Source organism: Danio rerio, chromosome 23 (assembly GCF_052040795.2).
Source record: "Danio rerio strain M-AB ecotype USA chromosome 23, GRCz13ab, whole genome shotgun sequence".
In the NCBI taxonomy this organism is placed as follows: domain Eukaryota; kingdom Metazoa; phylum Chordata; class Actinopteri; order Cypriniformes; family Danionidae; genus Danio; species Danio rerio.
The window spans coordinates 13,348,517-13,420,605 of NC_141043.1; the positions used below are offsets into that span (position 1 = coordinate 13,348,517).

At 34.8% G+C, this 72,089-nt stretch overlaps 1 long non-coding RNA gene across 1 annotated transcript; it reads right to left on the bottom strand.

Annotated features, from left to right (window-relative positions):
- Positions 1 to 6,133: 6,133 nt before the first annotated feature.
- Positions 6,134 to 10,585, bottom strand: LOC141380657 (uncharacterized). Its single transcript, XR_015523277.1, has 2 exons — positions 10,443 to 10,585; positions 6,134 to 7,901 (listed from the first exon to the last, which is right to left on the bottom strand). It is a non-coding gene; the product is annotated as an uncharacterized LOC141380657 (long non-coding RNA).
- Positions 10,586 to 72,089: the final 61,504 nt, after the last annotated feature.

The window sequence follows — 72,089 nt, forward strand, 5'->3', positions numbered from 1 at the left end:
AAATGAGCTTTTCAGAGCCAGCAGAGGTCAAAATAAGCAGTAATGCAAACTCAGTCATAGACATAGATTTTCACTTGCAACTTGCTTTAACATGTTTAACAGTGCATGAAATGTTGTCTAAAACAAAAAGTTTGATGCATTTTAGTAGCTGGATCTGGTTTTATCACATTCTGAATTGAACGTTGAAAATGAGCTTTTCAGAGCCAGCAGAGGTCAAAATAAGCAGTAATGCAAACTCAGTCATATACATAGATTTTCACTTGCAACTTGCTTTAACATGTTTAACAGTGCATGAAATGTTGTCTAAAACAAAAAGAAATTGCTTTTTAGTGGCTGGATCTGGTTTTATCACATTCTGAATTGAACATTGAAAATGAGCTTTTCAGAGCCAGCAGAGGTTAAAATAAGCAGTAATGCAAACTCAGTCATAGACATAGATTTTCACTTGCAACTTGCTTTAACATGTTTAACTGTGCATGAAATGTTGTCTAAAACAAAAAGAATGATGCATTTTAGTAGCTGGATCTGGTTTTATCACATTCTGAATTGAACGATGAAAATGAGCTTTTCAGAGCCAGCAGAGGTCAGAATAAGCAGTAATGCAAACTCAGTCATAGACATAGATTTCCACTTGCAACTTGCTTTAACATGTTTAACAGTGCATGAAATGTTGTCTAAAACAAAAAGAAAATGCTTTATAGTGGCTGGATCTGGTTTTATCACATTCTGAATTGAACGTTGAAAATGAGCTTTTCAGAGCCAGCAGAGGTCAAAATAAGCAGTAATGCAAACTCAGTCATAGACATAGATTTTCAATTGCAACTTGCTTTATCATGTTTAACAGTGCATGAAATGTTGTCTAAAACAAAAAGTTTGATGCATTTTAGTAGCTGGATCTGGTTTTATCACATTCTGAATTGAACGTTAAAAATGAGCTTTTCAGAGCCAGCAGAGGTCAAAATAAGCAGTAATGCAAACTCAGTCATAGACATAGATTTTCACTTGCAACTTGCTTTAACATGTTTAACAATGCATGAAATATTGTCTAAAACAAAAAGAATGATGTATTTTAGTAGCTGGATCTGGTTTTATCACATTCTGAATTGAACGTTGAAAATGAGCTTTTCAGAGCCAGCAGTGGTCAAAATAAGCAGTAATGCAAACTCAGTCATAGACATAGATTTTCACTTGCATTTTTCTTAAACATATTTAACAGTGCATGAATTGTTGTCTAAAACAAAAAGAAAATGCTTTTTAGTGGCTGGATCTGGTTTTATCACATTCTGAATTGAACGTTGAAAATGAGTTTTTCAGAGCCAGCAGAGGTCAAAATAAGCAGAAATGCAAACACAGTCATAGACATAGATTTTCACTTGAAACTTGCTTTAACATGTTTAACAGTGCATGAAATGTTGTCTAAAACAAAAAGAATGATGCATTTTAGTAGCTGGATCTGGTTTTATCACATTCTGAATTGAACGTTGAAAATGAGCTTTTCAGAGCCAGCAGAGGTCAAAATAAGCAGTTATGCAAACTCAGTCATAGACATAGATTTCCACTTGCAACTTGCTTTAACATGTTTAACAGTGCATGAAATGTTGTCTAAAACAAAAAGAATGATGCATTTTAGTAGCTGTATCTGGTTTTATCACATTCTGAATTGAACGTTGAAAATGAGCTTTTCAGAGCCAGCAGAGGTCAAAATAAGCAGTAATGCAAACTCAGTCATAGACATAGATTTTCACTTGCAACTTGCTTTAACATGTTTAACAGTGCATGAAATGTTGTCTAAAACAAAAAGAAAATGCTTTTTTAGTGGCTGGATCTGGTTTTATCACATTCTGAATTGAACGTTGAAAATGAGCTTTTCAGAGCCAGCAGAGGTCAAAATAAGCAGTAATGCAAACTCAGTCATAGACATAGATTTTCACTTGCAATTTGCTTTAACATGTTTAACAGTGCATGAAATGTTGTCTAAAACAAAAAGTTTGATGCATTTTAGTAGCTGGATCTGGTTTTATCACATTCTGAATTGAACGTTGAAAATGAGCTTTTCAGAGCCAGCAGAGGTCAAAATAAGCAGTAAAGCAAACTCAGTCATATACATAGATTTTCACTTGCAACTTGCTTTAACATGTTTAACAGTGCATGAAATGTTGTCTAAAACAAAAAGTTTGATGCATTTTAGTAGCTGGATCTGGTTTTATCACATTCTGAATTGAACGTTGAAAATGAGCTTTTCAGAGCCAGCAGAGGTCAAAATAAGCAGTAATGCAAACTCAGTCATAGACATAGATTTTCACTTGCAACTTGCTTTAACATGTTTAACAATGCATGAAATATTGTCTAAAACAAAAAGAATGATGCATTTTAGTAGCTGGATCTGGTTTTATCACATTCTGAATTGAACGTTGAAAATGAGCTTTTCAGAGCCAGCAGAGGTCAAAATAAGGAGTAATGCAAACTCAGTCAGACATAGATTTTCACTTGCAACTTTCTTAAACATATTTAACAGTGCATGAATTGTTGTCTAAAACAAAAAGAAAATGCCTTTTAGTGGCTGGATCTGGTTTTATCACATTCTGAATTGAACGTTGAAAATGAGCTTTTCAGAGCCAGCAGAGGTCAAAATAAGCAGTAATGCAAACTCAGTCATAGACATAGATTTTCACTTGCAACTTTCTTAAACATATTTGACAGTGCATGAAATGTTGTCTAAATTAAAAAAAAAATGCTTTTTAGTGGCTGGATCTGGTTTTATCACATTCTGAATTGAACATTGAAAATGAGCTTTTCAGAGCCAGCAGAGGTCAAAATAAGCAGTAATGCAAACTCAGTCATAGACATAGATTTTCACTTGCAACTTGCTTTAACATGTTTAACTGTGCATGAAATGTTGTCTAAAACAAAAAGAATGATGCATTTTAGTAGCTGGATCTGGTTTTATCACATTCTGAATTGAACGATGAAAATGAGCTTTTCAGAGCCAGCAGAGGTCAGAATAAGCAGTAATGCAAACTCAGTCATAGACATAGATTTCCACTTGCAACTTGCTTTAACATGTTTAACAGTGCATGAAATGTTGTCTAAAACAAAAAGAAAATGCTTTATAGTGGCTGGATCTGGTTTTATCACATTCTGAATTGAACGTTGAAAATGAGCTTTTCAGAGCCAGCAGAAGTCAAAATAAGCAGTAATGCAAACTCAGTCATAGACATAGATTTTCACTTGCAACTTGCTTTATCATGTTTAACAGTGCATGAAATGTTGTCTAAAACAAAAAGTTTGATGCATTTTAGTAGCTGGATCTGGTTTTATCACATTCTGAATTGAACGTTAAAAATGAGCTTTTCAGAGCCAGCAGAGGTCAAAATAAGCAGTAATGCAAACTCAGTCATAGACATAGATTTTCACTTGCAACTTGCTTTAACATGTTTAACAATGCATGAAATATTTTCTAAAACAAAAAGAATGATGTATTTTAGTAGCTGGATCTGGTTTTATCACATTCTGAATTGAACGTTGAAAATGAGCTTTTCAGAGCCAGCAGTGGTCAAAATAAGCAGTAATGCAAACTCAGTCATAGACATAGATTTTCACTTGCAACTTTCTTAAACATATTTAACAGTGCATGAATTGTTGTCTAAAACAAAAAGAAAATGCTTTTTAGTGGCTGGATCTGGTTTTATCACATTCTGAATTGAACGTTGAAAATGAGTTTTTTAGAGCCAGCAGAGGTCAAAATAAGCAGTAATGCAAACTCAGTCATAGACATAGATTTTCACTTGAAACTTGCTTTAACATGTTTAACAGTGCATGAAATGTTGTCTAAAACAAAAAGAATGATGCATTTTAGTAGCTGGATCTGGTTTTATCACATTCTGAATTGAATGTTGAAAATGAGCTTTTCAGAGCCAGCAGAGGTCAAAATAAGCAGTAATGCAAACTCAGTCATAGACATAGATTTTCACTTGCAACTTGCTTTAACATGTTTAACAGTGCATGAAATGTTGTCTAAAACAAAAAGAAAATGCTTTTTTAGTGGCTGGATCTGGTTTTATCACATTCTGAATTGAACGTTGAAAATGAGCTTTTCAGAGCCAGCAGAGGTCAAAATAAGCAGTAATGCAAACTCAGTCATAGACATAGATTTTCACTTGCAATTTGCTTTAACATGTTTAACAGTGCATGAAATGTTGTCTAAAACAAAAAGTTTGATGCATTTTAGTAGCTGGATCTGGTTTTATCACATTCTAAATTGAACGTTGAAAATGAGCTTTTCAGAGCCAGCAGAGGTCAAAATAAGCAGTAAAGCAAACTCAGTCATATACATAGATTTTCACTTGCAACTTGCTTTAACATGTTTAACAGTGCATGAAATGTTGTCTAAAACAAAAAGTTTGATGCATTTTAGTAGCCTGATCTGGTTTTATCACATTCTGAATTGAACGTTGAAAATGAGCTTTTCAGAGCCAGCAGAGGTCAAAATAAGCAGTAATGCAAACTCAGTCATAGACATAGATTTTCACTTGCAACTTGCTTTAACATGTTTAACAATGCATGAAATATTGTCTAAAACAAAAAGAATGATGCATTTTAGTAGCTGGATCTGGTTTTATCACATTCTGAATTGAACGTTGAAAATGAGCTTTTCAGAGCCAGCAGAGGTCAAAATAAGCAGTAATGCAAACTCAGTCAGACATAGATTTTCACTTGCAACTTTCTTAAACATATTTAACAGTGCATGAATTGTTGTCTAAAACAAAAAGAAAATGCCTTTTAGTGGCTGGATCTGGTTTTATCACATTCTGAATTGAACGTTGAAAATGAGCTTTTCAGAGCCAGCAGAGGTCAAAATAAGCAGTAATGCAAACTCAGTCATAGACATAGATTTTCACTTGCAACTTGCTTTAACATGTTTAACAGTGCATGAAATGTTGTCTAAAACAAAAAGAATGATGCATTTTAGTAGCTGGATCTGGTTTTATCACATTCTGAATTGAACGTTGAAAATGAGCTTTTCAGAGCCAGCAGAGGTCAAAATAAGCAGTAATGCAAACTCAGTCATAGACATAGATTTTCACTTGCAACTTGCTTTAACATGTTTAACAATGCATGAAATATTGTCTAAAACAAAAAGAATGATGCATTTTAGTAGCTGGATCTGGTTTTATCACATTCTGAATTGAACGTTGAAAATGAGCTTTTCAGAGCCAGCAGAGGTCAAAATAAGCAGTAATGCAAACTCAGTCAGACATAGATTTTCACTTGCAACTTTCTTAAACATATTTAACAGTGCATGAATTGTTGTCTAAAACAAAAAGAAAATGCCTTTTAGTGGCTGGATCTGGTTTTATCACATTCTGAATTGAACGTTGAAAATGAGCTTTTCAGAGCCAGCAGAGGTCAAAATAAGCAGTAATGCAAACTCAGTCATAGACATAGATTTTCACTTGCAACTTGCTTTAACATGTTTAACAGTGCATGAAATGTTGTCTAAAACAAAAAGTTTGATGCATTTTTGTAGCTGGATCTGGTTTTATCACATTCTGAATTGAACGTTGAAAATGAGCTTTTCAGAGCCAGCAGAGGTCAAAATAAGCAGTAATGCAAACTCAGTCATATACATAGATTTTCACTTGCAACTTGCTTTAACATGTTTAACAGTGCATGAAATGTTGTCTAAAACAAAAAGTTTGATGCATTTTAGTAGCTGGATCTGGTTTTATCACATTCTGAATTGAACGTTGAAAATGAGCTGTTCTCAGCCAGCAGAGGTCAAAATAAGCAGTAATGCAAACTCAGTCAGAGACATAGATTTTCACTTGCAACTTGCTTTAACATGTTTAACAGTGCATGAAATGTTGTCTAAAACAAAAAGAAATTGCTTTTTAGTGGCTGGATCTGGTTTTATCACATTCTGAATTGAACGTTGAAAATGAGCTTTTCAGAGCCAGCAGAGGTCAAAATAAGCAGTAATGCAAACTCAGTCATAGACATAGATTTTCACTTGCAACTTTCTTAAACATATTTGACAGTGCATGAAATGTTGTCTGTAAGATTTCCCCTATATTAGGCACCAGATTCAGCAAAGTTCAGCAGGTCGACCCGGAGACATGAGAAGAGACCAAACTGTAGTTAGAATGGTTTATTCTGCAAGCCTGACAACACAGGATGGACAGGGATATTTATACACAGGGGCTGATAGCAGAAAGGCACTCCAAATATGGGCTAGTCATACAGCATTTTGTCTTAACATGAATCAGCATATTTCATATCTGAGCATAGTGGAATTTTCCAGCGTGGGTGAAGCTGCGAAATGAAACCAGACCATGGTCTCATATTTTTAACACCTGCAAGACTGAAACCAGACCATGGCCTCATATTTCTGACATATACACACATATACACACAACCACAAGCACTTCTGCACGTAGCTGCAAGCACACTAAAAAAGAGACAGAATGTTCTCTCAGTCCCCTCTTTTAGGCCAAAGGCCTAACGCAGAGGAATCTTATCATACCGTTGACCCATCATACTGTCCATTGTAGCATAGATTCGATTCATTAAACATTGCAAGAGAAAAGGACCACAACAACAAATAAGAAGGAAAATAATACATACAGGAATTATCATAGTAAGGAAAGGAGTCACCCAGCCGAACAGACCCATCATCCAACCCCATGTGGTGTCTGGGACATAATCAGAAGTCATAGCAATTTTTAACCCTTGGAGAGTAGACATAGCAGTACTCATTTACATACCCCCCCCTGGGATGCTGTTAGGAGATCTAGAGCCATTCTATTTTGCAAAACCATGGTACGTAGATTACCCAGCTCCTTATTCTGGGCCTCATTAATTATTTTTGAGGCATTCAGGAATAGGCCCATGCGATAGTCCAGGGTCTCAATTCTTAGTAGAGCTTTTCCCACACCTATTTGCGGAAATAGAGCCAATACCACTTTACTACCAGTGGTCCATAATTTGAAATCCTCGGGCACGTCAGTACCCCATACAGAGTCATGGGGCTTCATTTCAGGGACACTGCGTTTAACTCTTTGCTGCGCTGACAGGACCTGGGCTGTCACAATAAAGGTGTGATCAGTCACATGCACAGGGGCACACTGCCCCGTCCAGTTGGCCGGTAGGGACATGTAGGCGTTTTTTCCACACAACCACCACCCACCCTGGACCACATAAGTGCCGTTTGAGGGTCCTGAGATGTCGACTGGGGCCCCCTCTCCCGAGGAGGCAATTTGTTGACAGTTAACAGTGCTTCCCATGAAATGAGAGCCCATGGTCTGGTTATAACACATAGGGTGTGTAATAGAGTGGTTAATAAAAACCTTGTGGCTAATAGGTGAGGGTTTAGCGTGGCCAAATTTTACCCAAAATAGAGCATCACATGTACCATTTCTAATGCCAATCCGGTATGGATCGTAGTCATCGACAATTATATATGGGTCGTGGTACCCTGATCCTGCAAAACTGGCAAAACATTTAGCAGCTGTTTTATTCATGGGTTTGGCATAAAGAGGGGTTTGTTTGGCTGAATGAGGCATAACAGAACATACATAACAACCAGATACATTATATGATCTAGCTAAAACCTTCACTTATTGATACCACATATTAGTTCCAATAGGATTGTCAGCCCCATCCTCTGCCCATCCAAATTCATGATCATGTGTCCAGCGTTTCAGCCTGGCTGGATCAACTTGTACAACAAGAAAGAGAAACAGTCCAATTGTCCGCAGCAAAAGGAAGTCATGCTGACCCTTGCCTTAAGGTAGACAGTGCTACGTGTTTAGCTCCCATCTGTCTCCCAAACGCAATTGTGCAGCTGTAGAGGTGAATTGCAGCTGTAGAGGTGTCGTCTGTGCTGAGGGGGCCCCCAAAATCTGTAAAACAAAGAGAGTCTGCAGACAGATTATCATAGTACAAAACTTATACATTTTTATTATTCAATAGGTGCTCATTTTATCCTGGTTGGATGGATCCACTGTGGAGAAGAGGAGGTTAAAACGGCGGTTCTGGTTACAGCCACGACATCCGTTGGGGGGCCATATTTGGGGTCCCCCAGTTCTGTGCTCATTTTATTGAACTGTCTAATCATTACTCTGTCACCAACCTTAAAGGGGTGTGTTGGGTCTACCGGCATCGGGGCTGAACCAGAATGTATGTTAGTCCAGTATGCATGCAATGTTGTTAGTAGCTGTTGTGCACATTCACTCATATGGATATCCAAAGAACCGTCACCCAGTGTGGTACCCCTTTGCCTCCATGGTGAGGGAAAGGGTCGTCCCATCACAGTCTCATAAGGAGAGAGACCGTGAAGACTTTTGTGAGGAAACATCCTCATGTCTGCTAAAACGAGAGGTAGCAAGGCGAGCCAATTTGAGTGCCCTGCATGTTGCATAGCCTTTCTTAATTTGTCCTTGATGGTCCTATTAGTTCGTTCTACTATGCCAGATGATTGTGGATGATAGGGAATATGTAGCTGCCAATTAATTTGGAGTTCTTTAGCTAGATTTTGTATTACTTTCGCAGTAAATGAGGTTCCCTTATCTGAGTCTATGGCACATGGTATACCATATCTTGGAATGATTTCTCTTGTCAAACATCTGACAAGTGTATTAGCATCTTCCTTACTGCATGGGAAGGCTTCAACCCATTTTGAAAATTTGTCCACAAAAACCAGTAAATATTTATTAGGACCCCTCTTTGGCAGATGTGTGAAATCTACCTGCCATTCCTGAAAAGGTGTTTCAGGAAGGGGCAATTGTTGATGTTTAGCTTGAGGTTTAGTGATATTATTTTGAGCACATATCAAACATCTATCTAGCGTGTTATTGACATGGTGCTGTAAATTATTGATGCATAAAAAGGAACTCATTGTGTCTATTAACTCATTGTGTCTATTAACTCATTGTGTCTATTAACTCATTGTGTCTATTACCCCTCTTCGGCCGCGGTGTGTAACACCGTGAAACTCGCGGACGAGAAAAGGTGCACAGGATGATGGCAGGCATAAACGGCCTTTGCCATCTAGCATTATTCCATTAGGATCAGTCGTGGCGTCACATTCAGACCAGTAAGTGTGGTACTAAGTATTTAGTAAGCTGCTGTTTTAGATTTGTCAGGAGCTCCTCCTGATCATCTTTCCACGCGAGGCGTGTTTTTATACGAGTATGTGTCTTTTTATCATCTGTTTCTTCCTTAACAGTTTCTGTTTGTACTATATCAAGCTTGGGATCAAGAGCAGGTATTTTTGTTGTTATTTCGTCATCGTCATAGGACGAACCCATTTTGGTTTGAAGGATAAATCGATAATCTGCCCCAATTAGTTGGCAGTGACGCGAGCTGCGCAACAGCATGTCTACAAATTGCAGTGGTTTGTCCACTTCGGGCAGAAGAGATATGAGATCCTTCAGAACAGAGGGTGAGGGCGGAATTATCTCTATCCCTCGTGGTTTAGCAACCCATACCGCAGCCACATTAGAGGCTGAAGTAGTGCCCTCCGTGCTGTCGGAGGGGTCTGGTTTAGTTTTAATCATTTCTGTCAGAGACGGATAAATAGAAGGCACTGCAGGAGGAGCGCTGGCAGAGCATGAGATAGATTGCGAAGGCCCCGTATAAGGGGGTGGTGACGTCATGGTGGTTTTAGCAGCTGCAAGAGAGCCTCTCTTATCTGCCGTAAGGGCAGTATTACTTCTGCTTTTAGGTTTGGGGACAGATTTCAAAATTTTTTCAAAATTTAGGTGTAAAAATGCCTTTTTTTTTTCTTTTTTTTTTTATCCCTCCATATGGAGCTCATTTTATACCATGTGTCATATCCATTCATCATATATTGGTCATTCCATTCTGGATCCCCATATCAATTTGTAAGCTAACTGAAGGAAACCTGGGTCAAATGTTCCTTCCCTAGGAAAGTCTCTCCATTGAGATTGTCCCTCTGTCCACCCAGCTAAATTGGACAGCCAGGGTTCAGTGTAAAATCCCCACCCACATCTATCCATCCATTGCTTTGGACTCTCACTGGGTTCTGGTTTTGGATATCCTTGTCCCATATTGCTGAAGCTGGTGCGTAATACTTATTTACTAAAATTTATTAAACCCCTGATTTGTGGAACCCAAATTTAATCGGGTACAACAACACAAATCCTTCTGTGCAATTTACTGTTTGAAGTAAACTTGACAGGATAACCAGTGTCGAATTAAGAAATTTTCCTGATTTGTGGAACCCAAATTTAATCGGGTACGACAACACAAATCCTTCTGCGCAACTTACTACCGCATAAGTAAGTGACAGGATACTCTGTGCCAGTAACACAGACGTCAGCTGCTTGTGGAACCCAAATTTAATCGGGTACAACAACACAAGTCTTACACAATCCCCTGAGATACACCGGAACAGGCAGTGTGAATAAAAATTCTCTTACCTGATCAGATGTATCCCGGACGAGCCCCCAGATCTGTAAGATTTCCCCTATATTAGGCACCAGATTCAGCAAAGTTCAGCAGGTCGACCCGGAGACATGAGAAGAGACCAAACTGTAGTTAGAATGGTTTATTCTGCAAGCCTGACAACACAGGATGGACAGGGATATTTATACACAGGGGCTGATAGCAGAAAGGCACTCCAAATATGGGCTAGTCATACAGCATTTTGTCTTAACATGAATCAGCATATTTCATATCTGAGCATAGTGGAATTTTCCAGCGTGGGTGAAGCTGCGAAATGAAACCAGACCATGGTCTCATATTTTTAACACCTGCAAGACTGAAACCAGACCATGGCCTCATATTTCTGACATATACACACATATACACAAAACCACAAGCACTTCTGCACGTAGCTGCAAGCACACTAAAAAAGAGACAGAATGTTCTCTCATTGTCTAAATTAAAAAAAAAATGCTTTTTAGTGGCTGGATCTGGTTTTATCACATTCTGAATTGAACGTTGAAAATGAGCTTTTCAGAGCCAGCAGAGGTCAAAATAAGCAGTAATGCAAACTCAGTCATAGACATAGATTTTCACTTGCAACTTGCTTTAACATGTTTAACAGTGCATGAAATGTTGTCTAAAACAAAAAGAAAATGCTTTTTTAGTGGCTGGATCTGGTTTTATCACATTCTGAATTGAACGTTGAAAATGAGCTTTTCAGAGCCAGCAGAGGTCAAAATAAGCAGTAATGCAAACTCAGTCATAGACATAGATTTTCACTTGCAATTTGCTTTAACATGTTTAACAGTGCATGAAATGTTGTCTAAAACAAAAAGTTTGATGCATTTTAGTAGCTGGATCTGGTTTTATCACATTCTGAATTGAACGTTGAAAATGAGCTTTTCAGAGCCAGCAGAGGTCAAAATAAGCAGTAAAGCAAACTCAGTCATATACATAGATTTTTACTTGCAACTTGCTTTAACATGTTTAACAGTGCATGAAATGTTGTCTAAAACAAAAAGTTTGATGCATTTTAGTAGCTGGATCTGGTTTTATCACATTCTGAATTGAACGTTGAAAATGAGCTTTTCAGAGCCAGCAGAGGTCAAAATAAGCAGTAATGCAAACTCAGTCATAGACATAGATTTTCACTTGCAACTTGCTTTAACATATTTAACAGTGCATGAATTGTTGTCTAAAACAAAAAGAAAATGCCTTTTAGTGGCTGGATCTGGTTTTATCACATTCTGAATTGAACGTTGAAAATGAGCTTTTCAGAGCCAGCAGAGGTCAAAATAAGCAGTAATGCAAACTCAGTCATAGACATAGATTTTCACTTGCAACTTGCTTTAACATGTTTAACAGTGCATGAAATGTTGTCTAAAACAAAAAGAATGATGCATTTTAGTAGCTGGATCTGGTTTTATCACATTCTGAATTGAACGTTGAAAATGAGCTTTTCAGAGCCAGCAGAGGTCAAAATAAGCAGTAATGCAAACTCAGTCATAGACATAGATTTTCACTTGCAACTTGCTTTAACATGTTTAACAATGCATGAAATATTGTCTAAAACAAAAAGAATGATGCATTTTAGTAGCTGGATCTGGTTTTATCACATTCTGAATTGAACGTTGAAAATGAGCTTTTCAGAGCCAGCAGAGGTCAAAATAAGCAGTAATGCAAACTCAGTCAGACATAGATTTTCACTTGCAACTTTCTTAAACATATTTAACAGTGCATGAATTGTTGTCTAAAACAAAAAGAAAATGCCTTTTAGTGGCTGGATCTGGTTTTATCACATTCTGAATTGAACGTTGAAAATGAGCTTTTCAGAGCCAGCAGAGGTCAAAATAAGCAGTAATGCAAACTCAGTCATAGACATAGATTTTCACTTGCAACTTGCTTTAACATGTTTAACAGTGCATGAAATGTTGTCTAAAACAAAAAGTTTGATGCAATTTAGTAGCTGGATCTGGTTTTATCACATTCTGAATTGAACATTGAAAATGAGCTTTTCAGAGCCAGCAGAGGTCAAAATAAGCAGTAATGCAAACTCAGTCATATACATAGATTTTCACTTGCAACTTGCTTTAACATGTTTAACAGTGCATGAAATGTTGTCTAAAACAAAAAGTTTGATGCATTTTAGTAGCTGGATCTGGTTTTATCACATTCTGAATTGAACGTTGAAAATGAGCTTTTCAGAGCCAGCAGAGGTCAAAATAAGCAGTAATGCAAACTCAGTCATAGACATAGATTTTCACTTGCAACTTGCTTTAACATGTTTAACAATGCATGAAATATTGTCTAAAACAAAAAGAATGATGCATTTTAGTAGCTGGATCTGGTTTTATCACATTCTGAATTGAACGTTGAAAATGAGCTTTTCAGAGCCAGCAGAGGTCAAAATAAGCAGTAATGCAAACTCAGTCAGACATAGATTTTCACTTGCAACTTTCTTAAACATATTTAACAGTGCATGAATTGTTGTCTAAAACAAAAAGAAAATGCCTTTTAGTGGCTGGATCTGGTTTTATCACATTCTGAATTGAACGTTGAAAATGAGCTTTTCAGAGCCAGCAGAGGTCAAAATAAGCAGTAATGCAAACTCAGTCATAGACATAGATTTTCACTTGCAACTTGCTTTAACATGTTTAACAATGCATGAAATATTGTCTAAAACAAAAAGAATGATGCATTTTAGTAGCTGGATCTGGTTTTATCACATTCTGAATTGAACGTTGAAAATGAGCTTTTCAGAGCCAGCAGAGGTCAAAATAAGCAGTAATGCAAACTCAGTCATATACATAGATTTTCACTTGCAACTTGCTTTAACATGTTTAACAGTGCATGAAATGTTGTCTAAAACAAAAAGTTTGATGCATTTTAGTAGCTGGATCTGGTTTTATCACATTCTGAATTGAACGTTGAAAATGAGCTGTTCTCAGCCAGCAGAGGTCAAAATAAGCAGTAATGCAAACTCAGTCAGAGACATAGATTTTCACTTGCAACTTGCTTTAACATGTTTAACAGTGCATGAAATGTTGTCTAAAACAAAAAGAAATTGCTTTTTAGTGGCTGGATCTGGTTTTATCACATTCTGAATTGAACGTTGAAAATGAGCTTTTCAGAGCCAGCAGAGGTCAAAATAAGCAGTAATGCAAACTCAGTCATAGACATAGATTTTCACTTGCAACTTTCTTAAACATATTTGACAGTGCATGAAATGTTGTCTAAATTAAAAAAAAAAATGCTTTTTAGTGGCTGGATCTGGTTTTATCACATTCTGAATTGAACATTGAAAATGAGCTTTTCAGAGCCAGCAGAGGTCAAAATAAGCAGTAATGCAAACTCAGTCATAGACATAGATTTTCACTTGCAACTTGCTTTAACATGTTTAACTGTGCATGAAATGTTGTCTAAAACAAAAAGAATGATGCATTTTAGTAGCTGGATCTGGTTTTATCACATTCTGAATTGAACGATGAAAATGAGCTTTTCAGAGCCAGCAGAGGTCAGAATAAGCAGTAATGCAAACTCAGTCATAGACATAGATTTCCACTTGCAACTTGCTTTAACATGTTTAACAGTGCATGAAATGTTGTCTAAAACAAAAAGAAAATGCTTTATAGTGGCTGGATCTGGTTTTATCACATTCTGAATTGAACGTTGAAAATGAGCTTTTCAGAGCCAGCAGAGGTCAAAATAAGCAGTAATGCAAACTCAGTCATAGACATAGATTTTCACTTGCAACTTGCTTTATCATGTTTAACAGTGCATGAAATGTTGTCTAAAACAAAAAGTTTGATGCATTTTAGTAGCTGGATCTGGTTTTATCACATTCTGAATTGAACGTTAAAAATTGAGCTTTTCAGAGCCAGCAGAGGTCAAAATAAGCAGTAATGCAAACTCAGTCATAGACATAGATTTTCACTTGCAACTTGCTTTAACATTTTTAACAATGCATGAAATATTGTCTAAAACAAAAAGAATGATGTATTTTAGTAGCTGGATCTGGTTTTATCACATTCTGAATTGAACGTTGAAAATGAGCTTTTCAGAGCCAGCAGAGGTCAAAATAAGCAGTAATGCAAACTCAGTCATAGACATAGATTTTCACTTGCAACTTACTTTAACATGTTTAACAATGCATGAAATATTGTCTAAAACAAAAAGAATGATGTATTTTAGTAGCTGGATCTGGTTTTATCACATTCTGAATTGAATGTTGAAAATGAGCTTTTCAGAGCCAGCAGTGGTCAAAATAAGCAGTAATGCAAACTCAGTCATAGACATAGATTTTCACTTGCAACTTTCTTAAACATATTTAACAGTGCATGAATTGTTGTCTAAAACAAAAAGAATGATGCATTTTAGTAGCTGGATCTGGTTTTATCACATTCTGAATTGAACGATGAAAATGAGCTTTTCAGAGCCAGCAGAGGTCAGAATAAGCAGTAATGCAAACTCAGTCATAGACATAGATTTCCACTTGCAACTTGCTTTAACATGTTTAACAGTGCATGAAATGTTGTCTAAAACAAAAAGAAAATGCTTTATAGTGGCTGGATCTGGTTTTATCACATTCTGAATTGAACGTTGAAAATGAGCTTTTCAGAGCCAGCAGAGGTCAAAATAAGCAGTAATGCAAACTCAGTCATAGACATAGATTTTCACTTGCAACTTGCTTTATCATGTTTAACAGTGCATGAAATGTTGTCTAAAACAAAAAGTTTGATGCATTTTAGTAGCTGGATCTGGTTTTATCACATTCTGAATTGAACGTTGAAAATGAGCTTTTCAGAGCCAGCAGAGGTCAAAATAAGCAGTAATGCAAACTCAGTCATAGACATAGATTTTCACTTGCAACTTGCTTTAACATGTTTAACAGTGCATGAAATGTTGTCTAAAACAAAAAGAATGATGCATTTTAGTAGCTGGATCTGGTTTTATCACATTCTGAATTGAACGTTGAAAATGAGCTTTTCAGAGCCAGCAGAGGTCAAAATAAGCAGTAAAGCAAACTCAGTCATATACATAGATTTTCACTTGCAACTTGCTTTAACATGTTTAACAGTGCATGAAATGTTGTCTAAAACAAAAAGTTTGATGCATTTTAGTAGCTGGATCTGGTTTTATCACATTCTGACTTGAACGTTGAAAATGAGCTTTTCAGAGCCAGCAGAGGTCAAAATAAGCAGTAATGCAAACTCAGTCATAGACATAGATTTTCACTTGCAACTTGCTTTAACATGTTTAACAGTGCATGAAATGTTGTCTAAAACAAAAAGAATGATGCATTTTAGTAGCTGGATCTGGTTTTATCACATTCTGAATTGAACGTTGAAAATGAGCTTTTCAGAGCCAGCAGAGGTCAAAATAAGCAGTAATGCAAACTCAGTCAGACATAGATTTTCACTTGCAACTTTCTTAAACATATTTAACAGTGCATGAATTGTTGTCTAAAACAAAAAGAAAATGCCTTTTAGTGGCTGGATCTGGTTTTATCACATTCTGAATTGAACGTTGAAAATGAGCTTTTCAGAGCCAGCAGAGGTCAAAATAAGCAGTAATGCAAACTCAGTCATAGACATAGATTTTCACTTGCAACTTGCTTTAACATGTTTAACAATGCATGAAATATTGTCTAAAACAAAAAGAATGATGCATTTTAGTAGCTGGATCTGGTTTTATCACATTCTGAATTGAACGTTGAAAATGAGCTTTTCAGAGCCAGCAGTGGTCAAAATAAGCAGTAATGCAAACTCAGTCATAGACATAGATTTTCACTTGCAACTTTCTTAAACATATTTAACAGTGCATGAATTGTTGTCTAAAACAAAAAGAAAATGCTTTTTAGTGGCTGGATCTGGTTTTATCACATTCTGAATTGAACGTTGAAAATGATGCATTTAAGTAGCTGGATCTGGTTTTATCACATTCTGAATTGAACGTTGAAAATGAGCTTTTCAGAGCCAGCAGAGGTCAAAATAAGCAGTAATGCAAACTCAGTCATAGACATAGATTTTCACTTGCAACTTGCTTTAACATGTTTAACAATGCATGAAATATTGTCTAAAACAAAAAGAATGATGCATTTTAGTAGCTGGATCTGGTTTTATCACATTCTGAATTGAACGTTGAAAATGAGCTTTTCAGAGCCAGCAGAGGTCAAAATAAGCAGTAATGCAAACTCAGTCAGACATAGATTTTCACTTGCAACTTGCTTTAACATGTTTAACAGTGCATGAAATGTTGTCTAAAACAAAAAGTTTGATGCATTTTAGTAGCTGGATCTGGTTTTATCACATTCTGACTTGAACGTTGAAAATGAGCTTTTCAGAGCCAGCAGAGGTCAAAATAAGCAGTAATGCAAACTCAGTCATAGACATAGATTTTCACTTGCAACTTGCTTTAACATGTTTAACAGTGCATGAAATGTTGTCTAAAACAAAAAGAATGATGCATTTTAGTAGCTGGATCTGGTTTTATCACATTCTGAATTGAACGTTGAAAATGAGCTTTTCAGAGCCAGCAGAGGTCAAAATAAGCAGTAATGCAAACTCAGTCAGACATAGATTTTCACTTGCAACTTTCTTAAACATATTTAACAGTGCATGAATTGTTGTCTAAAACAAAAAGAAAATGCCTTTTAGTGGCTGGATCTGGTTTTATCACATTCTGAATTGAACGTTGAAAATGAGCTTTTCAGAGCCAGCAGAGGTCAAAATAAGCAGTAATGCAAACTCAGTCATAGACATAGATTTTCACTTGCAACTTGCTTTAACATGTTTAACAGTGCATGAAATGTTGTCTAAAACAAAAAGAATGATGCATTTAAGTAGCTGGATCTGGTTTTATCACATTCTGAATTGAACGTTGAAAATGAGCTTTTCAGAGCCAGCAGAGGTCAAAATAAGCAGTAATGCAAACTCAGTCATAGACATAGATTTTCACTTGCAACTTGCTTTAACATGTTTAACAGTGCATGAAATATTGTCTAAAACAAAAAGAATGATGCATTTTAGTAGCTGGATCTGGTTTTATCACATTCTGACTTGAACGTTGAAAATGAGCTTTTCAGAGCCAGCAGAGGTCAAAATAAGCAGTAATGCAAACTCAGTCATAGACATAGATTTTCACTTGCAACTTGCTTTAACATTTTTAACAGTGCATGAAATGTTGTCTAAAACAAAAAGAATGATGCATTTTAGTAGCTGGATCTGGTTTTATCACATTCTGAATTGAACGTTGAAAATGAGCTTTTCAGAGCCAGCAGAGGTCAAAATAAGCAGTAATGCAAACTCAGTCAGACATAGATTTTCACTTGCAACTTTCTTAAACATATTTAACAGTGCATGAATTGTTGTCTAAAACAAAAAGAAAATGCCTTTTAGTGGCTGGATCTGGTTTTATCACATTCTGAATTGAACGTTGAAAATGAGCTTTTCAGAGCCAGCAGAGGTCAAAATAAGCAGTAATGCAAACTCAGTCATAGACATAGATTTTCACTTGCAACTTGCTTTAACATGTTTAACAATGCATGAAATATTGTCTAAAACAAAAAGAATGATGCATTTTAGTAGCTGGATCTGGTTTTATCACATTCTGAATTGAACGTTGAAAATGAGCTTTTCAGAGCCAGCAGTGGTCAAAATAAGCAGTAATGCAAACTCAGTCATAGACATAGATTTTCACTTGCAACTTTCTTAAACATATTTAACAGTGCATGAATTGTTGTCTAAAACAAAAAGAAAATGCTTTTTAGTGGCTGGATCTGGTTTTATCACATTCTGAATTGAACGTTGAAAATGATGCATTTAAGTAGCTGGATCTGGTTTTATCACATTCTGAATTGAACGTTGAAAATGAGCTTTTCAGAGCCAGCAGAGGTCAAAATAAGCAGTAATGCAAACTCAGTCATAGACATAGATTTTCACTTGCAACTTGCTTTAACATGTTTAACAATGCATGAAATATTGTCTAAAACAAAAAGAATGATGCATTTTAGTAGCTGGATCTGGTTTTATCACATTCTGAATTGAACGTTGAAAATGAGCTTTTCAGAGCCAGCAGAGGTCAAAATAAGCAGTAATGCAAACTCAGTCAGACATAGATTTTCACTTGCAACTTGCTTTAACATGTTTAACAGTGCATGAAATGTTGTCTAAAACAAAAAGTTTGATGCATTTTAGTAGCTGGATCTGGTTTTATCACATTCTGAATTGAACGTTGAAAATGAGCTTTTCAGAGCCAGCAGAGGTCAAAATAAGCAGTAATGCAAACTCAGTCATAGACATAGATTTTCACTTGCAACTTGCTTTAACATGTTTAACAGTGCATGAAATGTTGTCTAAAACAAAAAGAATGATGCATTTTAGTAGCTGGATCTGGTTTTATCACATTCTGAATTGAACGTTGAAAATGAGCTTTTCAGAGCCAGCAGAGGTCAAAATAAGCAGTAATGCAAACTCAGTCAGACATAGATTTTCACTTGCAACTTTCTTAAACATATTTAACAGTGCATGAATTGTTGTCTAAAACAAAAAGAAAATGCCTTTTAGTGGCTGGATCTGGTTTTATCACATTCTGAATTGAACGTTGAAAATGAGCTTTTCAGAGCCAGCAGAGGTCAAAATAAGCAGTAATGCAAACTCAGTCATAGACATAGATTTTCACTTGCAACTTGCTTTAACATGTTTAACAGTGCATGAAATGTTGTCTAAAACAAAAAGAATGATGCATTTAAGTAGCTGGATCTGGTTTTATCACATTCTGAATTGAACGTTGAAAATGAGCTTTTCAGAGCCAGCAGAGGTCAAAATAAGCAGTAATGCAAACTCAGTCATAGACATAGATTTTCACTTGCAACTTGCTTTAACATGTTTAACAATGCATGAAATATTGTCTAAAACAAAAAGAATGATGCATTTTAGTAGCTGGATCTGGTTTTATCACATTCTGAATTGAACGTTGAAAATGAGCTTTTCAGAGCCAGCAGAGGTCAAAATAAGCAGTAATGCAAACTCAGTCAGACATAGATTTTCACTTGCAACTTTCTTAAACATATTTAACAGTGCATGAATTGTTGTCTAAAACAAAAAGAAAATGCCTTTTAGTGGCTGGATCTGGTTTTATCACATTCTGAATTGAACGTTGAAAATGAGCTTTTCAGAGCCAGCAGAGGTCAAAATAAGCAGTAATGCAAACTCAGTCATAGACATAGATTTTCACTTGCAACTTGCTTTAACATGTTTAACAGTGCATGAAATGTTGTCTAAAACAAAAAGTTTGATCCATTTTAGTAGCTGGATCTGGTTTTATCACATTCTGAATTGAATGTTGAAAATGAGCTTTTCAGAGCCAGCAGAGGTCAAAATAAGCAGTAATGCAAACTCAGTCATATACATAGATTTTCACTTGCAACTTGCTTTAACATGTTTAACAGTGCATGAAATGTTGTCTAAAACAAAAAGTTTGATGCATTTTAGTAGCTGGATCTGGTTTTATCACATTCTGAATTGAACGTTGAAAATGAGCTGTTCTCAGCCAGCAGAGGTCAAAATAAGCAGTAATGCAAACTCAGTCAGAGACATAGATTTTCACTTGCAACTTGCTTTAACATGTTTAACAGTGCATGAAATGTTGTCTAAAACAAAAAGAAATTGCTTTTTAGTGGCTGGATCTGGTTTTATCACATTCTGAATTGAACGTTGAAAATGAGCTTTTCAGAGCCAGCAGAGGTCAAAATAAGCAGTAATGCAAACTCAGTCATAGACATAGATTTTCACTTGCAACTTTCTTAAACATATTTGACAGTGCATGAAATGTTGTCTAAATTAAAAAAAAATGCTTTTTAGTGGCTGGATCTGGTTTTATCACATTCTGAATTGAACATTGAAAATGAGCTTTTCAGAGCCAGCAGAGGTCAAAATAAGCAGTAATGCAAACTCAGTCATAGACATAGATTTTCACTTGCAACTTGCTTTAACATGTTTAACAGTGCATGAAATGTTGTCTAAAACAAAAAGAAAATGCTTTATAGTGGCTGGATCTGGTTTTATCACATTCTGAATTGAACGTTGAAAATGAGCTTTTCAGAGCCAGCAGAGGTCAAAATAAGCAGTTATGCAAACTCAGTCATAGACATAGATTTCCACTTGCAACTTGCTTTAACATGTTTAACAGTGCATGAAATGTTGTCTAAAACAAAAAGAATGATGCATTTTAGTAGCTGTATCTGGTTTTATCACATTCTGAATTGAACGTTGAAAATGAGCTTTTCAGAGCCAGCAGAGGTCAAAATAAGCAGTAATGCAAACTCAGTCAGACATAGATTTTCACTTGCAACTTTCTTAAACATATTTAACAGTGCATGAATTGTTGTCTAAAACAAAAAGAAAATGCCTTTTAGTGGCTGGATCTGGTTTTATCACATTCTGAATTGAACGTTGAAAATGAGCTTTTCAGAGCCAGCAGAGGTCAAAATAAGCAGTAATGCAAACTCAGTCATAGACATAGATTTTCACTTGCAACTTGCTTTAACATGTTTAACAGTGCATGAAATGTTGTCTAAAACAAAAAGAATGATGCATTTAAGTAGCTGGATCTGGTTTTATCACATTCTGAATTGAATGTTGAAAATGAGCTTTTCAGAGCCATCAGAGGTCAAAATAAGCAGTAATGCAAACTCAGTCATAGACATAGATTTTCACTTGCAACTTGCTTTAACATGTTTAACAATGCATGAAATATTGTATAAAACAAAAAGAATGATGCATTTTAGTAGCTGGATCTGGTTTTATCACATTCTGAATTGAACGTTGAAAATGAGCTTTTCAGAGCCAGCAGAGGTCAAAATAAGCAGTAATGCAAACTCAGTCAGACATAGATTTTCACTTGCAACTTTCTTAAACATATTTAACAGTGCATGAATTGTTGTCTAAAACAAAAAGAAAATGCCTTTTAGTGGCTGGATCTGGTTTTATCACATTCTGAATTGAACGTTGAAAATGAGCTTTTCAGAGCCAGCAGAGGTCAAAATAAGCAGTAATGCAAACTCAGTCATAGACATAGATTTTCACTTGCAACTTGCTTTAACATGTTTAACAATGCATGAAATATTGTCTAAAACAAAAAGAATGATGCATTTTAGTAGCTGGATCTGGTTTTATCACATTCTGAATTGAACGTTGAAAATGAGCTTTTCAGAGCCAGCAGTGGTCAAAATAAGCAGTAATGCAAACTCAGTCATAGACATAGATTTTCACTTGCAACTTTCTTAAACATATTTAACAGTGCATGAATTGTTGTCTAAAACAAAAAGAAAATGCTTTTTAGTGGCTGGATCTGGTTTTATCACATTCTGAATTGAACGTTGAAAATGATGCATTTAAGTAGCTGGATCTGGTTTTATCACATTCTGACTTGAACGTTGAAAATGAGCTTTTCAGAGCCAGCAGAGGTCAAAATAAGCAGTAATGCAAATTCAGTCATAGACATAGATTTTCACTTGCAACTTGCTTTAACATGTTTAACAGTGCATGAAATGTTGTCTAAAACAAAAAGAATGATGCATTTTAGTAGCTGGATCTGGTTTTATCACATTCTGAATTGAACGTTGAAAATGAGCTTTTCAGAGCCAGCAGAGGTCAAAATAAGCAGTAATGCAAACTCAGTCAGACATAGATTTTCACTTGCAACTTTCTTAAACATATTTAACAGTGCATGAATTGTTGTCTAAAACAAAAAGAAAATGCCTTTTAGTGGCTGGATCTGGTTTTATCACATTCTGAATTGAACGTTGAAAATGAGCTTTTCAGAGCCAGCAGAGGTCAAAATAAGCAGTAATGCAAACTCAGTCATAGACATAGATTTTCACTTGCAACTTGCTTTAACATGTTTAACAGTGCATGAAATGTTGTCCAAAACAAAAAGAATGATGCATTTAAGTAGCTGGATCTGGTTTTATCACATTCTGAATTGAACGTTGAAAATGAGCTTTTCAGAGCCAGCAGAGGTCAAAATAAGCAGTAATGCAAACTCAGTCATAGACATAGATTTTCACTTGCAACTTGCTTTAACATGTTTAACAATGCATGAAATATTGTCTAAAACAAAAAGAATGATGCATTTTAGTAGCTGGATCTGGTTTTATCACATTCTGAATTGAACGTTGAAAATGAGCTTTTCAGAGCCAGCAGAGGTCAAAATAAGCAGTAATGCAAACTCAGTCAGACATAGATTTTCACTTGCAACTTTCTTAAACATATTTAACAGTGCATGAATTGTTGTCTAAAACAAAAAGAAAATGCCTTTTAGTGGCTGGATCTGGTTTTATCACATTCTGAATTGAACGTTGAAAATGAGCTTTTCAGAGCCAGCAGAGGTCAAAATAAGCAGTAATGCAAACTCAGTCATAGACATAGATTTTCACTTGCAACTTGCTTTAACATGTTTAACAGTGCATGAAATGTTGTCTAAAACAAAAAGTTTGATCCATTTTAGTAGCTGGATCTGGTTTTATCACATTCTGAATTGAACGTTGAAAATGAGCTTTTCAGAGCCAGCAGAGGTCAAAATAAGCAGTAATGCAAACTCAGTCATATACATAGATTTTCACTTGCAACTTGCTTTAACATGTTTAACAGTGCATGAAATGTTGTCTAAAACAAAAAGTTTGATGCATTTTAGTAGCTGGATCTGGTTTTATCACATTCTGAATTGAACGTTGAAAATGAGCTGTTCTCAGCCAGCAGAGGTCAAAATAAGCAGTTATGCAAACTCAGTCAGAGACATAGATTTTCACTTGCAACTTGCTTTAACATGTTTAACAGTGCATGAAATGTTGTCTAAAACAAAAAGAAATTGCTTTTTAGTGGCTGGATCTGGTTTTATCACATTCTGAATTGAACGTTGAAAATGAGCTTTTCAGAGCCAGCAGAGGTCAAAATAAGCAGTAATGCAAACTCAGTCATAGACATAGATTTTCACTTGCAACTTTCTTAAACATATTTGACAGTGCATGAAATGTTGTCTAAATTAAAAAAAAAATGCTTTTTAGTGGCTGGATCTGGTTTTATCACATTCTGAATTGAACATTGAAAATGAGCTTTTCAGAGCCAGCAGAGGTCAAAATAAGCAGTAATGCAAACTCAGTCATAGACATAGATTTTCACTTGCAACTTGCTTTAACATGTTTAACAGTGCATGAAATGTTGTCTAAAACAAAAAGAAAATGCTTTATAGTGGCTGGATCTGGTTTTATCACATTCTGAATTGAACGTTGAAAATGAGCTTTTCAGAGCCAGCAGAGGTCAAAATAAGCAGTTATGCAAACTCAGTCATAGACATAGATTTCCACTTGCAACTTGCTTTAACATGTTTAACAGTGCATGAAATGTTGTCTAAAACAAAAAGAATGATGCATTTTAGTAGCTGTATCTGGTTTTATCACATTCTGAATTGAACGTTGAAAATGAGCTTTTCAGAGCCAGCAGAGGTCAAAATAAGCAGTAATGCAAACTCAGTCAGACATAGATTTTCACTTGCAACTTTCTTAAACATATTTAACAGTGCATGAATTGTTGTCTAAAACAAAAAGAAAATGCCTTTTAGTGGCTGGATCTGGTTTTATCACATTCTGAATTGAACGTTGAAAATGAGCTTTTCAGAGCCAGCAGAGGTCAAAATAAGCAGTAATGCAAACTCAGTCATAGACATAGATTTTCACTTGCAACTTGCTTTAACATGTTTAACAGTGCATGAAATGTTGTCTAAAACAAAAAGAATGATGCATTTAAGTAGCTGGATCTGGTTTTATCACATTCTGAATTGAATGTTGAAAATGAGCTTTTCAGAGCCATCAGAGGTCAAAATAAGCAGTAATGCAAACTCAGTCATAGACATAGATTTTCACTTGCAACTTGCTTTAACATGTTTAACAATGCATGAAATATTGTATAAAACAAAAAGAATGATGCATTTTAGTAGCTGGATCTGGTTTTATCACATTCTGAATTGAACGTTGAAAATGAGCTTTTCAGAGCCAGCAGAGGTCAAAATAAGCAGTAATGCAAACTCAGTCAGACATAGATTTTCACTTGCAACTTTCTTAAACATATTTAACAGTGCATGAATTGTTGTCTAAAACAAAAAGAAAATGCCTTTTAGTGGCTGGATCTGGTTTTATCACATTCTGAATTGAACGTTGAAAATGAGCTTTTCAGAGCCAGCAGAGGTCAAAATAAGCAGTAATGCAAACTCAGTCATAGACATAGATTTTCACTTGCAACTTGCTTTAACATGTTTAACAGTGCATGAAATATTGTCTAAAACAAAAAGAATGATGCATTTTAGTAGCTGGATCTGGTTTTATCACATTCTGAATTGAACGTTGAAAATGAGCTTTTCAGAGCCAGCAGTGGTCAAAATAAGCAGTAATGCAAACTCAGTCATAGACATAGATTTTCACTTGCAACTTTCTTAAACATATTTAACAGTGCATGAATTGTTGTCTAAAACAAAAAGAAAATGCTTTTTAGTGGCTGGATCTGGTTTTATCACATTCTGAATTGAACGTTGAAAATGATGCATTTAAGTAGCTGGATCTGGTTTTATCACATTCTGAATTGAACGTTGAAAATGAGCTTTTCAGAGCCAGCAGAGGTCAAAATAAGCAGTAATGCAAACTCAGTCATAGACATAGATTTTCACTTGCAACTTGCTTTAACATGTTTAACAATGCATGAAATATTGTCTAAAACAAAAAGAATGATGCATTTTAGTAGCTGGATCTGGTTTTATCACATTCTGAATTGAACGTTGAAAATGAGCTTTTCAGAGCCAGCAGAGGTCAAAATAAGCAGTAATGCAAACTCAGTCAGACATAGATTTTCACTTGCAACTTGCTTTAACATGTTTAACAGTGCATGAAATGTTGTCTAAAACAAAAGGTTTGATGCATTTTAGTAGCTGGATCTGGTTTTATCACATTCTGACTTGAACGTTGAAAATGAGCTTTTCAGAGCCAGCAGAGGTCAAAATAAGCAGTAATGCAAACTCAGTCATAGACATAGGTTTTCACTTGCAACTTGCTTTAACATGTTTAACAGTGCATGAAATGTTGTCTAAAACAAAAAGAATGATGCATTTTAGTAGCTGGATCTGGTTTTATCACATTCTGAATTGAACGTTGAAAATGAGCTTTTCAGAGCCAGCAGAGGTCAAAATAAGCAGTAATGCAAACTCAGTCAGACATAGATTTTCACTTGCAACTTTCTTAAACATATTTAACAGTGCATGAATTGTTGTCTAAAACAAAAAGAAAATGCCTTTTAGTGGCTGGATCTGGTTTTATCACATTCTGAATTGAACGTTGAAAATGAGCTTTTCAGAGCCAGCAGAGGTCAAAATAAGCAGTAATGCAAACTAAGTCATAGACATAGATTTTCACTTGCAACTTGCTTTAACATGTTTAACAGTGCATGAAATGTTGTCTAAAACAAAAAGAATTATGCATTTAAGTAGCTGGATCTGGTTTTATCACATTCTGAATTGAACGTTGAAAATGAGCTTTTCAGAGCCAGCAGAGGTCAAAATAAGCAGTAATGCAAACTCAGTCATAGACATAGATTTTCACTTGCAACTTGCTTTAACATGTTTAACAATGCATGAAATATTGTCTAAAACAAAAAGAATGATGCATTTTAGTAGCTGGATCTGGTTTTATCACATTCTGAATTGAACGTTGAAAATGAGCTTTTCAGAGCCAGCAGAGGTCAAAATAAGCAGTAATGCAAACTCAGTCAGACATAGATTTTCACTTGCAACTTTCTTAAACATATTTAACAGTGCATGAATTGTTGTCTAAAACAAAAAGAAAATGCCTTTTAGTGGCTGGATCTGGTTTTATCACATTCTGAATTGAACGTTGAAAATGAGCTTTTCAGAGCCAGCAGAGGTCAAAATAAGCAGTAATGCAAACTCAGTCATAGACATAGATTTTCACTTGCAACTTGCTTTAACATGTTTAACAGTGCATGAAATGTTGTCTAAAACAAAAAGTTTGATCCATTTTAGTAGCTGGATCTGGTTTTATCACATTCTGAATTGAACGTTGAAAATGAGCTTTTCAGAGCCAGCAGAGGTCAAAATAAGCAGTAATGCAAACTCAGTCATATACATAGATTTTCACTTGCAACTTGCTTTAACATGTTTAACAGTGCATGAAATGTTGTCTAAAACAAAAAGAAAATGCTTTATAGTGGCTGGATCTGGTTTTATCACATTCTGAATTGAACGTTGAAAATGAGCTTTTCAGAGCCAGCAGAGGTCAAAATAAGCAGTTATGCAAACTCAGTCATAGACATAGATTTCCACTTGCAACTTGGTTTAACATGTTTAACAGTGCATGAAATGTTGTCTAAAACAAAAAGAATGATGCATTTTAGTAGCTGTATCTGGTTTTATCACATTCTGAATTGAACGTTGAAAATGAGCTTTTCAGAGCCAGCAGAGGTCAAAATAAGCAGTAATGCAAACTCAGTCAGACATAGATTTTCACTTGCAACTTTCGTAAACATATTTAACAGTGCATGAATTGTTGTCTAAAACAAAAAGAAAATGCCTTTTAGTGGCTGGATCTGGTTTTATCACATTCTGAATTGAACGTTGAAAATGAGCTTTTCAGAGCCAGCAGAGGTCAAAATAAGCAGTAATGCAAACTCAGTCATAGACATAGATTTTCACTTGCAACTTGCTTTAACATGTTTAACAGTGCATGAAATGTTGTCTAAAACAAAAAGAATGATGCATTTAAGTAGCTGGATCTGGTTTTATCACATTCTGAATTGAATGTTGAAAATGAGCTTTTCAGAGCCAGCAGAGGTCAAAATAAGCAGTAATGCAAACTCAGTCATAGACATAGATTTTCACTTGCAACTTGCTTTAACATGTTTAACAATGCATGAAATATTGTCTAAAACAAAAAGAATGATGCATTTTAGTAGCTGGATCTGGTTTTATCACATTCTGAATTGAACGTTGAAAATGAGCTTTTCAGAGCCAGCAGAGGTCAAAATAAGCAGTAATGCAAACTCAGTCAGACATAGATTTTCAATTGCAACTTTCTTAAACATATTTAACAGTGCATGAATTGTTGTCTAAAACAAAAAGAAAATGCCTTTTAGTGGCTGGATCTGGTTTTATCACATTCTGAATTGAACGTTGAAAATGAGCTTTTCAGAGCCAGCAGAGGTCAAAATAAGCAGTAATGCAAACTCAGTCATAGACATAGATTTTCACTTGCAACTTGCTTTAACATGTTTAACAGTGCATGAAATGTTGTCTAAAACAAAAAGAATGATGCATTTTAGTAGCTGGATCTGGTTTTATCACATTCTGAATTGAACGATGAAAATGAGCTTTTCAGAGCCAGCAGAGGTCAGAATAAGCAGTAATGCAAACTCAGTCATAGACATAGATTTCCACTTGCAACTTGCTTTAACATGTTTAACAGTGCATGAAATGTTGTCTAAAACAAAAAGAAAATGCTTTATAGTGGCTGGATCTGGTTTTATCACATTCTGAATTGAACGTTGAAAATGAGCTTTTCAGAGCCAGCAGAGGTCAAAATAAGCAGTAATGCAAACTCAGTCATAGACATAGATTTTCACTTGCAACTTGCTTTATCATGTTTAACAGTGCATGAAATGGTGTCTAAAACAAAAAGTTTGATGCATTTTAGTAGCTGGATCTGGTTTTATCACATTCTGAATTGAACGTTGAAAATGAGCTTTTCAGAGCCAGCAGAGGTCAAAATAAGCAGTAATGCAAACTCAGTCATAGACATAGATTTTCACTTGCAACTTGCTTTAACATGTTTAACAGTGCATGAAATGTTGTCCAAAACAAAAAGAATGATGCATTTTAGTAGCTGGATCTGGTTTTATCACATTCTGAATTGAACGTTGAAAATGAGCTTTTCAGAGCCAGCAGAGGTCAAAATAAGCAGTAATGCAAACTCAGTCATAGACATAGATTTTCACTTGCAACTTGCTTTAACATGTTTAACAATGCATGAAATATTGTCTAAAACAAAAAGAATGATGCATTTTAGTAGCTGGATCTGGTTTTATCACATTCTGAATTGAACGTTGAAAATGAGCTTTTCAGAGCCAGCAGTGGTCAAAATAAGCAGTAATGCAAACTCAGTCATAGACATAGATTTTCACTTGCAACTTGCTTTAACATGTTTAACAGTGCATGAAATGTTGTCTAAAACAAAAAGAAAATGCTTTTTTAGTGGCTGGATCTGGTTTTATCACATTCTGAATTGAACGTTGAAAATGAGCTTTTCAGAGCCAGCAGAGGTCAAAATAAGCAGTAATGCAAACTCAGTCATAGACATAGATTTTCACTTGCAATTTGCTTTAACATGTTTAACAGTGCATGAAATGTTGTCTAAAACAAAAAGTTTGATGCATTTTAGTAGCTGGATCTGGTTTTATCACATTCTGAATTGAACGTTGAAAATGAGCTTTTCAGAGCCAGCAGAGGTCAAAATAAGCAGTAAAGCAAACTCAGTCATATACATAGATTTTCACTTGCAACTTGCTTTAACATGTTTAACAGTGCATGAAATGTTGTCTAAAACAAAAAGAATGATGCATTTTAGTAGCTGGATCTGGTTTTATCACATTCTGAATTGAACGTTGAAAATGAGCTTTTCAGAGCCAGCAGAGGTCAAAATAAGCAGTAATGCAAACTCAGTCAGACATAGATTTTCACTTGCAACTTTCTTAAACATATTTAACAGTGCATGAATTGTTGTCCAAAACAAAAAGAAAATGCCTTTTAGTGGCTGGATCTGGTTTTATCACATTCTGAATTGAACGTTGAAAATGAGCTTTTCAGAGCCAGCAGAGGTCAAAATAAGCAGTAATGCAAACTCAGTCATAGACATAGATTTTCACTTGCAACTTGCTTTAACATGTTTAACAATGCATGAAATATTGTCTAAAACAAAAAGAATGATGCATTTTAGTAGCTGGATCTGGTTTTATCACATTCTGAATTGAACGTTGAAAATGAGCTTTTCAGAGCCAGCAGTGGTCAAAATAAGCAGTAATGCAAACTCAGTCATAGACATAGATTTTCACTTGCAACTTTCTTAAACATATTTAACAGTGCATGAATTGTTGTCTAAAACAAAAAGAAAATGCTTTTTAGTGGCTGGATCTGGTTTTATCACATTCTGAATTGAACGTTGAAAATGAGCTTTTCAGAGCCAGCAGAGGTCAAAATAAGCAGTAATGCAAACTCAGTCATAGACATAGATTTTCACTTGCAACTTGCTTTAACATGTTTAACAGTGCATGAAATGTTGTCTAAAACAAAAAGAATGATGCATTTTAGTAGCTGGATCTGGTTTTATCACATTCTGAATTGAACGATGAAAATGAGCTTTTCAGAGCCAGCAGAGGTCAGAATAAGCAGTAATGCAAACTCAGTCATAGACATAGATTTCCACTTGCAACTTGCTTTAACATGTTTAACAGTGCATGAAATGTTGTCTAAAACAAAAAGAAAATGCTTTATAGTGGCTGGATCTGGTTTTATCACATTCTGAATTGAACGTTGAAAATGAGCTTTTCAGAGCCAGCAGAGGTCAAAATAAGCAGTAATGCAAACTCAGTCATAGACATAGATTTTCACTTGCAACTTGCTTTATCATGTTTAACAGTGCATGAAATGGTGTCTAAAACAAAAAGTTTGATGCATTTTAGTAGCTGGATCTGGTTTTATCACATTCTGAATTGAACGTTGAAAATGAGCTTTTCAGAGCCAGCAGAGGTCAAAATAAGCAGTAATGCAAACTCAGTCATAGACATAGATTTTCACTTGCAACTTGCTTTAACATGTTTAACAGTGCATGAAATGTTGTCCAAAACAAAAAGAATGATGCATTTTAGTAGCTGGATCTGGTTTTATCACATTCTGAATTGAACGTTGAAAATGAGCTTTTCAGAGCCAGCAGAGGTCAAAATAAGCAGTAATGCAAACTCAGTCATAGACATAGATTTTCACTTGCAACTTGCTTTAACATGTTTAACAATGCATGAAATATTGTCTAAAACAAAAAGAATGATGCATTTTAGTAGCTGGATCTGGTTTTATCACATTCTGAATTGAACGTTGAAAATGAGCTTTTCAGAGCCAGCAGTGGTCAAAATAAGCAGTAATGCAAACTCAGTCATAGACATAGATTTTCACTTGCAACTTGCTTTAACATGTTTAACAGTGCATGAAATGTTGTCTAAAACAAAAAGAAAATGCTTTTTTAGTGGCTGGATCTGGTTTTATCACATTCTGAATTGAACGTTGAAAATGAGCTTTTCAGAGCCAGCAGAGGTCAAAATAAGCAGTAATGCAAACTCAGTCATAGACATAGATTTTCACTTGCAATTTGCTTTAACATGTTTAACAGTGCATGAAATGTTGTCTAAAACAAAAAGTTTGATGCATTTTAGTAGCTGGATCTGGTTTTATCACATTCTGAATTGAACGTTGAAAATGAGCTTTTCAGAGCCAGCAGAGGTCAAAATAAGCAGTAAAGCAAACTCAGTCATATACATAGATTTTCACTTGCAACTTGCTTTAACATGTTTAACAGTGCATGAAATGTTGTCTAAAACAAAAAGAATGATGCATTTTAGTAGCTGGATCTGGTTTTATCACATTCTGAATTGAACGTTGAAAATGAGCTTTTCAGAGCCAGCAGAGGTCAAAATAAGCAGTAATGCAAACTCAGTCAGACATAGATTTTCACTTGCAACTTTCTTAAACATATTTAACAGTGCATGAATTGTTGTCCAAAACAAAAAGAAAATGCCTTTTAGTGGCTGGATCTGGTTTTATCACATTCTGAATTGAACGTTGAAAATGAGCTTTTCAGAGCCAGCAGAGGTCAAAATAAGCAGTAATGCAAACTCAGTCATAGACATAGATTTTCACTTGCAACTTGCTTTAACATGTTTAACAATGCATGAAATATTGTCTAAAACAAAAAGAATGATGCATTTTAGTAGCTGGATCTGGTTTTATCACATTCTGAATTGAACGTTGAAAATGAGCTTTTCAGAGCCAGCAGTGGTCAAAATAAGCAGTAATGCAAACTCAGTCATAGACATAGATTTTCACTTGCAACTTTCTTAAACATATTTAACAGTGCATGAATTGTTGTCTAAAACAAAAAGAAAATGCTTTTTAGTGGCTGGATCTGGTTTTATCACATTCTGAATTGAACGTTGAAAATGAGCTTTTCAGAGCCAGCAGAGGTCAAAATAAGCAGTAATGCAAACTCAGTCATAGACATAGATTTTCACTTGCAACTTGCTTTAACATGTTTAACAGTGCATGAAATGTTGTCTAAAACAAAAAGAATGATGCATTTTAGTAGCTGGATCTGGTTTTATCACATTCTGAATTGAACGTTGAAAATGAGCTTTTCAGAGCCAGCAGAGGTCAAAATAAGCAGTTATGCAAACTCAGTCATAGACATAGATTTCCACTTGCAACTTGCTTTAACATGTTTAACAGTGCATGAAATGTTGTCTAAAACAAAAAGAATGATGCATTTTACTAGCTGTATCTGGTTTTATCACATTCTGAATTGAACGTTGAAAATGAGCTTTTCAGAGCCAGCAGAGGTCAAAATAAGCAGTAATGCAAACTCAGTCATAGACATGGATTTTCACTTGCAACTTGCTTTAACATGTTTAACAGTGCATGAAATGTTGTCTAAAACAAAAAGAAAATGCTTTTTTAATGGCTGGATCTGGTTTTATCACATTCTGAATTGAACGTTGAAAATGAGCTTTTCAGAGCCAGCAGAGGTCAAAATAAGCAGTAATGCAAACTCAGTCATAGACATAGATTTTCACTTGCAATTTGCTTTAACATGTTTAACAGTGCATGAAATGTTGTCTAAAACAAAAAGTTTTATGCATTTTAGTAGCTGGATCTGGTTTTATCACATTCTGAATTGAACGTTGAAAATGAGCTTTTCAGAGCCAGCAGAGGTCAAAATAAGCAGTTATGCAAACTCAGTCATAGACATAGATTTCCACTTGCAACTTGCTTTAACATGTTTAACAGTGCATGAAATGTTGTCTAAAACAAAAAGAATGATGCATTTTAGTAGCTGTATCTGGTTTTATCACATTCTGAATTGAACGTTGAAAATGAGCTTTTCAGAGCCAGCAGAGGTCAAAATAAGCAGTAATGCAAACTCAGTCATAGACATAGATTTTCACTTGCAACTTGCTTTAACATGTTTAACAGTGCATGATATGTTGTCTAAAACAAAAAGAAAATGCTTTTTTAGTGGCTGGATCTGGTTTTATCACATTCTGACTTGAACGTTGAAAATGAGCTTTTCAGAGCCAGCAGAGGTCAAAATAAGCAGTAATGCAAACTCAGTCATAGACATAGATTTTCACTTGCAATTTGCTTTAACATGTTTAACAGTGCATGAAATGTTGTCTAAAACAAAAAGTTTGATGCATTTTAGTAGCTGGATCTGGTTTTATCACATTCTGAATTGAACGTTGAAAATGAGCTTTTCAGAGCCAGCAGAGGTCAAAATAAGCAGTAAAGCAAACTCAGTCATATACATAGATTTTCACTTGCAACTTGCTTTAACATGTTTAACAGTGCATGAAATGTTGTCTAAAACAAAAAGTTTGATGCATTTTAGTAGCTGGATCTGGTTTTATCACATTCTGACTTGAACGTTGAAAATGAGCTTTTCAGAGCCAGCAGAGGTCAAAATAAGCAGTAATGCAAACTCAGTCATAGACATAGATTTTCATTAGCAACTTGCTTTAACATGTTTAACAGTGCATGAAATGTTGTCTAAAACAAAAAGAATGATGCATTTTAGTAGCTGGATCTGGTTTTATCACATTCTGAATTGAACGTTGAAAATGAGCTTTTCAGAGCCAGCAGTGGTCAAAATAAGCAGTAATGCAAACTCAGTCATAGACATAGATTTTCACTTGCAACTTGCTTTAACATGTTTAACAGTGCATGAAATGTTGTCTAAAACAAAAAGAAAATGCTTTTTTAGAGGCTGGATCTGGTTTTATCACATTCTGAATTGAACGTTGAAAATGAGCTTTTCAGAGCCAGCAGAGGTCAAAATAAGCAGTAATGCAAACTCAGTCATAGACATAGATTTTCACTTGCAATTTGCTTTAACATGTTTAACAGTGCATGAAATGTTGTCTAAAACAAAAAGTTTGATGCATTTTAGTAGCTGGATCTGGTTTTATCACATTCTGAATTGAACGTTGAAAATGAGCTTTTCAGAGCCAGCAGAGGTCAAAATAAGCAGTTATGCAAACTCAGTATAGACATAGATTTCCACTTGCAACTTGCTTTAACATGTTTAACAGTGCATGAAATGTTGTCTAAAACAAAAAGAATGATGCATTTTAGTAGCTGTATCTGGTTTTATCACATTCTGAATTGAACGTTGAAAATGAGCTTTTCAGAGCCAGCAGAGGTCAAAATAAGCAGTAATGCAAACTCAGTCATAGACATAGATTTTCACTTGCAACTTGCTTTAACATGTTTAACAGTGCATGAAATGTTGTCTAAAACAAAAAGAAAATGCTTTTTTAGTGGCTGGATCTGGTTTTATCACATTCTGAATTGAACGTTGAAAATGAGCTTTTCAGAGCCAGCAGAGGTCAAAATAAGCAGTAATGCAAACTCAGTCATAGACATAGATTTTCACTTGCAATTTGCTTTAACATGTTTAACAGTGCATGAAATGTTGTCTAAAACAAAAAGTTTGATGCATTTTAGTAGCTGGATCTGGTTTTATCACATTCTGAATTGAACGTTGAAAATGAGCTTTTCAGAGCCAGCAGAGGTCAAAATAAGCAGTAAAGCAAACTCAGTCATATACATAGATTTTCACTTGCAACTTGCTTTAACATGTTTAACAGTGCATGAAATGTTGTCTAAAACAAAAAGTTTGATGCATTTTAGTAGCTGGATCTGGTTTTATCACATTCTGACTTGAACGTTGAAAATGAGCTTTTCAGAGCCAGCAGAGGTCAAAATAAGCAGTAATGCAAACTCAGTCATAGACATAGATTTTCACTTGCAACTTGCTTTAACATGTTTAACAGTGCATGAAATGTTGTCTAAAACAAAAAGAATGATGCATTTTAGTAGCTGGATCTGGTTTTATCACATTCTGAATTGAACGTTGAAAATGAGCTTTTCAGAGCCAGCAGAGGTCAAAATAAGCAGTAATGCAAACTCAGTCAGACATAGATTTTCACTTGCAACTTTCTTAAACATATTTAACAGTGCATGAATTGTTGTCCAAAACAAAAAGAAAATGCCTTTTAGTGGCTGGATCTGGTTTTATCACATTCTGAATTGAACGTTGAAAATGAGCTTTTCAGAGCCAGCAGTGGTCAAAATAAGCAGTAATGCAAACTCAGTCATAGACATAGATTTTCACTTGCAACTTGCTTTAACATGTTTAACAATGCATGAAATATTGTCTAAAACAAAAAGAATGATGCATTTTAGTAGCTGGATCTGGTTTTATCACATTCTGAATTGAACGTTGAAAATGAGCTTTTCAGAGCCAGCAGTGGTCAAAATAAGCAGTAATGCAAACTCAGTCATAGACATAGATTTTCACTTGCAACTTTCTTAAACATATTTAACAGTGCATGAATTGTTGTCTAAAACAAAAAGAAAATGCTTTTTAGTGGCTGGATCTGGTTTTATCACATTCTGAATTGAACGTTGAAAATGAGCTTTTCAGAGCCAGCAGAGGTCAAATTAAGCAGTAATGCAAACTCAGTCATAGACATAGATTTTCACTTGCAACTTGCTTTAACATGTTTAACAGTGCATGAAATGTTGTCTAAAACAAAAAGAATGATGCATTTTAGTAGCTGGATCTGGTTTTATCACATTCTGAATTGAACGTTGAAAATGAGCTTTTCAGAGCCAGCAGAGGTCAAAATAAGCAGTTATGCAAACTCAGTCATAGACATAGATTTCCACTTGCAACTTGCTTTAACATGTTTAACAGTGCATGAAATGTTGTCTAAAACAAAAAGAATGATGCATTTTACTAGCTGTATCTGGTTTTATCACGTTCTGAATTGAACGTTGAAAATGAGCTTTTCAGAGCCAGCAGAGGTCAAAATAAGCAGTAATGCAAACTCAGTCATAGACATGGATTTTCACTTGCAACTTGCTTTAACATGTTTAACAGTGCATGAAATGTTGTCTAAAACAAAAAGTTTGATGCATTTTAGTAGCTGGATCTGGTTTTATCACATTCTGAATTGAACGTTGAAAATGAGCTTTTCAGAGCCAGCAGAGGTCAAAATAAGCAGTAATGCAAACTCAGTCATAGACATAGATTTTCATTAGCAACTTGCTTTAACATATTTAACAGTGCATGAATTGTTGTCTAAAACAAAAAGAAAATGCATTTTAGTAGCTGGATCTGGTTTTATCACATTCTGAATTGAACGTTGAAAATGAGCTTTTCAGAGCCAGCAGAGGTCAAAATAAGCAGTAATGCAAACTCAGTCATAGACATAGATTTTCACTTGCAACTTGCTTTAACATGTTTAACAGTGCATGAAATGTTGTCTAAAACAAAAAGTTTGATCCATTTTAGTAGCTGGATCTGGTTTTATCACATTCTGAATTGAACGTTGAAAATGAGCTTTTCAGAGCCAGCAGAGGTCAAAATAAGCAGTAATGCAAACTCAGTCATATACATAGATTTTCACTTGCAACTTGCTTTAACATGTTTAACAGTGCATGAAATGTTGTCTAAAACAAAAAGTTTGATGCATTTTAGTAGCTGGATCTGGTTTTATCACATTCTGAATTGAACGTTGAAAATGAGCTTTTCAGAGCCAGCAGTGGTCAAAATAAGCAGTAATGCAAACTCAGTCATAGACATAGATTTTCACTTGCAACTTTCTTAAACATATTTAACAGTGCATGAATTGTTGTCTAAAACAAAAAGAAAATGCTTTTTAGTGGCTGGATCTGGTTTTATCACATTCTGAATTGAACGTTGAAAATGAGCTTTTCAGAGCCAGCAGAGGTCAAAATAAGCAGTAATGCAAACTCAGTCATAGACATAGATTTTCACTTGCAACTTGCTTTAACATGTTTAACAGTGCATGAAATGTTGTCTAAAACAAAAAGAATGATGCATTTTAGTAGCTGGATCTGGTTTTATCACATTCTGAATTGAACGTTGAAAATGAGCTTTTCAGAGCCAGCAGAGGTCAAAATAAGCAGTAATGCAAACTCAGTCATAGACATAGATTTTCACTTGCAACTTGCTTTAACATGTTTAACAGTGCATGAAATGTTGTCTAAAACAAAAAGTTTGATGCATTTTAGTAGCTGGATCTGGTTTTATCACATTCTGACTTGAACGTTGAAAATGAGCTTTTCAGAGCCAGCAGAGGTCAAAATAAGCAGTAATGCAAACTCAGTCATAGACATAGATTTTCACTTGCAACTTGCTTTAACATGTTTAACAGTGCATGAAATGTTGTCTAAAACAAAAAGAATGATGCATTTTAGTAGCTGGATCTGGTTTTATCACATTCTGAATTGAACGTTGAAAATGAGCTTTTCAGAGCCAGCAGAGGTCAAAATAAGCAGTAATGCAAACTCAGTCAGACATAGATTTTCACTTGCAACTTTCTTAAACATATTTAACAGTGCATGAATTGTTGTCTAAAACAAAAAGAAAATGCCTTTTAGTGGCTGGATCTGGTTTTATCACATTCTGAATTGAACGTTGAAAATGAGCTTTTCAGAGCCAGCAGAGGTCAAAATAAGCAGTAATGCAAACTCAGTCATAGACATAGATTTTCACTTGCAACTTGCTTTAACATGTTTAACAGTGCATGAAATGTTGTCTAAAACAAAAAGTTTGATCCATTTTAGTAGCTGTATCTGGTTTTATCACATTCTGAATTGAACGTTGAAAATGAGCTTTTCAGAGCCAGCAGAGGTCAAAATAAGCAGTAATGCAAACTCAGTCATATACATAGATTTTCACTTGCAACTTGCTTTAACATGTTTAACAGTGCATGAAATGTTGTCTAAAACAAAAAGTTTGATGCATTTTAGTAGCTGGATCTGGTTTTATCACATTCTGAATTGAACGTTGAAAATGAGCTGTTCTCAGCCAGCAGAGGTCAAAATAAGCAGTAATGCAAACTCAGTCAGAGACATAGATTTTCACTTGCAACTTGCTTTAACATGTTTAACAGTGCATGAAATGTTGTCTAAAACAAAAAGAAATTGCTTTTTAGTGGCTGGATCTGGTTTTATCACATTCTGAATTGAACGTTGAAAATGAGCTTTTCAGAGCCAGCAGAGGTCAAAATAAGCAGTAATGCAAACTCAGTCATAGACATAGATTTTCACTTGCAACTTGCTTTAACATGTTTAACAATGCATGAAATATTGTCTAAAACAAAAAGAATGATGCATTTTAGTAGCTGGATCTGGTTTTATCACATTCTGAATTGAACGTTGAAAATGAGCTTTTCAGAGCCAGCAGTGGTCAAAATAAGCAGTAATGCAAACTCAGTCATAGACATAGATTTTCACTTGCAACTTTCTTAAACATATTTAACAGTGCATGAATTGTTGTCTAAAACAAAAAGAAAATGCTTTTTAGTGGCTGGATCTGGTTTTATCACATTCTGAATTGAACGTTGAAAATGAGCTTTTCAGAGCCAGCAGAGGTCAAAATAAGCAGTAATGCAAACTCAGTCATAGACATAGATTTTCACTTGCAACTTGCTTTAACATGTTTAACAGTGCATGAAATGTTGTCTAAAACAAAAAGAATGATGCATTTTAGTAGCTGGATCTGGTTTTATCACATTCTGAATTGAACGTTGAAAATGAGCTTTTCAGAGCCAGCAGAGGTCAAAATAAGCAGTAATGCAAACTCAGTCATAGACATAGATTTTCACTTGCAACTTGCTTTAACATGTTTAACAGTGCATGAAATGTTGTCTAAAACAAAAAGTTTGATGCATTTTAGTAGCTGGATCTGGTTTTATCACATTCTGACTTGAACGTTGAAAATGAGCTTTTCAGAGCCAGCAGAGGTCAAAATAAGCAGTAATGCAAACTCAGTCATAGACATAGATTTTCACTTGCAACTTGCTTTAACATGTTTAACAGTGCATGAAATGTTGTCTAAAACAAAAAGAATGATGCCTTTTAGTGGCTGGATCTGGTTTTATCACATTCTGAATTGAACGTTGAAAATGAGCTTTTCAGAGCCAGCAGAGGTCAAAATAAGCAGTAATGCAAACTCAGTCATAGACATAGATTTTCACTTGCAACTTGCTTTAACATGTTTAACAGTGCATGAAATGTTGTCTAAAACAAAAAGAATGATGCATTTTAGTAGCTGGATCTGGTTTTATCACATTCTGAATTGAACGTTGAAAATGAGCTTTTCAGAGCCAGCAGAGGTCAAAATAAGCAGTAATGCAAACTCAGTCATAGACATAGATTTTCACTTGCAACTTGCTTTAACATGTTTAACAGTGCATGAAATGTTGTCTAAAACAAAAAGTTTGATGCATTTTAGTAGCTGGATCTGGTTTTATCACATTCTGACTTGAACGTTGAAAATGAGCTTTTCAGAGCCAGCAGAGGTCAAAATAAGCAGTAATGCAAACTCAGTCATAGACATAGATTTTCACTTGCAACTTGCTTTAACATGTTTAACAGTGCATGAAATGTTGTCTAAAACAAAAAGAATGATGCATTTTAGTAGCTGGATCTGGTTTTATCACATTCTGAATTGAACGTTGAAAATGAGCTTTTCAGAGCCAGCAGAGGTCAAAATAAGCAGTAATGCAAACTCAGTCAGACATAGATTTTCACTTGCAACTTTCTTAAACATATTTAACAGTGCATGAATTGTTGTCTAAAACAAAAAGAAAATGCCTTTTAGTGGCTGGATCTGGTTTTATCACATTCTGAATTGAACGTTGAAAATGAGCTTTTCAGAGCCAGCAGAGGTCAAAATAAGCAGTAATGCAAACTCAGTCATAGACATAGATTTTCACTTGCAACTTGCTTTAACATGTTTAACAGTGCATGAAATGTTGTCTAAAACAAAAAGTTTGATCCATTTTAGTAGCTGTATCTGGTTTTATCACATTCTGAATTGAACGTTGAAAATGAGCTTTTCAGAGCCAGCAGAGGTCAAAATAAGCAGTAATGCAAACTCAGTCATATACATAGATTTTCACTTGCAACTTGCTTTAACATGTTTAACAGTGCATGAAATGTTGTCTAAAACAAAAAGTTTGATGCATTTTAGTAGCTGGATCTGGTTTTATCACATTCTGAATTGAACGTTGAAAATGAGCTGTTCTCAGCCAGCAGAGGTCAAAATAAGCAGTAATGCAAACTCAGTCAGAGACATAGATTTTCACTTGCAACTTGCTTTAACATGTTTAACAGTGCATGAAATGTTGTCTAAAACAAAAAGAAATTGCTTTTTAGTGGCTGGATCTGGTTTTATCACATTCTGAATTGAACGTTGAAAATGAGCTTTTCAGAGCCAGCAGAGGTCAAAATAAGCAGTAATGCAAACTCAGTCATAGACATAGATTTTCACTTGCAACTTGCTTTAACATGTTTAACAATGCATGAAATATTGTCTAAAACAAAAAGAATGATGCATTTTAGTAGCTGGATCTGGTTTTATCACATTCTGAATTGAACGTTGAAAATGAGCTTTTCAGAGCCAGCAGTGGTCAAAATAAGCAGTAATGCAAACTCAGTCATAGACATAGATTTTCACTTGCAACTTTCTTAAACATATTTAACAGTGCATGAATTGTTGTCTAAAACAAAAAGAAAATGCTTTTTAGTGGCTGGATCTGGTTTTATCACATTCTGAATTGAACGTTGAAAATGAGCTTTTCAGAGCCAGCAGAGGTCAAAATAAGCAGTAATGCAAACTCAGTCATAGACATAGATTTTCACTTGCAACTTGCTTTAACATGTTTAACAGTGCATGAAATGTTGTCTAAAACAAAAAGAATGATGCATTTTAGTAGCTGGATCTGGTTTTATCACATTCTGAATTGAACGTTGAAAATGAGCTTTTCAGAGCCAGCAGAGGTCAAAATAAGCAGTAATGCAAACTCAGTCATAGACATAGATTTTCACTTGCAACTTGCTTTAACATGTTTAACAGTGCATGAAATGTTGTCTAAAACAAAAAGTTTGATGCATTTTAGTAGCTGGATCTGGTTTTATCACATTCTGACTTGAACGTTGAAAATGAGCTTTTCAGAGCCAGCAGAGGTCAAAATAAGCAGTAATGCAAACTCAGTCATAGACATAGATTTTCACTTGCAACTTGCTTTAACATGTTTAACAGTGCATGAAATGTTGTCTAAAACAAAAAGAATGATGCATTTTAGTAGCTGGATCTGGTTTTATCACATTCTGAATTGAACGTTGAAAATGAGCTTTTCAGAGCCAGCAGAGGTCAAAATAAGCAGTAATGCAAACTCAGTCAGACATAGATTTTCACTTGCAACTTTCTTAAACATATTTAACAGTGCATGAATTGTTGTCTAAAACAAAAAGAAAATGCCTTTTAGTGGCTGGATCTGGTTTTATCACATTCTGAATTGAACGTTGAAAATGAGCTTTTCAGAGCCAGCAGAGGTCAAAATAAGCAGTAATGCAAACTCAGTCATAGACATAGATTTTCACTTGCAACTTGCTTTAACATGTTTAACAGTGCATGAAATGTTGTCTAAAACAAAAAGAATGATGCATTTAAGTAGCTGGATCTGGTTTTATCACATTCTGAATTGAACGTTGAAAATGAGCTTTTCAGAGCCAGCAGAGGTCAAAATAAGCAGTAATGCAAACTCAGTCATAGACATAGATTTTCACTTGCAACTTGCTTTAACATGTTTAACAATGCATGAAATATTGTCTAAAACAAAAAGAATGATGCATTTTAGTAGCTGGATCTGGTTTTATCACATTCTGAATTGAACGTTGAAAATGAGCTTTTCAGAGCCAGCAGAGGTCAAAATAAGCAGTAATGCAAACTCAGTCAGACATAGATTTTCACTTGCAACTTTCTTAAACATATTTAACAGTGCATGAATTGTTGTCTAAAACAAAAAGAAAATGCCTTTTAGTGGCTGGATCTGGTTTTATCACATTCTGAATTGAACTTGAAAATGAGCTTTTCAGAGCCAGCAGAGGTCAAAATAAGCAGTAATGCAAACTCAGTCATAGACATAGATTTTCACTTGCAACTTGCTTTAACATGTTTAACAGTGCATGAAATGTTGTCTAAAACAAAAAGTTTGATCCATTTTAGTAGCTGGATCTGGTTTTATCACATTCTGAATTGAACGTTGAAAATGAGCTTTTCAGAGCCAGCAGAGGTCAAAATAAGCAGTAATGCAAACTCAGTCATATACATAGATTTTCACTTGCAACTTGCTTTAACATGTTTAACAGTGCATGAAATGTTGTCTAAAACAAAAAGTTTGATGCATTTTAGTAGCTGGATCTGGTTTTATCACATTCTGAATTGAACGTTGAAAATGAGCTGTTCTCAGCCAGCAGAGGTCAAAATAAGCAGTAATGCAAACTCAGTCAGAGACATAGATTTTCACTTGCAACTTGCTTTAACATGTTTAACAGTGCATGAAATGTTGTCTAAACAAAAAGAAATTGCTTTTTAGTGGCTGGATCTGGTTTTATCACATTCTGAATTGAACGTTGAAAATGAGCTTTTCAGAGCCAGCAGAGGTCAAAATAAGCAGTAATGCAAACTCAGTCATAGACATAGATTTTCACTTGCAACTTTCTTAAACATATTTGACAGTGCATGAAATGTTGTCTAAATTAAAAAAAAATGCTTTTTAGTGGCTGGATCTGGTTTTATCACATTCTGAATTGAACATTGAAAATGAGCTTTTCAGAGCCAGCAGAGGTCAAAATAAGCAGTAATGCAAACTCAGTCATAGACATAGATTTTCACTTGCAACTTGCTTTAACATGTTTAACAGTGCATGAAATGTTGTCTAAAACAAAAAGAAAATGCTTTATAGTGGCTGGATCTGGTTTTATCACATTCTGAATTGAACGTTGAAAATGAGCTTTTCAGAGCCAGCAGAGGTCAAAATAAGCAGTAATGCAAACTCAGTCATAGACATAGATTTTCACTTGCAACTTGCTTTAACATGTTTAACAGTGCATGAAATGTTGTCTAAAACAAAAAGTTTGATGCATTTTAGTAGGTGGATCTGGTTTTATCACATTCTGAATTGAATGTTGAAAATGAGCTGTTCTCAGCCAGCAGAGGTCAAAATAAGCAGTAATGCAAACTCAGTCAGAGACATAGATTTTCACTTGCAACTTGCTTTAACATGTTTAACAGTGCATGAAATGTTGTCTAAAACAAAAAGAAATTGCTTTTTAGTGGCTGGATCTGGTTTTATCACATTCTGAAAATGAGCTTTTCAGAGCCAGCAGAGGTCAAAATAAGCAGTAATGCAAACTCAGTCATAGACATAGATTTTCACTTGCAACTTGCTTTAACATGTTTAACAGTGCATGAAATGTAGTCTAAAACAAAAAGAATGATGCATTTTAGTAGCTGGATCTGGTTTTATCACATTCTGAATTGAACGTTGAAAATGAGCTTTTCAGAGCCAGCAGAGGTCAGAATAAGCAGTAATGCAAACTCAGTCATAGACATAGATTTCCACTTGCAACTTTCTTAAACATATTTAACAGTGCATGAATTGTTGTCTAAAACAAAAAGAAAATGCTTTTTAGTGGCTGGATCTGGTTTTATCACATTCTGAATTGAACGTTGAAAATGAGCTTTTCAGAGCCAGCAGAGGTCAAAATAAGCAGTAATGCAAACTCAGTCATAGACATAGATTTTCACTTGAAACTTGCTTTAACATGTTTAACAGTGCATGAAATGTTGTCTAAAACAAAAAGAATGATGCATTTTAGTAGCTGGATCTGGTTTTATCACATTCTGAATTGAACGTTGAAAATGAGCTTTTCACAGCCAGCAGAGGTCAAAATAAGCAGTAATGCAAACTCAGTCATAGACATAGATTTTCACTTGCAACTTGCTTTAACATGTTTAACAATGCATGAAATATTGTCTAAAACAAAAAGAATGATGCATTTTAGTAGCTGGATCTCGTTTTATCACATTCTGAATTGAACGTTGAAAATGAGCTTTTCAGAGCCAGCAGTGGTCAAAATAAGCAGTAATGCAAACTCAGTCATAGACATAGATTTTCACTTGCAACTTTCTTAAACATATTTAACAGTGCATGAATTGTTGTCTAAAACAAAAAGAAAATGCTTTTTAGTGGCTGGATCTGGTTTTATCACATTCTGAATTGAACGTTGAAAATGAGCTTTTCAGAGCCAGCAGAGGTCAAAATAAGCAGTAATGCAAACTCAGTCATAGACATAGATTTTCACTTGCAACTTGCTTTAACATGTTTAACAGTGCATGAAATGTTGTCTAAAACAAAAAGAATGATGCATTTTAGTAGCTGGATCTGGTTTTATCACATTCTGAATTGAACGTTGAAAATGAGCTTTTCAGAGCCAGCAGAGGTCAAAATAAGCAGTAATGCAAACTCAGTCATAGACATAGATTTTCACTTGCAACTTGCTTTAACATGTTTAACAATGCATGAAATATTGTCTAAAACAAAAAGAATGATGCATTTTAGTAGCTGGATCTGGTTTTATCACATTCTGAATTGAACGTTGAAAATGAGCTGTTCTCAGCCAGCAGAGGTCAAAATAAGCAGTAATGCAAACTCAGTCAGAGACATAGATTTTCACTTGCAACTTGCTTTAACATGTTTAACAGTGCATGAAATGTTGTCTAAAACAAAAAGAAATTGCTTTTTAGTGGCTGGATCTGGTTTTATCACATTCTGAAAATGAGCTTTTCAGAGCCAGCAGAGGTCAAAATAAGCAGTAATGCAAACTCAGTCATAGACATAGATTTTCACTTGCAACTTGCTTTAACATGTTTAACAGTGCATGAAATGTAGTCTAAAACAAAAAGAATGATGCATTTTAGTAGCTGGATCTGGTTTTATCACATTCTGAATTGAACGTTGAAAATGAGCTTTTCAGAGCCAGCAGTGGTCAAAATAAGCAGTAATGCAAACTCAGTCATAGACATAGATTTTCACTTGCAACTTGCTTTAACATGTTTAACAGTGCATGAAATGTTGTCTAAAACAAAAAGAATGATGCATTTTAGTAGCTGGATCTGGTTTTATCACATTCTGAATTGAACGTTGAAAATGAGCTTTTCAGAGCCAGCAGAGGTCAAAATAAGCAGTAATGCAAACTCAGTCATAGACATAGATTTTCACTTGCAACTTGCTTTAACATGTTTAACAGTGCATGAAATGTTGTCTAAAACAAAAAGTTTGATGCATTTTAGTAGCTGGATCTGGTTTTATCACATTCTGACTTGAACGTTGAAAATGAGCTTTTCAGAGCCAGCAGAGGTCAAAATAAGCAGTAATGCAAACTCAGTCATAGACATAGATTTTCACTTGCAACTTGCTTTAACATGTTTAACAGTGCATGAAATGTTGTCTAAAACAAAAAGAATGATGCATTTTAGTAGCTGGATCTGGTTTTATCACATTCTGAATTGAACGTTGAAAATGAGCTTTTCAGAGCCAGCAGAGGTCAAAATAAGCAGTAATGCAAACTCAGTCAGACATAGATTTTCACTTGCAACTTTCTTAAACATATTTAACAGTGCATGAATTGTTGTCTAAAACAAAAAGAAAATGCCTTTTAGTGGCTGGATCTGGTTTTATCACATTCTGAATTGAACGTTGAAAATGAGCTTTTCAGAGCCAGCAGAGGTCAAAATAAGCAGTAATGCAAACTCAGTCATAGACATAGATTTTCACTTGCAACTTGCTTTAACATGTTTAACAGTGCATGAAATGTTGTCTAAAACAAAAAGAATGATGCATTTAAGTAGCTGGATCTGGTTTTATCACATTCTGAATTGAACGTTGAAAATGAGCTTTTCAGAGCCAGCAGAGGTCAAAATAAGCAGTAATGCAAACTCAGTCATAGACATAGATTTTCACTTGCAACTTGCTTTAACATGTTTAACAATGCATGAAATATTGTCTAAAACAAAAAGAATGATGCATTTTAGTAGCTGGATCTGGTTTTATCACATTCTGAATTGAACGTTGAAAATGAGCTTTTCAGAGCCAGCAGAGGTCAAAATAAGCAGTAATGCAAACTCAGTCAGACATAGATTTTCACTTGCAACTTTCTTAAACATATTTAACAGTGCATGAATTGTTGTCTAAAACAAAAAGAAAATGCCTTTTAGTGGCTGGATCTGGTTTTATCACATTCTGAATTGAACTTGAAAATGAGCTTTTCAGAGCCAGCAGAGGTCAAAATAAGCAGTAATGCAAACTCAGTCATAGACATAGATTTTCACTTGCAACTTGCTTTAACATGTTTAACAGTGCATGAAATGTTGTCTAAAACAAAAAGTTTGATCCATTTTAGTAGCTGGATCTGGTTTTATCACATTCTGAATTGAACGTTGAAAATGAGCTTTTCAGAGCCAGCAGAGGTCAAAATAAGCAGTAATGCAAACTCAGTCATATACATAGATTTTCACTTGCAACTTGCTTTAACATGTTTAACAGTGCATGAAATGTTGTCTAAAACAAAAAGTTTGATGCATTTTAGTAGCTGGATCTGGTTTTATCACATTCTGAATTGAACGTTGAAAATGAGCTGTTCTCAGCCAGCAGAGGTCAAAATAAGCAGTAATGCAAACTCAGTCAGAGACATAGATTTTCACTTGCAACTTGCTTTAACATGTTTAACAGTGCATGAAATGTTGTCTAAACAAAAAGAAATTGCTTTTTAGTGGCTGGATCTGGTTTTATCACATTCTGAATTGAACGTTGAAAATGAGCTTTTCAGAGCCAGCAGAGGTCAAAATAAGCAGTAATGCAAACTCAGTCATAGACATAGATTTTCACTTGCAACTTTCTTAAACATATTTGACAGTGCATGAAATGTTGTCTAAATTAAAAAAAAATGCTTTTTAGTGGCTGGATCTGGTTTTATCACATTCTGAATTGAACATTGAAAATGAGCTTTTCAGAGCCAGCAGAGGTCAAAATAAGCAGTAATGCAAACTCAGTCATAGACATAGATTTTCACTTGCAACTTGCTTTAACATGTTTAACAGTGCATGAAATGTTGTCTAAAACAAAAAGAAAATGCTTTATAGTGGCTGGATCTGGTTTTATCACATTCTGAATTGAACGTTGAAAATGAGCTTTTCAGAGCCAGCAGAGGTCAAAATAAGCAGTAATGCAAACTCAGTCATAGACATAGATTTTCACTTGCAACTTGCTTTAACATGTTTAACAGTGCATGAAATGTTGTCTAAAACAAAAAGTTTGATGCATTTTAGTAGGTGGATCTGGTTTTATCACATTCTGAATTGAATGTTGAAAATGAGCTGTTCTCAGCCAGCAGAGGTCAAAATAAGCAGTAATGCAAACTCAGTCAGAGACATAGATTTTCACTTGCAACTTGCTTTAACATGTTTAACAGTGCATGAAATGTTGTCTAAAACAAAAAGAAATTGCTTTTTAGTGGCTGGATCTGGTTTTATCACATTCTGAAAATGAGCTTTTCAGAGCCAGCAGAGGTCAAAATAAGCAGTAATGCAAACTCAGTCATAGACATAGATTTTCACTTGCAACTTGCTTTAACATGTTTAACAGTGCATGAAATGTAGTCTAAAACAAAAAGAATGATGCATTTTAGTAGCTGGATCTGGTTTTATCACATTCTGAATTGAACGTTGAAAATGAGCTTTTCAGAGCCAGCAGAGGTCAGAATAAGCAGTAATGCAAACTCAGTCATAGACATAGATTTCCACTTGCAACTTTCTTAAACATATTTAACAGTGCATGAATTGTTGTCTAAAACAAAAAGAAAATGCTTTTTAGTGGCTGGATCTGGTTTTATCACATTCTGAATTGAACGTTGAAAATGAGCTTTTCAGAGCCAGCAGAGGTCAAAATAAGCAGTAATGCAAACTCAGTCATAGACATAGATTTTCACTTGAAACTTGCTTTAACATGTTTAACAGTGCATGAAATGTTGTCTAAAACAAAAAGAATGATGCATTTTAGTAGCTGGATCTGGTTTTATCACATTCTGAATTGAACGTTGAAAATGAGCTTTTCACAGCCAGCAGAGGTCAAAATAAGCAGTAATGCAAACTCAGTCATAGACATAGATTTTCACTTGCAACTTGCTTTAACATGTTTAACAATGCATGAAATATTGTCTAAAACAAAAAGAATGATGCATTTTAGTAGCTGGATCTCGTTTTATCACATTCTGAATTGAACGTTGAAAATGAGCTTTTCAGAGCCAGCAGTGGTCAAAATAAGCAGTAATGCAAACTCAGTCATAGACATAGATTTTCACTTGCAACTTTCTTAAACATATTTAACAGTGCATGAATTGTTGTCTAAAACAAAAAGAAAATGCTTTTTAGTGGCTGGATCTGGTTTTATCACATTCTGAATTGAACGTTGAAAATGAGCTTTTCAGAGCCAGCAGAGGTCAAAATAAGCAGTAATGCAAACTCAGTCATAGACATAGATTTTCACTTGCAACTTGCTTTAACATGTTTAACAGTGCATGAAATGTTGTCTAAAACAAAAAGAATGATGCATTTTAGTAGCTGGATCTGGTTTTATCACATTCTGAATTGAACGTTGAAAATGAGCTTTTCAGAGCCAGCAGAGGTCAAAATAAGCAGTAATGCAAACTCAGTCATAGACATAGATTTTCACTTGCAACTTGCTTTAACATGTTTAACAATGCATGAAATATTGTCTAAAACAAAAAGAATGATGCATTTTAGTAGCTGGATCTGGTTTTATCACATTCTGAATTGAACGTTGAAAATGAGCTGTTCTCAGCCAGCAGAGGTCAAAATAAGCAGTAATGCAAACTCAGTCAGAGACATAGATTTTCACTTGCAACTTGCTTTAACATGTTTAACAGTGCATGAAATGTTGTCTAAAACAAAAAGAAATTGCTTTTTAGTGGCTGGATCTGGTTTTATCACATTCTGAAAATGAGCTTTTCAGAGCCAGCAGAGGTCAAAATAAGCAGTAATGCAAACTCAGTCATAGACATAGATTTTCACTTGCAACTTGCTTTAACATGTTTAACAGTGCATGAAATGTAGTCTAAAACAAAAAGAATGATGCATTTTAGTAGCTGGATCTGGTTTTATCACATTCTGAATTGAACGTTGAAAATGAGCTTTTCAGAGCCAGCAGTGGTCAAAATAAGCAGTAATGCAAACTCAGTCATAGACATAGATTTTCACTTGCAACTTGCTTTAACATGTTTAACAGTGCATGAAATGTTGTCTAAAACAAAAAGAAAATGCTTTTTTAGTGGCTGGATCTGGTTTTATCACATTCTGAATTGAACGTTGAAAATGAGCTTTTCAGAGCCAGCAGAGGTCAAAATAAGCAGTAATGCAAACTCAGTCATAGACATAGATTTTCACTTGAAACTTGCTTTAACATGTTTAACAGTGCATGAAATGTTGTCTAAAACAAAAAGAATGATGCATTTTAGTAGCTGGATCTGGTTTTATCACATTCTGAATTGAACGTTGAAAATGAGCTTTTCAGAGCCAGCAGAGGTCAAAATAAGCAGTAATGCAAACTCAGTCATAGACATAGATTTTCACTTGAAACTTGCTTTAACATGTTTAACAGTGCATGAAATGTTGTCTAAAACAAAAAGAATGATGCATTTTAGTAGCTGGATCTGGTTTTATCACATTCTGAATTGAACGTTGAAAATGAGCTTTTCAGAGCCAGCAGAGGTCAAAATAAGCAGTAATGCAAACTCAGTCATAGACATAGATTTTCACTTGCAACTTGCTTTAACATGTTTAACAATGCATGAAATATTGTCTAAAACAAAAAGAATGATGCATTTTAGTAGCTGGATCTGGTTTTATCACATTCTGAATTGAACGTTGAAAATGAGCTTTTCAGAGCCAGCAGTGGTCAAAATAAGCAGTAATGCAAACTCAGTCATAGACATAGATTTTCACTTGCAACTTTCTTAAACATATTTAACAGTGCATGAATTGTTGTCTAAAACAAAAAGAAAATGCTTTTTAGTGGCTGGATCTGGTTTTATCACATTCTGAATTAAACGTTGAAAATGAGCTTTTCAGAGCCAGCAGAGGTCAAAATAAGCAGTAATGCAAACTCAGTCATAGACATAGATTTTCACTTGCAACTTGCTTTAACATGTTTAACAGTGCATGAAATGTTGTCTAAAACAAAAAGAATGATGCATTTTAGTAGCTGGATCTGGTTTTATCACATTCTGAATTGAACGTTGAAAATGAGCTTTTCAGAGCCAGCAGAGGTCAAAATAAGCAGTAATGCAAACTCAGTCATAGACATAGATTTTCACTTGCAACTTGCTTTAACATGTTTAACAATGCATGAAATATTGTCTAAAACAAAAAGAATGATGCATTTTAGTAGCTGGATCTGGTTTTATCACATTCTGAATTGAACGTTGAAAATGAGCTGTTCTCAGCCAGCAGAGGTCAAAATAAGCAGTAATGCAAACTCAGTCAGAGACATAGATTTTCACTTGCAACTTGCTTTAACATGTTTAACAGTGCATGAAATGTTGTCTAAAACAAAAAGAAATTGCTTTTTAGTGGCTGGATCTGGTTTTATCACATTCTGAAAATGAGCTTTTCAGAGCCAGCAGAGGTCAAAATAAGCAGTAATGCAAACTCAGTCATAGACATAGATTTTCACTTGCAACTTGCTTTAACATGTTTAACAGTGCATGAAATGTAGTCTAAAACAAAAAGAATGATGCATTTTAGTAGCTGGATCTGGTTTTATCACATTCTGAATTGAACGTTGAAAATGAGCTTTTCAGAGCCAGCAGTGGTCAAAATAAGCAGTAATGCAAACTCAGTCATAGACATAGATTTTCACTTGCAACTTGCTTTAACATGTTTAACAGTGCATGAAATGTTGTCTAAAACAAAAAGAAAATGCTTTTTTAGTGGCTGGATCTGGTTTTATCACATTCTGAATTGAACGTTGAAAATGAGCTTTTCAGAGCCAGCAGAGGTCAAAATAAGCAGTAATGCAAACTCAGTCATAGACATAGATTTTCACTTGCAATTTGCTTTAACATGTTTAACAGTGCATGAAATGTTGTCTAAAACAAAAAGTTTGATGCATTTTAGTAGCTGGATCTGGTTTTATTACATTCTGAATTGAACGTTGAAAATGAGCTTTTCAGAGCCAGCAGAGGTCAAAATAAGCAGTTATGCAAACTCAGTCATAGACATAGATTTCCACTTGCAACTTGCTTTAACATGTTTAACAGTGCATGAAATGTTGTCTAAAACAAAAAGAATGATGCATTTTAGTAGCTGTATCTGGTTTTATCACATTCTGAATTGAACGTTGAAAATGAGCTTTTCAGAGCCAGCAGAGGTCAAAATAAGCAGTAATGCAAACTCAGTCATAGACATAGATTTTCACTTGCAACTTGCTTTAACATGTTTAACAGTGCATGAAATGTTGTCTAAAACAAAAAGAAAATGCTTTTTTAGTGGCTGGATCTGGTTTTATCACATTCTGAATTGAACGTTGAAAATGAGCTTTTCAGAGCCAGCAGAGGTCAAAATAAGCAGTAATGCAAACTCAGTCATAGACATAGATTTTCACTTGCAATTTGCTTTAACATGTTTAACAGTGCATGAAATGTTGTCTAAAACAAAAAGTTTGATGCATTTTAGTAGCTGGATCTGGTTTTATCACATTCTGAATTGAACGTTGAAAATGAGCTTTTCAGAGCCAGCAGAGGTCAAAATAAGCAGTAAAGCAAACTCAGTCATATACATAGATTTTCACTTGCAACTTGCTTTAACATGTTTAACAGTGCATGAAATGTTGTCTAAAACAAAAAGTTTGATGCATTTTAGTAGCTGGATCTGGTTTTATCACATTCTGACTTGAACGTTGAAAATGAGCTTTTCAGAGCCAGCAGAGGTCAAAATAAGCAGTAATGCAAACTCAGTCATAGACATAGATTTTCACTTGCAACTTGCTTTAACATGTTTAACAGTGCATGAAATGTTGTCTAAAACAAAAAGAATGATGCATTTTAGTAGCTGGATCTGGTTTTATCACATTCTGAATTGAACGTTGAAAATGAGCTTTTCAGAGCCAGCAGAGGTCAAAATAAGCAGTAATGCAAACTCAGTCAGACATAGATTTTCACTTGCAACTTTCTTAAACATATTTAACAGTGCATGAATTGTTGTCCAAAACAAAAAGAAAATGCCTTTTAGTGGCTGGATCTGGTTTTATCACATTCTGAATTGAACGTTGAAAATGAGCTTTTCAGAGCCAGCAGAGGTCAAAATAAGCAGTAATGCAACTCAGTCATAGACATAGATTTTCACTTGCAACTTGCTTTAACATGTTTAACAATGCATGAAATATTGTCTAAAACAAAAAGAATGATGCATTTTAGTAGCTGGATCTGGTTTTATCACATTCTGAATTGAACGTTGAAAATGAGCTTTTCAGAGCCAGCAGAGGTCAAAATAAGCAGTAATGCAAACTCAGTCATAGACATAGATTTTCACTTGCAACTTGCTTTAACATGTTTAACAGTGCATGAAATGTTGTCTAAAACAAAAAGAATGATGCATTTTAGTAGCTGGATCTGGTTTTATCACATTCTGAATTGAACGTTGAAAATGAGCTTTTCAGAGCCAGCAGAGGTCAAAATAAGCAGTAATGCAAACTCAGTCAGACATAGATTTTCACTTGCAACTTTCTTAAACATATTTAACAGTGCATGAATTGTTGTCTAAAACTAAAAGAAAATGCCTTTTAGTGGCTGGATCTGGTTTTATCACATTCTGAATTGAACGTTGAAAATGAGCTTTTCAGAGCCAGCAGAGGTCAAAATAAGCAGTAATGCAAACTCAGTCATAGACATAGATTTTCACTTGCAATTTGCTTTAACATGTTTAACAGTGCATGAAATGTTGTCTAAAACAAAAAGTTTGATGCATTTTAGTAGCTGGATCTGGTTTTATCACATTCTGAATTGAACGTTGAAAATGAGCTTTTCAGAGCCAGCAGAGGTCAAAATAAGCAGTAATGCAAACTCAGTCATAGACATAGATTTTCACTTGCAACTTGCTTTAACATGTTTAACAGTGCATGAAATGTTGTCTAAAACAAAAAGTTTGATGCATTTTAGTAGCTGGATCTGGTTTTATCACATTCTGACTTGAACGTTGAAAATGAGCTTTTCAGAGCCAGCAGAGGTCAAAATAAGCAGTAATGCAAACTCAGTCATAGACATAGATTTTCACTTGCAACTTGCTTTAACATGTTTAACAGTGCATGAAATGTTGTCTAAAACAAAAAGAATGATGCATTTTAGTAGCTGGATCTGGTTTTATCACATTCTGAATTGAACGTTGAAAATGAGCTTTTCAGAGCCAGCAGAGGTCAAAATAAGCAGTAATGCAAACTCAGTCAGACATAGATTTTCACTTGCAACTTTCTTAAACATATTTAACAGTGCATGAATTGTTGTCTAAAACAAAAAGAAAATGCCTTTTAGTGGCTGGATCTGGTTTTATCACATTCTGAATTGAACGTTGAAAATGAGCTTTTCAGAGCCAGCAGAGGTCAAAATAAGCAGTAATGCAAACTCAGTCATAGACATAGATTTTCACTTGCAACTTGCTTTAACATGTTTAACAGTGCATGAAATGTTGTCTAAAACAAAAAGTTTGATCCATTTTAGTAGCTGTATCTGGTTTTATCACATTCTGAATTGAACGTTGAAAATGAGCTTTTCAGAGCCAGCAGAGGTCAAAATAAGCAGTAATGCAAACTCAGTCATATACATAGATTTTCACTTGCAACTTGCTTTAACATGTTTAACAGTGCATGAAATGTTGTCTAAAACAAAAAGTTTGATGCATTTTAGTAGCTGGATCTGGTTTTATCACATTCTGAATTGAACGTTGAACATGAGCTGTTCTCAGCCAGCAGAGGTCAAAATAAGCAGTAATGCAAACTCAGTCAGAGACATAGATTTTCACTTGCAACTTGCTTTAACATGTTTAACAGTGCATGAAATGTTGTCTAAAACAAAAAGAAATTGCTTTTTAGTGGCTGGATCTGGTTTTATCACATTCTGAATTGAACGTTGAAAATGAGCTTTTCAGAGCCAGCAGAGGTCAAAATAAGCAGTAATGCAAACTCAGTCATAGACATAGATTTTCACTTGAAACTTGCTTTAACATGTTTAACAGTGCATGAAATGTTGTCTAAAACAAAAAGAATGATGCATTTTAGTAGCTGGATCTGGTTTTATCACATTCTGAATTGAACGTTGAAAATGAGCTTTTCAGAGCCAGCAGAGGTCAAAATAAGCAGTAATGCAAACTCAGTCATAGACATAGATTTTCACTTGCAACTTGCTTTAACATGTTTAACAATGCATGAAATATTGTCTAAAACAAAAAGAATGATGCATTTTAGTAGCTGGATCTGGTTTTATCACATTCTGAATTGAACGTTGAAAATGAGCTTTTCAGAGCCAGCAGTGGTCAAAATAAGCAGTAATGCAAACTCAGTCATAGACATAGATTTTCACTTGCAACTTTCTTAAACATATTTAACAGTGCATGAATTGTTGTCTAAAACAAAAAGAAAATGCTTTTTAGTGGCTGGATCTGGTTTTATCACATTCTGAATTGAACGTTGAAAATGAGCTTTTCAGAGCCAGCAGAGGTCAAAATAAGCAGTAATGCAAATTCAGTCATAGACATAGATTTTCACTTGCAACTTGCTTTAACATGTTTAACAGTGCATGAAATGTTGTCTAAAACAAAAAGAATGATGCATTTTAGTAGCTGGATCTGGTTTTATCACATTCTGAATTGAACGTTGAAAATGAGCTTTTCAGAGCCAGCAGAGGTCAAAATAAGCAGTAATGCAAACTCAGTCATAGACATAGATTTTCACTTGCAACTTGCTTTAACATGTTTAACAGTGCATGAAATGTTGTCTAAAACAAAAAGAATGATGCATTTTAGTAGCTGGATCTGGTTTTATCACATTCTGACTTGAACGTTGAAAATGAGCTTTTCAGAGCCAGCAGAGGTCAAAATAAGCAGTAATGCAAACTCAGTCATAGACATAGATTTTCACTTGCAACTTGCTTTAACATGTTTAACAGTGCATGAAATGTTGTCTAAAACAAAAAGAATGATGCATTTTAGTAGCTGGATCTGGTTTTATCACATTCTGAATTGAACGTTGAAAATGAGCTTTTCAGAGCCAGCAGAGGTCAAAATAAGCAGTAATGCAAACTCAGTCAGACATAGATTTTCACTTGCAACTTTCTTAAACATATTTAACAGTGCATGAATTGTTGTCTAAAACAAAAAGAAAATGCCTTTTAGTGGCTGGATCTGGTTTTATCACATTCTGAATTGAACGTTGAAAATGAGCTTTTCAGAGCCAGCAGAGGTCAAAATAAGCAGTAATGCAAACTCAGTCATAGACATAGATTTTCACTTGCAACTTGCTTTAACATGTTTAACAGTGCATGAAATGTTGTCTAAAACAAAAAGAATGATGCATTTAAGTAGCTGGATCTGGTTTTATCACATTCTGAATTGAACGTTGAAAATGAGCTTTTCAGAGCCAGCAGAGGTCAAAATAAGCAGTAATGCAAACTCAGTCATAGACATAGATTTTCACTTGCAACTTGCTTTAACATGTTTAACAATGCATGAAATATTGTCTAAAACAAAAAGAATGATGCATTTTAGTAGCTGGATCTGGTTTTATCACATTCTGAATTGAACGTTGAAAATGAGCTTTTCAGAGCCAGCAGAGGTCAAAATAAGCAGTAATGCAAACTCAGTCAGACATAGATTTTCACTTGCAACTTTCTTAAACATATTTAACAGTGCATGAATTGTTGTCTAAAACAAAAAGAAAATGCCTTTTAGTGGCTGGATCTGGTTTTATCACATTCTGAATTGAACGTTGAAAATGAGCTTTTCAGAGCCAGCAGAGGTCAAAATAAGCAGTAATGCAAACTCAGTCATAGACATAGATTTTCACTTGCAACTTGCTTTAACATGTTTAACAGTGCATGAAATGTTGTCTAAAACAAAAAGTTTGATCCATTTTAGTAGCTGGATCTGGTTTTATCACATTCTGAATTGAACGTTGAAAATGAGCTTTTCAGAGCCAGCAGAGGTCAAAATAAGCAGTAATGCAAACTCAGTCATATACATAGATTTTCACTTGCAACTTGCTTTAACATGTTTAACAGTGCATGAAATGTTGTCTAAAACAAAAAGTTTGATGCATTTTAGTAGCTGGATCTGGTTTTATCACATTCTGAATTGAACGTTGAAAATGAGCTGTTCTCAGCCAGCAGAGGTCAAAATAAGCAGTAATGCAAACTCAGTCAGAGACATAGATTTTCACTTGCAACTTGCTTTAACATGTTTAACAGTGCATGAAATGTTGTCTAAAACAAAAAGAAATTGCTTTTTAGTGGCTGGATCTGGTTTTATCACATTCTGAATTGAACGTTGAAAATGAGCTTTTCAGAGCCAGCAGAGGTCAAAATAAGCAGTAATGCAAACTCAGTCATAGACATAGATTTTCACTTGCAACTTTCTTAAACATATTTGACAGTGCATGAAATGTTGTCTAAATTAAAAAAAAAATGCTTTATAGTGGCTGGATCTGGTTTTATCACATTCTGAATTGAACATTGAAAATGAGCTTTTCAGATCCAGCAGAGGTCAAAATAAGCAGTAATGCAAACTCAGTCATAGACATAGATTTTCACTTGCAACTTGCTTTAACATGTTTAACAGTGCATGAAATGTTGTCTAAAACAAAAAGAAAATGCTTTATAGTGGCTGGATCTGGTTTTATCACATTCTGAATTGAACGTTGAAAATGAGCTTTTCAGAGCCAGCAGAGGTCAAAATAAGCAGTAATGCAAACTCAGTCATAGACATAGATTTTCACTTGCAACTTGCTTTAACATGTTTAACAGTGCATGAAATGTTGTCTAAAACAAAAAGTTTGATGCATTTTAGTAGGTGGATCTGGTTTTATCACATTCTGAATTGAATGTTGAAAATTAGCTGTTCTCAGCCAGCAGAGGTCAAAATAAGCAGTAATGCAAACTCAGTCAGAGACATAGATTTTCACTTGCAACTTGCTTTAACATGTTTAACAGTGCATGAAATGTTGTCTAAAACAAAAAGAAATTGCTTTTTAGTGGCTGGATCTGGTTTTATCACATTCTGAAAATGAGCTTTTCAGAGCCAGCAGAGGTCAAAATAAGCAGTAATGCAAACTCAGTCATAGACATAGATTTTCACTTGCAACTTGCTTTAACATGTTTAACAGTGCATGAAATGTAGTCTAAAACAAAAAGAATGATGCATTTTAGTAGCTGGATCTGGTTTTATCACATTCTGAATTGAACGTTGAAAATGAGCTTTTCAGAGCCAGCAGAGGTCAGAATAAGCAGTAATGCAAACTCAGTCATAGACATAGATTTCCACTTGCAACTTTCTTAAACATATTTAACAGTGCATGAATTGTTGTCTAAAACAAAAAGAAAATGCTTTTTAGTGGCTGGATCTGGTTTTATCACATTCTGAATTGAACGTTGAAAATGAGCTTTTCAGAGCCAGCAGAGGTCAAAATAAGCAGTAATGCAAACTCAGTCATAGACATAGATTTTCACTTGAAACTTGCTTTAACATGTTTAACAGTGCATGAAATGTTGTCTAAAACAAAAAGAATGATGCATTTTAGTAGCTGGATCTGGTTTTATCACATTCTGAATTGAACGTTGAAAATGAGCTTTTCAGAGCCAGCAGAGGTCAAAATAAGCAGTAATGCAAACTCAGTCATAGACATAGATTTTCACTTGCAACTTGCTTTAACATGTTTAACAATGCATGAAATATTGTCTAAAACAAAAAGAATGATGCATTTTAGTAGCTGGATCTGGTTTTATCACATTCTGAATTGAACGTTGAAAATGAGCTTTTCAGAGCCAGCAGTGGTCAAAATAAGCAGTAATGCAAACTCAGTCATAGACATAGATTTTCACTTGCAACTTTCTTAAACATATTTAACAGTGCATGAATTGTTGTCTAAAACAAAAAGAAAATGCTTTTTAGTGGCTGGATCTGGTTTTATCACATTCTGAATTGAACGTTGAAAATGAGCTTTTCAGAGCCAGCAGAGGTCAAAATAAGCAGTAATGCAAACTCAGTCATAGACATAGATTTTCACTTGCAACTTGCTTTAACATGTTTAACAGTGCATGAAATGTTGTCTAAAACAAAAAGAATGATGCATTTTAGTAGCTGGATCTGGTTTTATCACATTCTGAATTGAACGTTGAAAATGAGCTTTTCAGAGCCAGCAGAGGTCAAAATAAGCAGTAATGCAAACTCAGTCATAGACATAGATTTTCACTTGCAACTTGCTTTAACATGTTTAACAATGCATGAAATATTGTCTAAAACAAAAAGAATGATGCATTTTAGTAGCTGGATCTGGTTTTATCACATTCTGAATTGAACGTTGAAAATGAGCTGTTCTCAGCCAGCAGAGGTCAAAATAAGCAGTAATGCAAACTCAGTCAGAGACATAGATTTTCACTTGCAACTTGCTTTAACATATTTAACAGTGCATGAAATGTTGTCTAAAACAAAAAGAAATTGCTTTTTAGTGGCTGGATCTGGTTTTATCACATTCTAAAAATGAGCTTTTCAGAGCCAGCAGAGGTCAAAATAAGCAGTAATGCAAACTCAGTCAGAGACATAGATTTTCACTTGCAACTTGCTTTAACATGTTTAACAGTGCATGAAATGTAGTCTAAAACAAAAAGAATGATGCATTTTAGTAGCTGGATCTGGTTTTATCACATTCTGAATTGAACGTTGAAAATGAGCTTTTCAGAGCCAGCAGTGGTCAAAATAAGCAGTAATGCAAACTCAGTCATAGACATAGATTTTCACTTGCAACTTGCTTTAACATGTTTAACAGTGCATGAAATGTTGTCTAAAACAAAAAGAAAATGCTTTTTTAGTGGCTGGATCTGGTTTTATCACATTCTGAATTGAACGTTGAAAATGAGCTTTTCAGAGCCAGCAGAGGTCAAAATAAGCAGTAATGCAAACTCAGTCATAGACATAGATTTTCACTTGCAATTTGCTTTAACATGTTTAACAGTGAATGAAATGTTGTCTAAAACAAAAAGTTTGATGCATTTTAGTAGCTGGATCTGGTTTTATTACATTCTGAATTGAACGTTGAAAATGAGCTTTTCAGAGCCAGCAGAGGTCAAAATAAGCAGTTATGCAAACTCAGTCATAGACATAGATTTCCACTTGCAACTTGCTTTAACATGTTTAACAGTGCATGAAATGTTGTCTAAAACAAAAAGAATGATGCATTTTAGTAGCTGTATCTGGTTTTATCACATTCTGAATTGAACGTTGAAAATGAGCTTTTCAGAGCCAGCAGAGGTCAAAATAAGCAGTAATGCAAACTCAGTCATAGACATAGATTTTCACTTGCAACTTGCTTTAACATGTTTAACAGTGCATGAAATGTTGTCTAAAACAAAAAGAATGATGCATTTTAGTAGCTGTATCTGGTTTTATCACATTCTGAATTGAACGTTGAAAATTAGCTTTTCAGAGCCAGCAGAGATCAAAATAAGCAGTAATGCAAACTCAGTCATAGACATAGATTTTCACTTGCAACTTGCTTTAACATGTTTAACAGTGCATGAAATGTTGTCTAAAACAAAAAGAAAATGCTTTTTTAGTGGCTGGATCTGGTTTTATCACATTCTGACTTGAACGTTGAAAATTAGCTTTTCAGAGCCAGCAGAGGTCAAAATAAGCAGTAATGCAAACTCAGTCATAGACATAGATTTTCACTTGCAATTTGCTTTAACATGTTTAACAGTGCATGAAATGTTGTCTAAAACAAAAAGTTTGATGCATTTTAGTAGCTGGATCTGGTTTTATCACATTCTGAATTGAACGTTGAAAATGAGCTTTTCAGAGCCAGCAGAGGTCAAAATAAGCAGTAATGCAAACTCAGTCAGACATAGATTTTCACTTGCAACTTTCTTAAACATATTTAACAGTGCATGAATTGTTGTCCAAAACAAAAAGAAAATGCCTTTTAGTGGCTGGATCTGGTTTTATCACATTCTGAATTGAACGTTGAAAATGAGCTTTTCAGAGCCAGCAGAGGTCAAAATAAGCAGTAATGCAAACTCAGTCATAGACATAGATTTTCACTTGCAACTTGCTTTAACATGTTTAACAATGCATGAAATATTGTCTAAAACAAAAAGAATGATGCATTTTAGTAGCTGGATCTGGTTTTATCACATTCTGAATTGAACGTTGAAAATGAGCTTTTCAGAGCCAGCAGAGGTCAAAATAAGCAGTAATGCAAACTCAGTCAGACATAGATTTTCACTTGCAACTTTCTTAAACATATTTAACAGTGCATGAATTGTTGTCTAAAACAAAAAGAAAATGCCTTTTAGTGGCTGGATCTGGTTTTATCACATTCTGAATTGAACGTTGAAAATGAGCTTTTCAGAGCCAGCAGAGGTCAAAAAAAAGCAGTAATGCAAACTCAGTCATAGACATAGATTTTCACTTGCAACTTGCTTTAACATGTTTAACAGTGCATGAAATGTTGTCTAAAACAAAAAGTTTGATCCATTTTAGTAGCTGGATCTGGTTTTATCACATTCTGAATTGAACGTTGAAAATGAGCTTTTCAGAGCCAGCAGAGGTCAAAATAAGCAGTAATGCAAACTCAGTCATATACATAGATTTTCACTTGCAACTTGCTTTAACATGTTTAACAGTGCATGAAATGTTGTCTAAAACAAAAAGTTTGATGCATTTTAGTAGCTGGATCTGGTTTTATCACATTCTGAATTGAACGTTGAAAATGAGCTGTTCTCAGCCAGCAGAGGTCAAAATAAGCAGTAATGCAAACTCAGTCAGAGACATAGATTTTCACTTGCAACTTGCTTTAACATGTTTAACAGTGCATGAAATGTTGTCTAAAACAAAAAGAAATATCTTTTTAGTGGCTGGATCTGGTTTTATCACATTCTGAATTGAACGTTGAAAATGAGCTTTTCAGAGCCAGCAGAGGTCAAAATAAGCAGTAATGCAAACTCAGTCATAGACATAGATTTTCACTTGCAACTTTCTTAAACATACTTGACAGTGCATGAAATGTTGTCTAAATTTAAAAAAAATGCTTTTTAGTGGCTGGATCTGGTTTTATCACATTCTGAATTGAACATTGAAAATGAGCTTTTCAGAGCCAGCAGAGGTCAAAATAAGCAGTAATGCAAACTCAGTCATAGACATAGATTTTCACTTGCAACTTGCTTTAACATGTTTAACAGTGCATGAAATGTTGTCTAAAACAAAAAGAAAATGCTTTATAGTGGCTGGATCTGGTTTTATCACATTCTGAATTGAACGTTGAAAATGAGCTTTTCAGAGCCAGCAGAGGTCAAAATAAGCAGTAATGCAAACTCAGTCATAGACATAGATTTTCACTTGCAACTTGCTTTAACAAGTTTAACAGTGCATGAAATGTTGTCTAAAACAAAAAGTTTGATGCATTTTAGTAGGTGGATCTGGTTTTATCACATTCTGAATTGAATGTTGAAAATGAGCTGTTCTCAGCCAGCAGAGGTCAAAATAAGCAGTAATGCAAACTCAGTCAGAGACATAGATTTTCACTTGCAACTTGCTTTAACATGTTTAACAGTGCATGAAATGTTGTCTAAAACAAAAAGAAATTGCTTTTTAGTGGCTGGATCTGGTTTTATCACATTCTGAAAATGAGCTTTTCAGAGCCAGCAGAGGTCAAAATAAGCAGTAATGCAAACTCAGTCATAGACATAGATTTTCACTTGCAACTTGCTTTAACATGTTTAACAGTGCATGAAATGTAGTCTAAAACAAAAAGAATGATGCATTTTAGTAGCTGGATCTGGTTTTATCACATTCTGAATTGAACGTTGAAAATGAGCTTTTCAGAGCCAGCAGAGGTCAGAATAAGCAGTAATGCAAACTCAGTCATAGACATAGATTTCCACTTGCAACTTGCTTTAACATGTTTAACAGTGCATGAAATGTTGTCTAAAACAACAAGAAAATGCTTTATAGTGGCTGGATCTGGTTTTATCACATTCTGAATTGAACGTTGAAAATGAGCTTTTCAGAGCCAGCAGAGGTCAAAATAAGCAGTAATGCAAACTCAGTCATAGACATAGATTTTCACTTGCATCTTGCTTTATCATGTTTAACAGTGCATGAAATGTTGTCTAAAACAAAAAGTTTGATGCATTTTAGTAGCTGGATCTGGTTTTATCACATTCTGAATTGAACGTTGAAAATGAGCTTTTCAGAGCCAGCAGAGGTCAAAATAAGCAGTAATGCAAACTCAGTCATAGACATAGATTTTCACTTGCAACTTGCTTTAACATGTTTAACAATGCATGAAATATTGTCTAAAACAAAAAGAATGATGTATTTTAGTAGCTGGATCTGGTTTTATCACATTCTGAATTGAACGTTGAAAATGAGCTTTTCAGAGCCAGCAGTGGTCAAAATAAGCAGTAATGCAAACTCAGTCATAGACATAGATTTTCACTTGCAACTTTCTTAAACATATTTAACAGTGCATGAATTGTTGTCTAAAACAAAAAGAAAATGCTTTTTAGTGGCTGGATCTGGTTTTATCACATTCTGAATTGAACGTTGAAAATGAGCTTTTCAGAGCCAGTAGAGGTCAAAATAAGCAGTAATGCAAACTCAGTCATAGACATAGATTTTCACTTGAAACTTGCTTTAACATGTTTAACAGTGCATGAAATGTTGTCTAAAACAAAAAGTTTGATGCATTTTAGTAGCTGGATCTGGTTTTATCACATTCTGAATTGAACGTTGAAAATGAGCTTTTCAGAGCCAGCAGTGGTCAAAATAAGCAGTAATGCAAACTCAGTCATAGACATAGATTTTCACTTGCAACTTTCTTAAACATATTTAACAGTGCATGAATTGTTGTCTAAAACAAAAAGAAAATGCTTTTTAGTGGCTGGATCTGGTTTTATCACATTCTGAATTGAACGTTGAAAATGAGCTTTTCAGAGCCAGCAGAGGTCAAAATAAGCAGTAATGCAAACTCAGTCATAGACATAGATTTTCACTTGCAACTTGCTTTAACATGTTTAACAGTGCATGAAATGTTGTCTAAAACAAAAAGAATGATGCATTTTAGTAGCTGGATCTGGTTTTATCACATTCTGAATTGAACGTTGAAAATGAGCTTTTCAGAGCCAGCAGAGGTCAAAATAAGCAGTAATGCAAACTCAGTCATAGACATAGATTTTCACTTGCAACTTGCTTTAACATGTTTAACAGTGCATGAAATGTTGTCTAAAACAAAAAGTTTGATGCATTTTAGTAGCTGGATCTGGTTTTATCACATTCTGACTTGAACGTTGAAAATGAGCTTTTCAGAGCCAGCAGAGGTCAAAATAAGCAGTAATGCAAACTCAGTCATAGACATAGATTTTCACTTGCAACTTGCTTTAACATGTTTAACAGTGCATGAAATGTTGTCTAAAACAAAAAGAATGATGCATTTTAGTAGCTGGATCTGGTTTTATCACATTCTGAATTGAACGTTGAAAATGAGCTTTTCAGAGCCAGCAGAGGTCAAAATAAGCAGTAATGCAAACTCAGTCAGAAATAGATTTTCACTTGCAACTTTCTTAAACATATTTAACAGTGCATGAATTGTTGTCTAAAACAAAAAGAAAATGCCTTTTAGTGGCTGGATCTGGTTTTATCACATTCTGAATTGAACGTTGAAAATGAGCTTTTCAGAGCCAGCAGAGGTCAAAATAAGCAGTAATGCAAACTCAGTCATAGACATAGATTTTCACTTGCAACTTGCTTTAACATGTTTAACAGTGCATGAAATGTTGTCTAAAACAAAAAGTTTGATCCATTTTAGTAGCTGTATCTGGTTTTATCACATTCTGAATTGAACGTTGAAAATGAGCTTTTCAGAGCCAGCAGAGGTCAAAATAAGCAGTAATGCAAACTCAGTCATATACATAGATTTTCACTTGCAACTTGCTTTAACATGTTTAACAGTGCATGAAATGTTGTCTAAAACAAAAAGTTTGATGCATTTTAGTAGCTGGATCTGGTTTTATCACATTCTGAATTGAACGTTGAAAATGAGCTGTTCTCAGCCAGCAGAGGTCAAAATAAGCAGTAATGCAAACTCAGTCAGAGACATAGATTTTCACTTGCAACTTGCTTTAACATGTTTAACAGTGCATGAAATGTTGTCTAAAACAAAAAGAAATTGCTTTTTAGTGGCTGGATCTGGTTTTATCACATTCTGAATTGAACGTTGAAAATGAGCTTTTCAGAGCCAGCAGAGGTCAAAATAAGCAGTAATGCAAACTCAGTCATAGACATAGATTTTCACTTGAAACTTGCTTTAACATGTTTAACAGTGCATGAAATGTTGTCTAAAACAAAAAGAATGATGCATTTTAGTAGCTGGATCTGGTTTTATCACATTCTGAATTGAACGTTGAAAATGAGCTTTTCAGAGCCAGCAGAGGTCAAAATAAGCAGTAATGCAAACTCAGTCATAGACATAGATTTTCACTTGCAACTTGCTTTAACATGTTTAACAATGCATGAAATATTGTCTAAAACAAAAAGAATGATGCATTTTAGTAGCTGGATCTGGTTTTATCACATTCTGAATTGAACGTTGAAAATGAGCTTTTCAGAGCCAGCAGTGGTCAAAATAAGCAGTAATGCAAACTCAGTCATAGACATAGATTTTCACTTGCAACTTTCTTAAACATATTTAACAGTGCATGAATTGTTGTCTAAAACAAAAAGAAAATGCTTTTTAGTGGCTGGATCTGGTTTTATCACATTCTGAATTGAACGTTGAAAATGAGCTTTTCAGAGCCAGCAGAGGTCAAAATAAGCAGTAATGCAAACTCAGTCATAGACATAGATTTTCACTTGCAACTTGCTTTAACATGTTTAACAGTGCATGAAATGTTGTCTAAAACAAAAAGAATGATGCATTTTAGTAGCTGGATCTGGTTTTATCACATTCTGAATTGAACGTTGAAAATGAGCTTTTCAGAGCCAGCAGAGGTCAAAATAAGCAGTAATGCAAACTCAGTCATAGACATAGATTTTCACTTGCAACTTGCTTTAACATGTTTAACAGTGCATGAAATGTTGTCTAAAACAAAAAGTTTGATGCATTTTAGTAGCTGGATCTGGTTTTATCACATTCTGACTTGAACGTTGAAAATGAGCTTTTCAGAGCCAGCAGAGGTCAAAATAAGCAGTAATGCAAACTCAGTCATAGACATAGATTTTCACTTGCAACTTGCTTTAACATGTTTAACAGTGCATGAAATGTTGTCTAAAACAAAAAGAATGATGCATTTTAGTAGCTGGATCTGGTTTTATCACATTCTGAATTGAACGTTGAAAATGAGCTTTTCAGAGCCAGCAGAGGTCAAAATAAGCAGTAATGCAAACTCAGTCAGACATAGATTTTCACTTGCAACTTTCTTAAACATATTTAACAGTGCATGAATTGTTGTCTAAAACAAAAAGAAAATGCCTTTTAGTGGCTGGATCTGGTTTTATCACATTCTGAATTGAACGTTGAAAATGAGCTTTTCAGAGCCAGCAGAGGTCAAAATAAGCAGTAATGCAAACTCAGTCATAGACATAGATTTTCACTTGCAACTTGCTTTAACATGTTTAACAGTGCATGAAATGTTGTCTAAAACAAAAAGAATGATGCATTTAAGTAGCTGGATCTGGTTTTATCACATTCTGAATTGAACGTTGAAAATGAGCTTTTCAGAGCCAGCAGAGGTCAAAATAAGCAGTAATGCAAACTCAGTCATAGACATAGATTTTCACTTGCAACTTGCTTTAACATGTTTAACAATGCATGAAATATTGTCTAAAACAAAAAGAATGATGCATTTTAGTAGCTGGATCTGGTTTTATCACATTCTGAATTGAACGTTGAAAATGAGCTTTTCAGAGCCAGCAGAGGTCAAAATAAGCAGTAATGCAAACTCAGTCAGACATAGATTTTCACTTGCAACTTTCTTAAACATATTTAACAGTGCATGAATTGTTGTCTAAAACAAAAAGAAAATGCCTTTTAGTGGCTGGATCTGGTTTTATCACATTCTGAATTGAACGTTGAAAATGAGCTTTTCAGAGCCAGCAGAGGTCAAAATAAGCAGTAATGCAAACTCAGTCATAGACATAGATTTTCACTTGCAACTTGCTTTAACATGTTTAACAGTGCATGAAATGTTGTCTAAAACAAAAAGTTTGATCCATTTTAGTAGCTGGATCTGGTTTTATCACATTCTGAATTGAACGTTGAAAATGAGCTTTTCAGAGCCAGCAGAGGTCAAAATAAGCAGTAATGCAAACTCAGTCATATACATAGATTTTCACTTGCAACTTGCTTTAACATGTTTAACAGTGCATGAAATGTTGTCTAAAACAAAAAGTTTGATGCATTTTAGTAGCTGGATCTGGTTTTATCACATTCTGAATTGAACGTTGAAAATGAGCTGTTCTCAGCCAGCAGAGGTCAAAATAAGCAGTAATGCAAACTCAGTCAGAGACATAGATTTTCACTTGCAACTTGCTTTAACATGTTTAACAGTGCATGAAATGTTGTCTAAAACAAAAAGAAATTGCTTTTTAGTGGCTGGATCTGGTTTTATCACATTCTGAATTGAACGTTGAAAATGAGCTTTTCAGAGCCAGCAGAGGTCAAAATAAGCAGTAATGCAAACTCAGTCATAGACATAGATTTTCACTTGCAACTTTCTTAAACATATTTGACAGTGCATGAAATGTTGTCTAAATTAAAAAAAAATGCTTTTTAGTGGCTGGATCTGGTTTTATCACATTCTGAATTGAACATTGAAAATGAGCTTTTCAGAGCCAGCAGAGGTCAAAATAAGCAGTAATGCAAACTCAGTCATAGACATAGATTTTCACTTGCAACTTGCTTTAACATGTTTAACAGTGCATGAAATGTTGTCTAAAACAAAAAGAAAATGCTTTATAGTGGCTGGATCTGGTTTTATCACATTCTGAATTGAACGTTGAAAATGAGCTTTTCAGAGCCAGCAGAGGTCAAAATAAGCAGTAATGCAAACTCAGTCATAGACATAGATTTTCACTTGCAACTTGCTTTAACATGTTTAACAGTGCATGAAATGTTGTCTAAAACAAAAAGTTTGATGCATTTTAGTAGGTGGATCTGGTTTTATCACATTCTGAATTGAATGTTGAAAATTAGCTGTTCTCAGCCAGCAGAGGTCAAAATAAGCAGTAATGCAAACTCAGTCAGAGACATAGATTTTCACTTGCAACTTGCTTTAACATGTTTAACAGTGCATGAAATGTTGTCTAAAACAAAAAGAAATTGCTTTTTAGTGGCTGGATCTGGTTTTATCACATTCTGAAAATGAGCTTTTCAGAGCCAGCAGAGGTCAAAATAAGCAGTAATGCAAACTCAGTCATAGACATAGATTTTCACTTGCAACTTGCTTTAACATGTTTAACAGTGCATGAAATGTAGTCTAAAACAAAAAGAATGATGCATTTTAGTAGCTGGATCTGGTTTTATCACATTCTGAATTGAACGTTGAAAATGAGCTTTTCAGAGCCAGCAGAGGTCAGAATAAGCAGTAATGCAAACTCAGTCATAGACATAGATTTCCACTTGCAACTTTCTTAAACATATTTAACAGTGCATGAATTGTTGTCTAAAACAAAAAGAAAATGCTTTTTAGTGGCTGGATCTGGTTTTATCACATTCTGAATTGAACGTTGAAAATGAGCTTTTCAGAGCCAGCAGAGGTCAAAATAAGCAGTAATGCAAACTCAGTCATAGACATAGATTTTCACTTGAAACTTGCTTTAACATGTTTAACAGTGCATGAAATGTTGTCTAAAACAAAAAGAATGATGCATTTTAGTAGCTGGATCTGGTTTTATCACATTCTGAATTGAACGTTGAAAATGAGCTTTTCAGAGCCAGCAGAGGTCAAAATAAGCAGTAATGCAAACTCAGTCATAGACATAGATTTTCACTTGCAACTTGCTTTAACATGTTTAACAATGCATGAAATATTGTCTAAAACAAAAAGAATGATGCATTTTAGTAGCTGGATCTGGTTTTATCACATTCTGAATTGAACGTTGAAAATGAGCTTTTCAGAGCCAGCAGTGGTCAAAATAAGCAGTAATGCAAACTCAGTCATAGACATAGATTTTCACTTGCAACTTTCTTAAACATATTTAACAGTGCATGAATTGTTGTCTAAAACAAAAAGAAAATGCTTTTTAGTGGCTGGATCTGGTTTTATCACATTCTGAATTGAACGTTGAAAATGAGCTTTTCAGAGCCAGCAGAGGTCAAAATAAGCAGTAATGCAAACTCAGTCATAGACATAGATTTTCACTTGCAACTTGCTTTAACATGTTTAACAGTGCATGAAATGTTGTCTAAAACAAAAAGAATGATGCATTTTAGTAGCTGGATCTGGTTTTATCACATTCTGAATTGAACGTTGAAAATGAGCTTTTCAGAGCCAGCAGAGGTCAAAATAAGCAGTAATGCAAACTCAGTCATAGACATAGATTTTCACTTGCAACTTGCTTTAACATGTTTAACAATGCATGAAATATTGTCTAAAACAAAAAGAATGATGCATTTTAGTAGCTGGATCTGGTTTTATCACATTCTGAATTGAACGTTGAAAATGAGCTGTTCTCAGCCAGCAGAGGTCAAAATAAGCAGTAATGCAAACTCAGTCAGAGACATAGATTTTCACTTGCAACTTGCTTTAACATATTTAACAGTGCATGAAATGTTGTCTAAAACAAAAAGAAATTGCTTTTTAGTGGCTGGATCTGGTTTTATCACATTCTGAAAATGAGCTTTTCAGAGCCAGCAGAGGTCAAAATAAGCAGTAATGCAAACTCAGTCATAGACATAGATTTTCACTTGCAACTTGCTTTAACATGTTTAACAGTGCATGAAATGTAGTCTAAAACAAAAAGAATGATGCATTTTAGTAGCTGGATCTGGTTTTATCACATTCTGAATTGAACGTTGAAAATGAGCTTTTCAGAGCCAGCAGTGGTCAAAATAAGCAGTAATGCAAACTCAGTCATAGACATAGATTTTCACTTGCAACTTGCTTTAACATGTTTAACAGTGCATGAAATGTTGTCTAAAACAAAAAGAAAATGCTTTTTTAGTGGCTGGATCTGGTTTTATCACATTCTGAATTGAACGTTGAAAATGAGCTTTTCAGAGCCAGCAGAGGTCAAAATAAGCAGTAATGCAAACTCAGTCATAGACATAGATTTTCACTTGCAATTTGCTTTAACATGTTTAACAGTGCATGAAATGTTGTCTAAAACAAAAAGTTTGATGCATTTTAGTAGCTGGATCTGGTTTTATTACATTCTGAATTGAACGTTGAAAATGAGCTTTTCAGAGCCAGCAGAGGTCAAAATAAGCAGTTATGCAAACTCAGTCATAGACATAGATTTCCACTTGCAACTTGCTTTAACATGTTTAACAGTGCATGAAATGTTGTCTAAAACAAAAAGAATGATGCATTTTAGTAGCTGTATCTGGTTTTATCACATTCTGAATTGAACGTTGAAAATGAGCTTTTCAGAGCCAGCAGAGGTCAAAATAAGCAGTAATGCAAACTCAGTCATAGACATAGATTTTCACTTGCAACTTGCTTTAACATGTTTAACAGTGCATGAAATGTTGTCTAAAACAAAAAGAAAATGCTTTTTTAGTGGCTGGATCTGGTTTTATCACATTCTGAATTGAACGTTGAAAATGAGCTTTTCAGAGCCAGCAGAGGTCAAAATAAGCAGTAATGCAAACTCAGTCATAGACATAGATTTTCACTTGCAATTTGCTTTAACATGTTTAACAGTGCATGAAATGTTGTCTAAAACAAAAAGTTTGATGCATTTTAGTAGCTGGATCTGGTTTTATCACATTCTGAATTGAACGTTGAAAATGAGCTTTTCAGAGCCAGCAGAGGTCAAAATAAGCAGTAAAGCAAACTCAGTCATATACATAGATTTTCACTTGCAACTTGCTTTAACATGTTTAACAGTGCATGAAATGTTGTCTAAAACAAAAAGTTTGATGCATTTTAGTAGCTGGATCTGGTTTTATCACATTCTGACTTAAACGTTGAAAATGAGCTTTTCAGAGCCAGCAGAGGTCAAAATAAGCAGTAATGCAAACTCAGTCATAAAAAATAGATTTTCACTTGCAACTTGCTTTAACATGTTTAACAGTGCATGAAATGTTGTCTAAAACAAAAAGAATGATGCATTTTAGTAGCTGGATCTGGTTTTATCACATTCTGAATTGAACGTTGAAAATGAGCTTTTCAGAGCCAGCAGAGGTCAAAATAAGCAGTAATGCAAACTCAGTCAGACATAGATTTTCACTTGCAACTTTCTTAAACATATTTAACAGTGCATGAATTGTTGTCCAAAACAAAAAGAAAATGCCTTTTAGTGGCTGGATCTGGTTTTATCACATTCTGAATTGAACGTTGAAAATGAGCTTTTCAGAGCCAGCAGAGGTCAAAATAAGCAGTAATGCAAACTCAGTCATAGACATAGATTTTCACTTGCAACTTGCTTTAACATGTTTAACAATGCATGAAATATTGTCTAAAACAAAAAGAATGATGCATTTTAGTAGCTGGATCTGGTTTTATCACATTCTGAATTGAACGTTGAAAATGAGCTTTTCAGAGCCAGCAGTGGTCAAAATAAGCAGTAATGCAAACTCAGTCATAGACATAGATTTTCACTTGCAACTTTCTTAAACATATTTAACAGTGCATGAATTGTTGTCTAAAACAAAAAGAAAATGCTTTTTAGTGGCTGGATCTGGTTTTATCACATTCTGAATTGAACGTTGAAAATGAGCTTTTCAGAGCCAGCAGAGGTCAAATTTAGCAGTAATGCAAACTCAGTCATAGACATAGATTTCCACTTGCAACTTGCTTTAACATGTTTAACAATGCATGAAATGTTGTCTAAAACAAAAAGTTTGATGCATTTTAGTAGCTGGATCTGGTTTTATCACATTCTGAATTGAACGTTGAAAATGAGCTTTTCAGAGCCAGCAGAGGTCAAAATAAGCAGTAATGCAAACTCAGTCATAGACATAGATTTTCACTTGCAACTTGCTTTAACATGTTTAACAGTGCATGAAATGTTGTCTAAAACAAAAAGTTTGATGCATTTTAGTAGCTGGATCTGGTTTTATCACATTCTGAGTTGAACGTTGAAAATGAGCTTTTCAGAGCCAGCAGAGGTCAAAATAAGCAGTAATGCAAACTCAGTCATAGACATAGATTTTCACTTGCAACTTGCTTTAACATGTTTAACAGTGCATGAAATGTTGTCTAAAACAAAAAGAATGATGCATTTTAGTAGCTGGATCTGGTTTTATCACATTCTGAATTGAACGTTGAAAATGAGCTTTTCAGAGCCAGCAGAGGTCAAAATAAGCAGTAATGCAAACTCAGTCAGACATAGATTTTCACTTGCAACTTTCTTAAACATATTTAACAGTGCATGAATTGTTGTCTAAAACAAAAAGAAAATGCCTTTTAGTGGCTGGATCTGGTTTTATCACATTCTGAATTGAACGTTGAAAATGAGCTTTTCAGAGCCAGCAGAGGTCAAAATAAGCAGTAATGCAAACTCAGTCATAGACATAGATTTTCACTTGCAATTTGCTTTAACATGTTTAACAGTGCATGAAATGTTGTCTAAAACAAAAAGTTTGATGCATTTTAGTAGCTGGATCTGGTTTTATCACATTCTGAATTGAACGTTGAAAATGAGCTTTTCAGAGCCAGCAGAGGTCAAAATAAGCAGTAATGCAAACTCAGTCATAGACATAGATTTTCACTTGCAACTTGCTTTAACATGTTTAACAGTGCATGAAATGTTGTCTAAAACAAAAAGTTTGATGCATTTTAGTAGCTGGATCTGGTTTTATCACATTCTGACTTGAACGTTGAAAATGAGCTTTTCA